Source organism: Parasteatoda tepidariorum, chromosome 6, assembly GCF_982258835.1.
Source record: "Parasteatoda tepidariorum strain Cologne lab strain chromosome 6, Ptep-v5.0, whole genome shotgun sequence".
Classification (NCBI taxonomy): Eukaryota; Metazoa; Arthropoda; class Arachnida; order Araneae; family Theridiidae; genus Parasteatoda; species Parasteatoda tepidariorum.
The window spans coordinates 27,067,559-27,139,647 of NC_141760.1; the positions used below are offsets into that span (position 1 = coordinate 27,067,559).

At 29.9% G+C, this 72,089-nt stretch overlaps 2 protein-coding genes and 1 non-coding gene across 3 annotated transcripts; 2 read left to right on the top strand and 1 right to left on the bottom strand.

The window, feature by feature from the left end:
- Nucleotides 1-2,216: 2,216 nt before the first annotated feature.
- Nucleotides 2,217-12,724, bottom strand: LOC147807720 (acid-sensing ion channel 1A-like). Its single transcript, XM_087166773.1, has 3 exons — nucleotides 12,686-12,724; nucleotides 5,351-6,770; nucleotides 2,217-2,644 (listed from the first exon to the last, which is right to left on the bottom strand). Exons 1-3 carry the CDS (start codon nucleotides 12,722-12,724, stop codon nucleotides 2,217-2,219), a joined length of 1,887 nt encoding a protein of 628 aa, XP_087022899.1.
- Nucleotides 12,725-17,091: 4,367 nt separating this feature from the next.
- TRNAH-GUG (transfer RNA histidin (anticodon GUG)) lies at nucleotides 17,092-17,163 on the top strand. Its single transcript has one exon. It is a non-coding gene; the product is annotated as a tRNA-His (tRNA).
- An 8,697-nt stretch (nucleotides 17,164-25,860) lies between these two features.
- On the top strand, nucleotides 25,861-45,331 carry LOC107436378 (acid-sensing ion channel 1-like). Its single transcript, XM_087166774.1, has 2 exons — nucleotides 25,861-26,208; nucleotides 43,832-45,331. Exons 1-2 carry the CDS (start codon nucleotides 25,861-25,863, stop codon nucleotides 45,329-45,331), a joined length of 1,848 nt encoding a protein of 615 aa, XP_087022900.1.
- Nucleotides 45,332-72,089: the final 26,758 nt, after the last annotated feature.

The window sequence follows — 72,089 nt, forward strand, 5'->3', positions numbered from 1 at the left end:
TGAAACTTAATTGGCTAAATACTTTAAAACATTTCTATACGATTTGTTTTAAATATGTATCTCTAACATCGAATATAAGCTTTTATTTTATTGATTTACTGTTAATGAAGTAACTGTTAAAGTGTTTAATAATTAGTTACTATAATGAACAAATTTATTGTATTATTATATTAATATTATATTATTAAAATTATGAATGAACATTATTTCTTCGAGTAGATTATTTTGGTCACTCACTTTCCTTATAATATATCATCTTTTATCTTTATCTACCAAGAAAATGTACATTATAATAGCCGTTTCAAATATTTTTCGGTCATTAAACCCTTAATAATTGACTTACGTTCAGTGGAACCCCGACTTTATCAATTAAGTTCATCAACAATTTCGAACATATTAACCAAAATAAGACTGATAATTATTTCGAAAGTGAGAAGTTTCTCCATTGTTCATCAATGCCAGTGTTAAAATTAGGTTTGACGTCAGAAACCTTTTAACCTCCCTACTAAAACCTGGGATACCGTGGTATACCTTTTGGGTACCACTGCTTTATAAATAGTAACACCCAGGAAATTTTACCTGACAACTGAACTTTAAATAAAATTTCCAAAAAAACTCTATCTGCCGCGGAAGCTTCTAATAATATCTTGTTGCTAAATTTTTGGTTAATTCGATTGAAAATCTTTGAAATTATTCTGTCTGCAAGTGAGAAAATGTGCTTTTGAAGGAAAAAAATTAACTCCCGACTTCGCTCAGGATTATTTCAGGTACGTGTCAAAGCACACACCCACGCACGAAAGATAACATCCTTTCTTTTTTTCACGAAATGTCTTTTGTCGTTTGACTTTTAATTCATACTTTTAGGATAATACTTTTTAAGCATGCAAGCTGCCAAAAACTGTTCAAAATAAAAGTAATAACATGCAGAATTTTTAAAACATTTTACTGGAAAAATTCATTTTCTTTAAGGTAATTTAAACAGTTAAAAAGAACTTACCATCTTTTTCTTGTCAAAGTTAAAAAATCTGAATACTCTAGTCATTTTAAGGCTTAACAGCTATACCTAAACGATAACAGCTTGAAATATTAAGCATCTGTTAATGTATTGGAATAGAGCTACACACTTATTACTAAATCATTTAAGGAAATTGTTAATTACTCTCTTCTTTTTCACGCGTTCGACAAAGGAATAGCTAACTATTAAAACGCAAAAGAAAATTATATTAATAATAAATTGTTTTAATAGATTTTTGGAGAGTAAAACATGATAGACAACCGTAAAATTTTAAAAATCAGCTTAATTAAGCTTCAAAAATTAGCCGTTTTTATAATGTCTCCTATAGATTAATGTATGTCATAGTTGAATGTATGTAATTGATGAAAGTGTCAAAATCAATGTCATTATATTGATTATCTTTAAAATCTTTGATCTAAAAATTTCATGGAAATCATTCGTGTGTAATATTGTCAAAACCTTAGCTGGCTTTAATTGCTTGATTCAAAAAGGAAGAATTATGTAAAATGTAATTATGTAAAAAGGAATTAAAAGAAGAAGATTAGAAATGTGACTAACGATTTTTATTTTTATTACAGCTATGTTTACACTTTATCTACTTGCAACTTTACACAGAAGCTATGTCATGTCATCGGATATTATTTTGTCATTGAATATGGAAATAAAGTAAAATATTTTAAATAAACTCCAATAAATTTTATTTAGACTGAATGAAACAAAATTGCACTTTGGAATACTCTATATCACTAGGTTCAATAAATTGAAATACATAATGCATGTGCAATGACGAGTTAACTCGTCACCGGTTGACATAGTGCTCAATTTTAGTTTTTTTTTCTAAAAATAACAAATGAAATTTGAAAGATAAATTTTAAAGAATATTAAGGAGACAGAAATTCTCTTCTGTTCTTTGGAAACTAAGAGTTTATTCACCACAAGCATTAAAATTTTACAACTATTATTTTGCAATTGAATATGAAAGCAAACGAAAATATTTTAAATAAGATCCAATAAATTTATTTCGTCTGAATGAAACGAAATTGCACTTTTTAATAGTCTATGTCACCAACCTTCAGGCGGTTTAGCAAATGGGCGAAATTGAGAGAATGTTTTTCCCCAATACACTATCTCCGTATCTGTTGTTGTTTCCAATCCCAGCTGGGATGGAAGAGCTACACCAGATCCATGAGGCCGCGAGTCCTTAAAAAATCGAGGAAAAGGAGAGGTCTCTCAAGAACCACTTCCATGGTGAAATCCAGGCAATCAAGTAGAAGGTGAGGACTAGCTTTGCTGGAGTTGTACTCTTCACAAGTTGGAAAAAGTTTAATTTATCCACTGAGAGTGAGGCTCTTAGTATGCCCACTGACAAATCTACAGGTAGCGGTTTAGTCGGCACGTGTACCCTGAAGGTCAAGGGCTCCTCCGGGACGCTTGCAGGGATACCAATTGTGATCCGGTGGAACAAGCCAAGCTTTATTAACTTTAGATTTGCGGATAGAAAATAATTCAGAGTAAACCGTGTTTGGAGAGGTTGGGAGGGAGTATCTTCTTTTGACAACTGATCAGCACGTTTATTGCCATAAAGACCCACGTGTGAGGGTATCCACTGAATATGGATGTCATGGGAGGCTGAGGGAGCATTCAATAAACGAAGTATAGAGACACCAGTCCGGTCCGTTACTTTCTTCCAATTGCTTAGGTGCTGCCCAGCTGTTCCATTTTTGCCCAGCTAACGTCTGCAGGCGTTTTGGGAACTAAGTCAGAATTCTACCACCGGTGCTCCTGATCCTTTGATCAACAGAAACTGTCCCCTTAGCCTTTACCATGAGTTTGTCTTCTTCATTTCCCTATCTAATAACATGGAAAAACCGGTTATGCTATGCGGAGAAGAGTGCAGGTTAAAACACAACTTTTTACGCACAGATCCGTTAGTGCGTTAATAAATTGATGTAGATAATGCGTGTGCACCGGCTTACAATATGTTAAATTTGAGTTTTTTTCTAAAAATAATAAATGAACTTTGAAATATAGATTTTTAAAAAAATTAAGGAGACAGAAATTCTCGGATGTGCCTTGGAATCTAAGAGTTTATTTTCCACAAGTTTTAAAATTTTACGGCTATTATTTTGTAATTTCATCACCGGCTATCATTTTGTTATTGAATATGGAAGAAAAATATGCAATTTTTTTTTTCAAAATTAGTTTTGTCGTAAGACAAAAATAAAACAAAAAACTTTTGTTTTTTGTTTTAATTTTGTTTTACAACGTAAAAAGTTAAACTTATCAGATTTTTAAGACTTTCAAGAAGTGACGATACTTATTTCGTCACCTTGTCGAAATGTTCGTTCAGGTCCTATACCACTGAGTTGTTTTAGTCAAAAACGACGAAGGCTTCGTAAATTTTGAGCATCCATTTTTTTTACAGTGTATGTAAATTTCTTATCAAGGGAAAAATAAATCTATCATTCATACTTTATTTATTTGAAAATTTAATTTGCTTAATGATATGCTAGTTCTCTTGTGTGTCAGATATATTTAAGTTAAAATATGTTTTTTGTAGTTTGCTTGCCACATGTTATGTATCAAACCAAACCAGTTTTAATGCATTTTCATTTGAAAGTATTAGGCGATTTTAGGTCATTAATTTCATAGGTCACTTTATGTAACATAAAATATGAAAAGGATTACGCATTTTAAATTGTGTGTCCATAAAAGTTTGAAAGTGAAACTTTGCTTTGTTGAAATCAGATTAGTATTTTTTTCTACGAGTAAATATAAAGTATATTTTTGAGCTCACATTATAATGCCTGTTTTTGCAAGGACAATAGAGTTTGCTATATTAAATGTTGGCTGTAATCTCTACGATACCATGTTATATAGCAATATAAATGTCTTTATATTTAAATATGGCACGGAGTGAAAAATTAAAAAGAAAAATGTTATAAAAAAATAAGTTACGGGTAAATAGTGTTAGAACCTTAATCAATTTAAAATTTATAACATCCCAAAACTTTTGGATTTTCTAGGTTAGAAAAGTAACCATGTTATTTTCTGTATATTTAGAGGTACACCAAAAACATAGAGAAATGGATTTAAGTCATTACATTTTAATGCTATATAGAGGAATAAAGTTTCATGGATATCATGACAATAGACATCAAAGATATTATTACAATAAATATCAAAAATATCATTGCAATATTGATACATGAATTCAAACAATGTTGTGTAACAATAATAACTATGTAACACGCACATTTATATTAACTATTTAGATAAATTGTCTGTGCATATCGATTATTTCAAGTTAACACCAGAAGAATATATAATACAGGCTAGAAATACAAGATACAGGATATTCGTGCTAGCTTCAATCAAATGAAAAGCGTTAAAAGTTATATATTAAACAAGCGTTAACGAGAAAACTTAACCAAACTTGACCAAGTTTTCAGAATACGCGGTTTCCAATTTTAAAAGGAAAACTTGTTCAGTTTTCAAAATAGAAAGTTTTGACAGGCCAATACCACATATTCTAAAATGTTAATAAAATACCAATTACTATAAATACAATTCGTAATACATTTTAAAGAGTTATTGCACTTTTACAAAGTTACTATTAATGTCCTATATGTATACATGATTTTTTTATTATTGAAAGTTCAAAATTAGTAACTTCCTGTTCAGAAATAAATTTACAGAACTTACAGTTTCAAAGTAAATAAACTTACAGAACAGATGATAATTTTAAAGCTTCATAATATAAATTAAGCATTCCATTCATAATAGATGATATTTTTTATAGATGATAGAAAAATAATAGAGTTGACCGAATGATGGCAACTATGTCCCTTATCTCCAGATCTTCAACAAATCTTAATACTAGTGTCGAACTGAGAACATCCTACTACCTATCAGAAGTATTGAGTTCTACACGCAATTCCGCAGTAAAAAACTGGTTTTGAATAAATGTGCAACTTTTCTTCTGAATTTCGAGACACATGTAACAGACACACTTTTTATTTTGCGCAAAGAGTATTGTACTTCATACAGATAGTAACTGTACAACAAGCGAACCCAGTAGCATGGATACAATTCTTCCCAACCTGCATTCAACATTATCAACTCTTATTAAACATGAATAAAAATGGTAATTCTTGAGAAATACATTGCACGGTAAAGTGTTGCTCATTATATTTCGGACTAAATAATTTTCTTAAATTTTTAACCTTATAGAATATTTGAGCTAGTATCTACATCCAATTTTATTGCCTTCGAATTCCTACGAAAGTAAAAACTTCTTGAGGAAGTAATTTACAATTAGCCATAAAATCTCACATATTTCAGGCATTGCAAAAAGTGACAATCCTAACCACAAACCAAGTTCACTACCGAGGTGACTGAAGATTTCCGATTTTTCAAACTTAGGCTTTTGAAAATACGACGTTAGTCTAAAATCGGAGAAATATATTTTTATCGCTGCCTGATTTCTCGCAATTTTCTTTTTCTTTTTATTTATCATATCGTATTTCCGAAAATATCCCGATGCTTTTGATGGCCATTTTGCATAGGAAAGTTGGATATCGTAACCAATAGAATGACAAGGAAATGGACAGTCACAAGTAAATTTGTCTGATGTTAGATCTTCCAATACCTTATCAAGACAACGAACATCTGTGGCATTGGAAATATTGCAAAATTTTGTATCATCTGCTTTTGGTATAGTTGGATCTGTGCATCCACATGCAAGTTTATTAAAATTTTGCATGCAACTTCTAACGCAGTCCTGTTGGTTGCAGAAAGGATACTTATCATCAAGTTCATAATGAATACACTGATCTCTAAAAGGATATGGTAGTCTTACGATCTGCCTTTTTGACATACTTATTGAAGTTTCGAATCCTGGACTAATTGTAATCCCATCTTCCTCTATATTTGGTTCATCTTTCGGATGATGTATTAATATCTTTGATCCAATTGTGTGCGTTTCTCTCATATATTGTTCAAGATCCAAATCCAAAATTAGTTCCAAACCTAAATTAAGTCTATTCATTGGAGCCACAAAGGGATTCAAGTCATTTGTCTTTCGTTTGTTAAAAGTATAGCAGTTACCATGGCGGATACTTTGCACGAAAGAAAATTCTTCAATAGAGCAAATTGCGCCATTTACCGTGCAGCTACGTATGAAGCTTCTGGCTTGCTCTCCTATTGATTTACGCATTTCTTTATCCAAAAAAGAATATCTTGTCAAAAATGCAAGAGCTGAATCATCCGAGATGCTGCTATTTCCATACAAGGGAGTTAATAATATTGTACTTCGTTCAGACAGAGTGAATGTTGTTTTTCCCTCTTCCGAGCTATTCTTACAAACGTCCAATGGAGTATTTGGATTCAAGCACGAAACATATTGCCTTTTCATTCGATTCAAATTACAAACAGTTACTGCAGGAAATTCTAAGCTCCACTTATGTTCTACTTGAAAATTGACGATAACGTCATATTGCGAATATACAACTATAAAGGGATAGAGTTGGCGAATACAAACGAAAAGCGCCATGAGCAGAAAAATAATCCAAAAGGCTTTGCGAAATGTATTTTTTGATTTTCCAACTTGCGCTATGGCATAAACGGATGAGTTCCCAAATACGACTGCCGGTTCAAGATTTTCCTGCTCTGTGCCTTTTTCAGATGAAAGAGCTTCTATTTTCTTTAAAAAGCCAACATATTTACGTTTCACAATGTTTTCAAATGAAGACACCTGGAACAATACAAAGGATTAAAAACAATTAGTAAATTATTTGATTCTATCACCTTCTCTTTCAATCTTCCAGGTGAGATACAACAAACTTCCGTAATTAACTTCTGAACAACAATGTGATTCAATTTTCTATTTTTAGTTTCTTAAGAATTTTTTCTAATAGCGGTCCTTTTTAATATGTGTTAGTATTATTTTACTTATTTTTTAGTAATCCAAGAAATTTCAGTAGAATTCAAACTTTATTTCAAAATTTAGATCTGTGTTAATTACGGGATCTATTATAGACTTCCGTCACAACTCGTCTCTTCGCATTCGAAAACGAAAACAAAAATTCTATTTTGGTATCTGTCTATTCCACTTTACATTCTATTTTATTGCTTACTATGCATAATGTTCTTTCTAACCGTATTTTTACCACATTTTATTCTATTCTAAGAAATAGAACAGGTTGAAAAATATTTCAAATTTAGAGCTTGGTTTTTACTCGGAGACCACCATTTGCATTCGGTGTGGAAAAAAAAGTTATCTCTTTACAAGTTAGCTTAGAATTTTTTTTTTTAAGTCTCTGTTTTTGAAATTTTTACAAAATTCAATTTTTCTTCCATTTTTTTGGTAAAATTATTTTTTAATTATTGCATTAATAATCGCTTACCTATTAAGCTTTCGAACGTTTCGAAATAAATTATATCACATTTGAATATCAAGAGTAGGACTGGGCTATAAATCGATGTATCGCGACATATCGATTTAACGCCTATATCGGCAGGCCGATACAACTACTTTCGTTCCTGGTGATGCATCAGAAATCTGATTGAAGCTGTCGAGTAAAGAAGACGAACGCAAAACGATATAACGATATAGCGATACAAGACACGCAATGATCTTCTCTAACGTTCCGATGCCAACTCGCGCTGTGGAAGACGATGTTCGTTTCGTTTTGTTGAAACGGCCTTGATTGATGAGCAGTAGAATCAGAATCGGTTTTGAGAACATATATCGTCTATCGTATCTCGCATATCGTTTTCGCACCTGTTAGTTTTCTTTGTCGCGACTTGATATCGTTTCTTGTAGAATATTTTCAGTGGGACTAATTTCGTGATCGCCGCCGTTACTTTGTTTCGAACGCAATCAGTTATTGAAAAGAATATATAAAGAGTTTCTTCATTAATTAAGTATTTTTTTTATTAAGCTTTTTAAAACTTTTTATTTTTAAATGTAAAAAATATTGGAAATTTAATTTAAGGCTCCCATAAAGAATTAAATTACAAGGTAATTAAATTCGTTCGGTTATTTTTTTTTACTTTCTTTTAATTTATTAAAAACTGTTTGGATAAACTTCTAATAATTTAATAGGTTTTTATTACTGATTTTAAATTTATAAATCTTGAGTTGTTTTTACGTTTAGAAATAAAGTTAAAACAAAACTTTTTTCATTGGATTCATTGGAAACTTTTGTCATTTGGATAGGGACATAAGTCAATCAACTTTCTTTGTTCAAAAATATTTGAAAGGTTTGCGAATTTTATTCATTTTTTTTTAATCATTTAGCACTTTATTAGAGAGTATGATAATTTTTTTTAAAAATTTTCCTTTAATATTATTAGTTAATTAAAATATATTATCGAATATCACAATTCTTTTGTTTTTATTTTTAAGAAATTAAACCTTACTTTGTTTTTCGTTCATAATTCGGTCATTATTCAATTTAATTTAATTATTTATGTGAAATGATAATAATAAAAAATAGTATTTCAAAAGCTTTTTTTTTTAACTTTATTTAGCACTTTGTTTAAAACACACAAATATTTTTTAACGAACTTATTCTTTTAAATTTTCTTTCTATACTGTTTGGTAAATATATTGATAAATTTCAATTTTATTTATTTTTAAATGAAGAAATCTTTCGCTATTTTTGTGATCATTTTTAGAAAATGTTATAAAACTTGCGTTTACTTTTTCATTTAGAATTTGAAAATTGCGAACTTAATAATTATGTAATTATTTATGCAGAATAGTACAAGGAAATATTGATTTGTAAAAAATGCTTTTTTTTAAAAATAAAAAAAGTTTTTAACACTTTGTTTTAAGCGTATAATGAATTTCTTACCAAACTTTTTTTTTTTAATTTTTAAAATTTTCTTTCAATAATTTTAACTGGATGTATTCATAAAATTCCCTTTTTATTTTTAAACTGATAAATCTTTCAAGGAGCGAAAATTTTAAGAAATTATAACAAAACTTATGTTTACTTATGTTATGTTAGTTTAAAATTCGAACCTTGCACTAGTCAAACGAACTTAATTATTTATGAGAAATAATAATAGTAAATAAAAATTAGTGATGTTTCAAAAGCGTCAGAGAGGGTGTATAGTATTGGGGGTAATGTCGTTCAAAAAAACAGAGCATCTTTTATCATTTAAACATTCGGAAATGCTGATATATTTTTATTTCAAAATAAAAATTTCATATGAAGTTTCAATTTCGCTCAATTGGCTATGGCTCATTTAGAAAAATTATTTTTTATAGTTTTAAACTTTTTTTTTCAAAATTTAAATGACTTAAACTAATTGATTTCCGAATAAATTCATAAACCTATCGTTTTAAACTTTCTTTGATTTCTAGTTAAAAGCTTAGCAAAGTATCTAACTTAAATTAAGACTGCTTATACCTTATAAACGATAAAGAGGTGCAAATATTGTGTCTGCACATATTTTTTCAATAAATATTTTAAGTAAGATTTGTACATTGTAGTCAATTTATTTAATATCTTTCTTAAGCAAAACATATATATCTTCAAATTTATAAATTGATTTAAATCAATTTGAGTATGGAGTTTTGATAGAAATCTGATTTTCTGTGCCTTACAAGTAAATGAAATTCAAAAATACTATATCGCGATGCATCGCTATATCGTGATGCAAAACTGACGATGCATCACGATATATAATTTCTAATAATCAAGAGGAAAGAACGGTTTTATTCCTGTTTTTTCAAAAATGCCCTAAATCGATTGGACTGCTATCTAATGCATTTTGAAGATTACTTATTTTCAGCAACTCAATAATGCGAAAAATCGGTTCTCTCCGAGAGTTTTTACAGAGTGAAGATGGAAAAACCCTTGGTTTCTTTGAGCAAAATAGTTTTTTCACCGTATTTATGAACATAAACTGTTCTTCCCCTGCGGTTTTCATTTATTTTGCGGAAAATTCGTTTTATTTATAGAATAGTTTTATATAAGACTTTTTATTAAAAAAATGTATTGAGCTTTTGAAACTTTTTTGACTAATTACTTTAAAATATTGTCTAAACGATTCGTTTTAAATATGTATCTCTAATACTGAATAAAAACTTTTCTTTTACTGATTTGCTGTTAATGAAGTAAATTTGTTAAAGTGTTTAATAGCTAGGTACTATTATCAAGTTTATTGTATTATTTATATTATATTAATATTATATTATTAGAATTATAAATGAACATTATTTGTACGAGTAGATCATTTTGGTTTCTCCCTTTTTTTTAATAATATATCATCTCCCTGGCTAAAATACATTGTAAATGTGGTTCCTAATATCTTTTGGCCATGGAACCCTTAATAATCTCTTTACGTTTAGTGGAACTCCGACTTTATCAATTAAAATCATCAACAACTTCGAGTATATTAACCAAATACTGATAATTATTTTCAAAGTGAGAAGTTTTTTTATTGTTCATCAGTGTTAAAATTAGGTCTAACTTTAGAGAGAACCCTTATAAACTTCCTACGAAAACGTGGGGTTCCGTGGTACACCTTTTGTGTACCTCTGTTTTATAAGCAGTAATATACATGAATCTTTACTCTAACACCTACACTTTAACACTAGATTGCCCAAGGAGACCATTTTGACTGCTTTTTGATTCCAATTAGAAAAACAATGATGTATATAATGACACAATTTCTTAGAAATTTGCGACTTTTGATACAACATGTAATTTTTTTATTGTTAATATTTACTAATAACTTGTTATGTAACTGATTTAGAAATTTTTAAACATATTAAAAATTTATTTTAAGCAAATTTCGTTACACATTAGTAATTCTTTCACAATCCAGTCGTTTTGACTGCTATTGGGCAACATAAGTATATATTAAGTTTCAGTTTTTCTAGTGTTAAATATAATTTTAAAAAAATTTAACATTGAAAATTCATTTTCTTTAAAGTAATTTAAACGCTTGAAAAAAGATCATACCATCTTTTTCTTCTCACAGTTGAAAAACCTGAAAACTCTTAGTCCTTTTAAGGCTTAGTTAGCTATACTTAAATGATAACAGCTTGAAATATTATCATCTATTAATGTATTAGAACAGAAAATAAAATCGTTGATGGAAATTATAAAGTACTCCCTGCTTCTTTCACGTTTGGAACAAATGAAAAGCAAAATTTTAAAACGCCAAACAAAATTCAATCAATAATAAATTGCCTTAATGGATATTTTGAAATTGAAATATGAAAAATAACCCTACATTTTTATAATTTGCTTAATTGAGCTTAAAAATCTAACCGTTTCTCTGATGTCTTTTATGCATTAATGTATGCTCTTGATGAAAGTATAAAAATTGATGCCATCCTATTGATTGCCTTTAAAATCTTTGATCTAAAAATTTCATAGAAAGCATTCGTGTACAAAATAGTCATAAACTTAGCTGGCTTTTCATGTTTGATTTGTAAAAAAGAGCTATGTAAAATGTAATTATGTAAGGAAGAATTACTTTAAAAAAATTAGAAATGTGAATAACAATTTTCATTTTTAATACAGCTATGTTTATACTTGTAATTTTACACAGAAACTATGTCATTTCATAGGATATTATTTTGTAGTGGAATATGGAAGTAAATTGAGTAAAATATTTTAAATAAACTCCAATAAATTTTATTTAGTCTGAATGATACGAAATTACACTATGGAATAGTCTATATCACCCAAGATAATAAACTGAAATATATAATGCTTGTGCAATGACGAGTTTCCGGTTGACAAGGTGTTAAATTTGAGTTTTTTTCTTAAAATAACAAATGAAATTTAAAAGATAAATTTTAAAAAATATTAAGGCGACAGAAATTCTCGGCTGTTCTTTGGAAACTTAGAGTTTATTCACCACAAGCTTTAAAATTTTACGACTATTATTTTGTAATTACAGCACCGGCTGTTATTTTGAAATTGAATATGGAAGTAAACGAAAATATTTTAAATAAGACCCAATAAATTTTATTTCGTCTGAATGAAACGGAATTGCACTTAGGAATAGTCTATATCACCAACCCTCAGGCGGTTTAACAAATGGGCGAAATTGAGAGAATGTTTTTCCCCATTACACTATTTCTCTATCTAATAAAGCAGGTTAAAACACGACTTTCTACGTTACGATTTTTTATTTCTTAAAAATAATTCATATTGTTTAATTAAGACATAAAAAGTAATTATCTATAAATTTTTTGTTTTAAAAATTTAAATCTTTAAAGAAAGCTAATTTGAATTAAAAAAAATAATAATTTATAAAATGAATAAAACATAACAATTAGCTATCAACCTTTTTAGAAAAGAAAATAAGCTTTTAATCGCCTCAGTTGGTATTTAAACTACGAACCTCTCGTCGTGGAAAGTCTTAATCGTAAAAACCATGAATACACATCGGTTGTAAAGTTTTTGTTTGTCTAAAAGTAAATAAGTAAATCAACTGTAACTTTAATGAAGCATTTTTTTCACCTTAGGGGCAGATCTGGTAGCTAATTTGTACTCTATCCAAGGTTTTCAAACATGTTCTTCAATCTAAGATTAACAAGGAATTTTCAAAATGCGTATAAGCAAATGCGTGCAAGGTTTTCAAACATGTTCTTTAATTTAAGTTTAACAAGGAATTTTCAAAATACGTACTTACCAGGTGAGTTCCATCCTTTTTTAGGAGAATGAATACCATATAAATGTGATTAATTCAATTAAAACTATAAATTTCAAAACTATAAATTTGAAATCATTAATTAATTACTGTGTTCTAGCCTTCTTTTTCATCTTTGGTGTTGCAATAAATTTACTCACTCACGTTACAATGTATATGTATTATGCACCAGCAGTCATGGGGCCTCATATAAAAAAATATTTGCGTTTGAAAAAAATATTTAACACTGTTTCAAATTGTAAGTGCCTGCGTTTCGAGTTTCTTAAAACAAAATCTCTCAGTAGTGGCAAAAAATAAATGCATAATGTTCCTCAATCATCGCCATTATTCTCACTCAATAGTTTTAAAAATTTAACCTGCAAATCTTAAAAAGAACGAAATATTTTTTGAATATTACAGCGGATATATGTACTATGTTTCCGAAATACCTGCTGACCCCATATTTGGGTTTGCCGAAATCCATATTCTTTGTAAAGAAAGGCATGTTTATTTATAGAAAGTACTGGTTGCGTCTGGTTTCGAAACTTGAAATATCGTGAACATCCTTTTTTAGGTAATTAGTTGATTTGCATATCTACGGTTATGTCCTTGATTTATTGGCATACAGTATGAATTGTATACCATTAAATCATATTTTAATCATAATTTGTATATCAATTGGCATACAGTTGCAGCTACAGTATGGATTTAAATTTTGGGGAGAAAAGGTTAAGCACACGTCTCAACATTTTCTTTTACATAAAATATTGTTTGTTTTATGACTAGACTAGTTTAGGGCAAACTATGTGCCTGCGTGCTATGCGCATCAAAAATTTATAATTTTTTTTTTTTTAAATATGTTGAGTTTCTAAGTAAAGTTTAAAAATGTGAGTGTCTTATAAAGTGGGAATAAGGTATTATATACAGCGTTTCTAAATGGGATTTTGAAATATAAGTGCTTCATAAACAGGCAGTTTGAATAATGTGCTTAAAAATTTAATAATAATAAATAAGGTTTTAAAAATTTGGGTGTTTCAGAAACGGGGAGGATAATATGTGTTGCTTTCCTAAATGGGGTTTTAAAATTTTAGCTCTTTATAAACCACAAGTAGGGTTGTTTAGGAAGGTACTGGAGAGGAATTATGCTATTTTAAGCAAAATGACGATTCTTTACAATTTGAAAATGTGGCTTTTCACTATATTTCTTCATATCTTACTAATATTTTTCCAGTTAATCAAAAAGTAACATTACTTTGCTACTTGAAGCCAATATTCGGTACCATTTTTCAAAATCATAATTTCCCTTTTTTTCCCTTTTTAGGTACATTTAATTGTCATCCTACTATATGCAGCTGTTGGATTTATAACTGGATGTGAAGAATTTGGAGAAACTGAAACAGTTCTTCTCAATTGCATAATAGTGATTTTAACTTTGTTTATTAATATCTATTCGAATTAACGTAATACTAAAAGTCCTAGTTTAACAAAACATTTGATATAATAGATTTAAATATTTAAAATTAAAATAATAAATTTGATTATATACGTAAAATGCTGTTTTTGATTTGTATTAATTGTTTTATTGTTTCTTTTGAAATGCTTTTAACCCTTTTAATAACAATTCTAATTATTATCTACATCTCGGAACCTGCCACCTAAGACCGTACTAACCTATCCAATGGGTGATATTCAATTAATATCTTAATTATCACATTGAATATATATAGTTGGAGAAGGATGCTGTTCACAGCAGATTGTTCATGTCATACTTGTGCTTTTGTAGATGTTACTAAGAACAGTGTCTAACAAAAAGAAGGAAGTGACAGGGTTACATTTGGCTGTTACGTCGATATATTCTTGCTGTGATATAGTGCTGAAGTTGACAGTGTTACAACCAATGGCTTTGCCATAAAATGATGTATGCAGTTTTTCATTGTAATAACTGAGTTTGTTTAGATTTATGTCTTTGTGAATATTTTCGTTTGTCAAGTATCTCGGTACATTTAGTAATCGTGGTAATTTGTTTTGGGAGATATCGATTTTGTGTTTCTGAGATGTAATTGCAGTAACCCATGCGGGTGAGTTTTAAGTGATAAGGTCATGCATATGATATTATGTGGCATATTAAGCGCATGCATATGATATAAAACAGACGTTTGAACTAAAGATTTAGTCTTGACTGGTGGCAGATTAGTGGTTTCAGGGATTGATAAGCGTCTTGTGCTTTTTGAAACCCTTTAATTCCAACATCCTTTTAAATATTCGTATTTCCTTTCTTTTTTTTTTTAAATTCTAAGACAAGTGTTTTATTATTACAATTTATTTTAAAAAACAAGATAATTCTGTCTACTTATTATTAATGGATATTTATTACACAAAAACTTATGTTTGAATCTGAAGTCAAAACAGCGTATTTCGTTGGACTAAAATGGAAGATTACAGAAAAAAAAATCGTCTTGGCATAAGCAAAAATGTACTACCACTTTTTTTCATAAACGCCTGCTTACATGTATAAACCACCTTTTCTTATATGGGTAAATCTGTACCACAGCTCATCGCCTGGTTTCACTTGTGAAAGAACTGCAGGAGCTCCTCAAAAATCAAGAAGTTACAAGCCTACTTCAATCTCTTCTGAATGGGGCCTCGCCATCACAATGATGATCTTCACACCTCAACTCATGCCCATCTCCACTGATGTAGCCTTTCATCTTTTTAAATTTCATTTCCATTCCAACCACAAGGAATTACCTCATAGACTCTCATCACACGATGAAGGGGTAAAGGGCCGTTCCGGCCTCATTCACCCCGAACCACCTAACAGACTGGACTAGACTAATATATGGGCATTAGTGAGTATTATAGAATTGTGAAATCAAATTTTTTTTGCTATGTATCGGCCAAGCTATTCTAGCCTCGTGCTTTTACAAAATTTATTAAATTATTGAATATGAAAACTAGGTACTGATTTCCTTTATTCTTAAATATATAGACTTATGTCTCCATTGGTTTTTCAATATTGAATTCGAAACCTGAATTTGTATTAAACTTGAAACTTATACTTTTAGTATAAGGTTGCTTTTCGAAGGTTCTGTTGTCGTTTTAACTGTTCAATGACGATTATTGAAGAACTCAGAGTTGTATGCTCAGAGACATATAATCAGTATGATATTTAAAGGTCAGTATGATATTTAAGGGGTACTGAGGGAGATATTTTAAGCATTTGCTTCTCCCTCAAATAGAAATGGTTTTGTTTTTAATGGCTACCGAGGCCGGTACCCCCTGAAGACGTCGGCTTCGGTAGTCATATTTTTATTTTTATTTCATTCGTTTCTTGTTGCTTTTCGAAGGTTCTGTTGTCGTTTTAACTGTTCAATGACGGTTATTGAAGGATACAAAGTCGTATATTCAGAGTCGTATGCTCAGAAACATATAATCAGTAGTTTACGTTTTTACGTTCATGAACTTCATTCTCATGATCACAAATTTCATACGACGTCCTTCAACTGTCTAAAATAAGAAGTTTGGTTCGGCTTGATGGCATATTATTATTATTTTGTTGGAAAGAAAATAAATTAATAATTCTTATGTTGCCGTCATCATAAGAGTTTATCTTTTAAAAAGATTAACTATCTCCTACAAACAAATATTGTATTTACGGGTATTACATTTAAAAAACTAAAAAGGTTGAATTTAAACTTAAATTGATGAACTTTTTAAAAATACCGCATACATATAATTTATGATAAGATGACTTAAACCTTTGAAATTACGTTAAAATTTCTTAAAATATAACTTTCCAAATTCTAATTAAGAAAGTGTTTACACGAATCAGTTCGATTCATATAAGTGCATAAAAATTAAGCTGCAATCAATTGTATAATTTATTAGCCTATCATATATAATATTTTAAACAATATAATATTATATAAATCAATTTAGATTCAAAAAATATTTTATTTGTAAACTATATTTACAAAAATTCCTTTGTTTAATGTCCTCAATCAAATATCATAAATTAAAAATCATATTAGGGGATATAATTTGTAAAACGTATAAAATATTGAATCGTAGTGAAAATAACTTCTTTTAGAAATGTGTACTAATTTTTTAATTGAACAATTTTTAGTATTGTTGAAACAATCTGCTTACCTAGCAGAAACAATTTTGGGGATTGTTGTAATACACAAATAACTGAACAGAAAAGTTTTAAGCGTATAAAATGATATTAAATAAAATGAAATCTTTTTGAAGATATATCTTAAATTTCTTTTAGTGCTGCCATCTAGGTTATGAGCAGAAGAACGTAACTTTAACTAAGTTTGATATGCTCCATTTATTTTACATTTGGCATTTCATTTGTAAATGTTTTTTTTATCAACTTCTATTTTAAAAGCTAATTCTTACGCGTAGCCGTGATCGTATAGTGGTTAGTACATTGCGTTGTGGCCGCAATAACCCAGGTTCGAATCCTGGTCACGGCAGTGTGTATTTTTTATCTCCTTTCTTAGGTTCTGTATTGCTGACGAAATCGAAACTTTATTGAAACAAAAAATTTATGTTTGAAGTGAAACTTTTTATACGCATATTCTTCGCAACTACAAAAATTTCACAACAATAAACAGTCAAAATTTTGTAGTGCGTGAGGACTGTCCTGCACAAATTATTTTAATTTTGATGTAACAATTGGCCTATCGTCAAGAAAGTAAAAAAAAAAAAAAAGAAAGAAAGACTGCATATGAATCATGGGTGTTGGTGAGAGAAGCGAGCACAGGAATTAGATTCTGCTTGCTTTTCTTCAATTTTTTGAGGTTATTATATAATATATTTGGAGTCGATAGAGTTTGGTGTCAATAGATATAATTAATAACAGGTATAAATATGTCAATAGATATGAATATGACAAAAGATTTTATTATAATAAAATAACAAATATTTCTATTTTTAATTTTTCAATCTAACTTTCTTTTCCCGAAGTATTTCCATTTTCAATTTAGGATTAAAAAGCCAAGTGTGAAGCGAAATTTAAACAAAAGGAATTTATATTGGGATACAATTTTCTGAATAATCCTAAACTACAATAAGAAATGTGGGCTCCTATTTAAAACTTCGAAGTTGCCCCACCAACCCATGGATTTCAGACCGAGTTTTGTGAAATTAAAATTTTTTGAAAACTTTTTCTAGCATTTTATTTATTTATTTATTTTTTGATGCAATGCATATTTATTGCTTTATGGCTTCCATATTTTTACGAGACAATGTATACAGAGAAGAAAACACTATTGACTCTCGTTTCAGTTTTTAATGAATATTACACGAAGAATGAGTTAAGTCTATGGAATCATGAAGAATTAATATTCAATCAAGAAATTGATTTTGCAATTAGTTTAAAATATTTGTACACAATATTAAAAGCTATTAGAGAATTAGAAAACTGTGAGAATATTTTTTGCTGCATACAAACGGTTATTATACTCAAAATATATTTACCTGGTTCAAGATTTTGATACAAAAAGCATATACTGAATTAAGGATTGGATAAGAGATTTAATTCTTTCCAAATTTATTAAGTAGATATGTTATACCTGGCATTGCAAAAAAAAAAAGTGCGTTGACAATAGAGTTAAAATGCGAAAGAAAAATATAAAATTCCAGTCCAAACTTTCTGTATGCTGGGAAGAAAAAAAGATGGAGAAAAAAAACCTTTGAGATCACCCTTAATGAAAGATCAATTTTCGACTTCATTCACTAATAATTTTGAAACAAATGCAGAAAATCTAATTCATAAGAGACGCCAACGTTTCGCTTCTTTTCTTTTTTTTCATAGTCTTATTCCACTCATGAATGTTTTGGAATATATATATATATATATATATATATATAAATATATATATATATATATATATATATATATATATATATATATATATATATATATATATATATATATATATATATATATATATATATATAAATATATATATATATATATATATATATATATATATATATATATATATATATATATATATATATATATATATATATATATATTGGGAGCGATGACCCTCCTGGCCACAGATAATTGGTCGCTGATAGGGATGGTTGTTCTTAGAGGTTACCTAAATTGAATTCAAATTTTTTTTAATCAAAGATACATGTTTTTTCTCAAACGATTTTAATTTTAGTCAGCGTCATTTTCTTGGTGCGGAAATACCACTTCTGTTGGCATCATTAAGAGACGCATCGATGATAAAAATTTAGCTTCTGTAAAAATGATCCCAACTGATTTAATAATATGCGAAAACTTATTTGCCAATTATGAATGATAAAGCTATTTTAAATAAATAAAAAAAAACTATGTATTTTGTTTAAATTTGCATTTAATTTTATATCATAAAATGTAGTTAGCTTTAAGAGGTGAGAAGAAGTGTGTTTATTTGAGATGCTTGTTTTCTCAATTTTAACTTTCTACTCTTAAGAAAAAATCATTGACAGCATCGTATTTAGTGCACTCTGATTGCAGTATGAGTTTATATCGTCAAAAAGAGCTCTTTAAATAAGGGCCTCTCCCAAATATTTTGAATAAATTTTGATCTACGTATTTGTTTTTTCCCCATTTTTTGTTCCTGATATTTTTTGTGTTTTCTTATTTGACCTTTTCCACATTTGGTGCAGATGTTCCTCCAGTTACTGGGAGAGGTTTTAATGGTCTCTCTTAAATGTTTTCTTCAACACAAAGTCTATAGAATAAATTCCGTGCCTCCCAAAAGTGGTCGCATAATAGGTAGTGTTGTCTTTCCTGGAGGTTAGGAATCAGTGGGTGCGTTTATGAGATTCAGAGATTTTTAAACGTTTATCTGACTTTTCCTATTGTCATTACAGTAGAATACGAGTTGAAACTGAAATTTCCCGCCTTTACTGTCTGCAACGTGAATCGACTGAAAACTGTGTATGATTATTGCAGAAACCTTGACATCATTAATCGTTGTGATGAATATAATGCAGATATAGCCTCTGGCCTTATGCCTTTTACTGCGAGACAAAACATTATTTCCCGCTCATATTTTCGAAATCAAACAGTTTTTAACTCTAAAAGAAACAAATAAATTAAGTAAGTGTTTCGAACATTTATAGGGCTCTATAAGTTTATATTTTCTCAAATAAATTAAGCTATGAATACGCAATTTTCCGTGATTATTAGCTTGAATTGTGCAAGCTGTTTAGCAGTTATAAAAGTTGAATTTAAATGCAGGCTTGAACTACATCATTTGTGAAATTCTGGCAAACAGAAGTTTATAAAAACTAGTTCTTTTTCTAATTTTTTTAAGTTATTCTTCTAATAAAAGATTCCCAATAACCAAGTTATTGACTGTAAAATCACATAAAAATAATTGCAGTTTCATTTATCAGTGTTAAGAAAAGATTTATAACAAATTATGGAAATTATAATGGTAAGTTCGTGTTCCATTTACATGCCCTTTTAACATGTTTTTTCATTGTTTCAATAACGATTTTCAACATTCACTTCCAATTTAATTCAATTAGCTAATTTTTGAAGAGATAAAGTTATCAAAACTCTTTTCAAAGATAGTACAAATAAATACTTTATCAAAAAAACTTCTTTGTCTACAACCAGATACTACTTTCGCTGTATCATCAAATTAAATTTAATCAATCCTTCAAATTAATTTTAAGAATAAAAGTTACTCCGGCGAGAAACTTCATACAAACACGAGAACTTTAAAAATGAGTAAATTATTTTGAAAGCAACTGAATATTTCTAGATATTTGGAAGTCATGATGTATCTTTTAATTTAATGAGTACTGTGCAATAAAGATATCTAGAAGTAATTTTAAAGATGCGAGATTTACTTATTAATGAATGAATATTTCGACTAGCTAGGAAATAGACCAGAAACTGATCATCTTGATAATTATTGACTTTCTTTTAATTTCTTTCAAATAAAATGAAAAATGTGAAACAGTAAGATTAATTCGATATCACGAGAAGGAATTAAACTTCATTAAAACTTCCGAAGAAAGAGCATGTATTAATTTCTCTAAAACGCATTTACTTTTAAAAGCAACTTTCAAAGGAATTTCAATACATTGCATATTAGATACAATAGATGTAATAGCTGGATCGTGAATTGTATTTTCATAATTTATTAAAGATGATTCTTCAAAGAGTTCACACGGAAAGAGTGAACCTCATTTCTCAGATGCTGAAGATGTACAAAATATGACTCACAATAATTTTGTGGCAAAATATTTCCCCTCTTCCATCGAAGAATGATTTTATTTTAACATAAATAAGGATGTTTATTTTAGATTACTTGTAACTTAAATTGAAAAAAAAATTTATTCTAGAAAAATCGTATAACAAAAGCATATCCTATTTTTGCGAATGATTACTGCATTAATATAAAAAATGAATGATGGAAGTAAGAACATGAAGGAAATCATTCCAAGGAAAACAAGTAGAAAATGTGCAAATCACATAAAGATATATTTCAAACATGGGCGCTCTCAACTGAATAAGCAAAAGTCTATTTTTAAGTTAACTTCTAGCCCTCGTGATCAGGACTCAAAAGATTCATCAATTCGAGCGATATCGAAAATCAGAAAGGCAGACACAGCAGTTGGAAAATTAACTTGGTTGTTATTACTGTTTATAGGAATCGGTGGGTGCATTCATGAGACACAGAAATTTTTGAAAGTTTATCTGACTTTTCCCATTGTCATTGCAGTAGAAGATGAATACGAGTAGAAACTGAAATTTCCTGCTGTTACTGTCTGCAACTTGAATCGGCAGAAAATTGTGTATGATTATTGCAGAAACCTTGACATCATTAATCGTTGTCAAATCTTTAATGCAGATATGATCTCCGGATTTATGCCTTATACTGAGCGACGAAACATTATTTCCTGCTCCTATTTTCGAGATCAAACTGTTTTCAACTTAAAAAGAAGCGAATCAGCTTCTTTTGTTCGTTACATGAAAATGGACGATGAAAACCGAAGATTTACTGGACATCAAAAAGCAGATCTAATCAAACATTGTGTTTTCAACATGCAGTTATGCTCTCTTGACGACTTTATTCATTTCCAAAGCTTGCAATATGGAAATTGTTTTACTTTTAACAAAAGTGATTTAGAGTCGACATCAATAGGGTACAAAAGTAGTTTGGAATTACATTTGAATGCAGAGACAGAACAATATTCAGCTACTACACCTAGCACGGCAATCGGTGTAAGAGTATCAATTCATGATATTTCAGAAGCGCCGAATCCAGAAAAAGATGGTGTGAATATCAGTCCTGGTTTCGAAACTTCAATTGCTTTGAAACAATTTAAAATCGAACGTCTACCATTGCCAGTTAAAGATCACTGTCTCGATTGCAAGATGCATAATTACTATAGTAACTACAGTAACGAAGCTGAATGTTTCAAAATGTGTCTCCAATTCCAAAGTTTGAATACTTGTGGTAGTGTTGATCCTTCTGTCATTTTTATTTCAAATTCAAAGCATTGCGATTTTGAAAACAAAACAAACGTATGTTGCTTAGATAATGTACAAAATCTAATCTCTGGGAATGTTTCCATTTGTTATTGCCCTTTATCTTGTTATTCGACCTCTTACCATAGAGAGATATCAATGGCTGCTTTGCCAATCAAATCACGTTTTTTTGTTAATGGAACTTGTTTATTAACAAATTTCAGAGACAATTATGCCATTTTGAGAGTATTTTACAAAACTTTGTCTCACCGTACGTACAAATAATTAGCCATGTTTAGTAACTCTGAAATATTTAGCTGTTTAGGTAGTGCTATGTCACTTTGGCTGGGTATTTCAATATTTTCTTTTATTGAAGTTGCGGATATTTTAATTGCATTTTGTCGTTGTGCGTATCATACCGTTTATAAAATATTGCATAATCTTTAAAATTTGAACCTACAAACTAACAAATTCCAGCTGTTCATTGATAGGATGTCCAAAAGCACACTTTTGATCATAAAAAAATTTATAACAAGAAAACAAATGAATTTAAAAAAAAAAAATTTGCCGTAAATTCATGTGAGAAAGAATAATTTTTTTTTCAAGAGTTTCCGGTTTAAATTTCAAGAAACTTCGACAGATGGCTCTATATATATTTGCAACAGAAAACGGTTTGAGAAAAATTATCGAAAATCAAGTAATATGATTTTTTGATACATTTACTAATAGTATGAGATTTTTAATTGTTTTTTTTTTATTATATATTGAATGTCTTCTGCGAAATTTGGGAAAAAGTTTTGAACTAAAAACAAAAACTCTATGAAGTTGTTACGCGAAATTCTTGTTTTGTAATACGAATTTATTGCTAGAGTTATTCCTTTCATCTTTACCGTGATCGTCGGACTATCGAAGCAGGGGTGTTATCCCCTCTGTAGAGGATCAAAATTGTGATCGCATGTCCTCGGATCATCCTCAGGGATGTTTCCCAGACCGTAGCCAAATGCCCATTGTGCAGCTCTTTTGCGAAGAAAATGAACCACAACAACAGTCATCTTTACCAGTTTCTTGTTAGAAAATATTCTTGTTACAATCAATAAGCAGCTATACTCCATTGCAAGTTAAGAAACGTCTTTACGTGTAATATTAAACTTGCGATATTTGTAGAGCATTGTCTATTTTTAAAAGTTCTTAAAAAAACGTTCTTTCTGCTAGCTATTTCTTAATCTGCTTATTTTTAAGGTTTTATCTAGATTTATCTCGATATATATGTTAAAGAATTTTTAAAAAACTTATCTATTTAAGTGCACTTTTTATACCTTTTTACTTTACAACATTCATTATTTATTACCCCTTGCTTAGAAAATTTTTAACGTTTCTTCGCCTGCAGTACTTGTAAACTGTTCTCTAGGTTTAATAGTTCTTAAGCAAGTAGTTGCTCATGTGGTGCAATGTCAGTTCTCTTATTTTTCTCCTTCATGTCTTAAGTTTCAGATATTTTAGCCTCTCACAACATTTGAAGCAAGATATTTCAAATAAATAGTGTTTCAAGTGAAATATAAGAGTAAAAAAATGAATACATTTATTATTAAATTTATGCGAGCCTGAAAATCTTTGATACTAAATTGATCCATAGCATTTCCAAGTTTGATGCTTTTTAAATTCAAATAAACATTCATCACAATAAGAAAAAAGCTTCGAACGAAATTTTAAGATACTCCCTGAGAGGCAAAAATACAAGTACCAAAAAAAGTTATTTTCAAGAAAATATTTATATTTTGCGCTGTTAAGTTTTTGCATTCATGAACAACGCCCTGAACAATTTTGCAGTTAACTTTTTGTCAACTAATAGCATCATTACAGTACCATGTTTTATTATTTGTTGCGTGCTGAACATCTTATATCATATATTCCTCAATTCTTTCTTCTCTATTGAAGTATTTTAATGGAAAATGTCAAGTCGTTTTTATTATCTTATTAGCCAGTTATTTACATTGCAATCAATGAAAAATAATATTGATCTATAGGAACTACTTTTCAAACTTAATAGTGTTTACTCTTTCTAAATATTTATTACACCTCAAGATATTATAAACATGTTGTTCATATAAACATTCATGAAAATTGTCGTTTATGTTCAAGTTTATTTTTATTTCAAAGCTGAGTGTCATGATGTAAGCGATTGTCACATTATCTGTCTGAAACTCATTATTTTTTGGTGAAAAAAAGCATGTTAGAAAACTAAAAATTCTGAGGATATTATAAGCTATGTATACTAAAAATGTTGTGCAATGAGATAAAAAGAACTTTTTGAAATAAAGTGAAATGAAATGCACAGAAAATCACGGAGAAGTTAGCTCTATAATTTCAATGTGCCGGCATTGAGATAGTATAAATATTAAACTACTGATGAAAGCGATACTGAGAAAACTGCGATTATAGATCTAAAAATATCTTTGAAAATAAAATTAGATTGTAATAGTTTTTTGGCTTATAATAACAATATATCGCTAGAATTTGTATAATATTTAATGATAAATTAATGAAAACAAGATTCAGTGAAGGTTGAAAGCAACTATACACTTAAAATGATGCAGATTTGCCAAATGTTTAAAATTAAGATTATTGAATTATTAATGTTTTGATAAGGTAGGACGAAATATTTTCTGATAGTGAAAAAAATCTTGAACTTGTGGAAGTGAATTAAGAAATATTTTAAATTGAAAAGAAATAGCACTGAAGAATTTCATTCATAAATCTAAGTTTCTGAAAAGTGAAACAAATCATATTTATCCTGAATTATGCAATATTAAAAAAAAAGTTATTTTTTAAAGCAAAAATGGAACAGAATTCGAAAAAAATAAGTAACTATCTAATGAAAGCTGATTTTGATAAACGAAACTCCCTTCAATTTAAAAAACACCAAACAAGCCTATCTAGCTCGTGGCTCAACTTAATCCTTGAATACGTTTCAAAGAAATCCCCAACTTATTTTAACAAAGACAAAACACTAAACTTTATAGGAACTTGGTCCCTCACATCAAGTTATCACTCCCTGTTACGAATTTTTAAGGAATCACCGATTTACTTCTTTTCGCGAATTGGAAAGGCAAATACAATTGGGAGAAAAACTATTTGGATCCTGTTTTTATTATTAGGAACCATTGGATGCATGTATGAAGCTGTCAGAATTGTAAATATTTATTTCACATATCCTATTGTTATAAATATAGACGAAGAACATGTTTCAAGTATGGAATTCCCTGCTGTAACTGTATGCAATCTAAACCGAATGAGAAAAATTTTTTCACATTGCTTTAATGATGATACATTTAAAAGTGGCTGTGATGAAAATGATAAAGAATCAGGGTTTGTAGGTGAAAATATGTTTATATCGGAACGACGGAAGTTTGTCTCATGCTCCAGTTTCACAAATCAAACTTTAAACAACGCAACAACGACAATTTTAGATTTCTTTTCTAAGTATATGAAAATGGATGAAAATAAGAGGAGGCTTGTAGGACATCAAGAATCCGAAATTATCCTTTACTGTGCATATGATTATCAGTTGTGTTCCACTAACGATATTTCTTATTTTCAAAGCTTACAGTATGGAAATTGTTACACATTCAAAAGACCAGGATTACAAACGTCTTTTACTGGTTACACGACTGGCTGAGAAATGCTTTTGAACATAGAAAAGAAAGAATACATGCCTGTCAGCCCAACTGTTGGTCTAAGAGTTACAGTTCATGACGCATCAGAGACACCAAATCCAGACGAAGCTGGAGTAGACATAAATCCTGGTTATGAAACTTCTATAGCAGTGAAACAGACCGTTATTAGACGTCTACCAGCCCCATTCCGGGATCACTGCATCAATTACACAATCCATGCCAACCTAACAAATCAAGACGAATGCATGAGAAAATGTATTCAAATTCGAAGTTATGAAATTTGTGGCTGTATAGATCCAACTGTATACTGGATGCCTAATATGATGCATTGTGACTTAGAAGACAGAAAGAATGTCTGTTGTTTAGACTTTATACAAAATCAATTCTCTGAAAAAAAGTTTGTTTGTGGGTGTCCTCTATCATGTTGTTCGACACTGTTCGATAAGCTTATATCAACTGCTGTTTGGCCTTCAAAAAATGAATATTTTATTAACAAAACTAATGTGACTAATCTGAAATACTTAAGGGAAAACATTGCACTTTTGAAAATATATTATTCTAGTTTGGCACGAAACGTTTATACTCAATTGCCGAAATATGAAATTTCTGAGCTGTTTAGTCATTTTGGTGGTGAAATGTCATTGTGGCTAGGAATTTCATTATTTGCTTTGATTGAAGTCGCTGAAGTACTTTTCGTTTCATGTTTCTTACATTAAACTAAAGTTATTGTTCCGAAATTATTTTATGGTAAATGATAACGCAAAATATTAAATATGATGGACCGCGACGCATTTTATTAAAAAAAAAGGAATTATAACTATAAATATACAGCTTTCTATACGATATTTTCGAATTTTTTGCACGAATTGTTTTGATTTTGCACTAATATTATTTCCCTGCTTCCTTACATTTCTCTTAATCAGCATTTCCTGAAGATGAATCTTCATGCTCCCCCCTTTTGAGGTTATTTTAGATGCCATATCAGCGCCTAAATTTTTTAACATTTTGGCTGATTTGGCGTTAAAAATGGTACTGGTTTATATAAAAAGTTAGCATGCTTGTAATAAAATAGGAAAGGAAAGTAATGCAAAGCATTTTATTCATTAAACTTGGAATTTCATATCAAGCAAATACCTCAGCAAAAATGTTTTATTTCATGTTTTTAACAGCATGACTATACTTCGGTGTATTTTATTTCTAAAAATCTAGAATAAAATTATAATTAATTCAAATATTTATCAATTCTCAATATAGTAGTAATGTTTCAAGGTATTAAAATAAACTTTTTGAAATGACTTATCTCGACATTCACTCTTTTGAACCCAGATATCTTAAAGTGTTTTGAAATGTCATTTAACATCTTTGTAAACTCAATATACATTTTTTACAACTAGTAAAAAAATCTTAACGTGTTCATCAGCTTAATCTGCAAGATATAATAATACAAACGCGTCAACATAAAGCAGAAGTTTATAAAGCATGTTGCATATATTTTTTCCCTATATATTTTGAAAAAAATTAATAGTTTTTGAAAGAAAATTAATATATGGGATTAAGTAATATTTAAATATTTGAAGTTTTCTTTAAACATCACAAAATGACAACATGTGAAGAAGCTTCAAAAATTTAAAAACGAAAAAAATTTAATAAATATAATAAGTCATTATTTTAAACTAGTGTTGTGAAAATTTACGGGATTCCTTAAATTTACATTTTCTCAATTAAATTAAGCTATGAATACTCATGATTATCTGGCTATTGAATTGTTTGTTATTTTCGAAAAAATGTATCATAAATGACATTTGAGTCCATTATCTAAATTCAGTGAAAGCAATTTGTTACACAATATGAAACGCAAAAAGTATATTTTATTCTCTGCAATTTGAAAAAGAATATTCTGTATGAATAAAGGGTTTTTTATATTTTTTTATCTACTTCCTTTTTCTTTTTTTTATAAAATGTTTTATATTGTACAAATGACACGCAATAATAAAGATAATGGAGATAGAAATTTCATTTAAGTAATTTTTTTTAGCTTTATTGATTTGAAATTGGATATTTGAAATTGAAAAACTCACAATACGTAAAGAGATGGATAATTTAATGTTTTTTATATTTTAATAATTATTCTAAGTAATTTTTTTGAAAATGTAATGGGAATAATTGTTTTCGTTCAAGCTATTTTAATTGTGTATTAAAACTATTATTGAATCATGTAAAGTAAATTATCAAAAACTATTCACGGGGCAAAAAGGCACAAATGTTATTGTTTACAAATATGTGCTGTCATTTAAGTTTGTTGCAAGCTGCACCAACCATGCAAACTAAAGTTTATTAAATAATCATGATTTTAATATTATAATGTATTCTTGATATATTCAAAAGTATTTGATTTAAAACATTCTGAGCTCTAAAATTCTCCTTTCTGACAATCCTGCTATTCTTCACTTATATTTCATTAATTTTAAGAATCATTTCTCCACGAAATCAGGTGAATTTTCACGGAAAGGAACTCTTAAATAGATGACAAAAATGTTTCCTCAACTCGAAACCTCATCTTAGAGCATGGTGGGTGATTGTTAACTAGAATGGTGAAACTAAAATAGGAACTAGACTAGATGATTGGAAATTAAGCGACGGATCATGCCTACCAACTAGTATGGTGTCAAGGAGTTGGCGTCGAATCATGAAATTCAAGGGTTCGAATCGCACTTCAGACAAAGAATATATAATGTGTGTCCAGTTATATATTCTTTGCTCCGGTAATGGGTGTAATTTATTAATCTGCCCTCCTGGCAGTGTTTAGGTGACATTAATCTCCATGTATGGTGTTCACGGTAAAGTATCTGTAAGGGCTGCATGGTGATCACTGTAATTAGAAATCGAAAAATTAGATACATTAGCGTAATAATTTAATTGAAAGTTAATGAAAAAAATGCTATCCTACGCAATAGTAAATGTGAGATGTCATCTTTTCCATCGTCCACCAAGAGCTTCGTGATTTACTCTACAAGTGAAAACCTGGGAATTTGTTTTAAAATTCGAGTTATTTAAGCTAATAACAACTGTGAAAAGAAATAATAACTGTGCAGCGTGAACATAAACCTTTCGTATTTCTTTTAGTGTAAGTGATTTATTTAAAAGGGGATAAAAAATACTCTTTAAATAATTCAAAATCAGGAATTCAATGATTATTGTGCAATAAACATAACTAGAAAGTCATTAAAATGTGAGTGGCTTGTTTAAATAAGTAAACAACAACTAATAACTGAAAACACTCGAGGCACCATTTTATTTAACCACATATTCTCAATAAACATTTCTCCAGAATCTTAGAAATTAATACACTCTATGAAAAATACTAAGTATCATAAATTTGATTTGAAAATAATGTACAGTATTGAATTTTGTAAGATTGCGAACTTTAAGTTTTAAGATATGCCACTTTTTTGAAAATGAATGAGCACCTTCACATTAATTTGAAAATATGTAATCTAATCAATTTTTCATGCAGTTCATAATCAACACTAAATTACCGATTTCTATAGTTTTTATGAAGATGAATGATTTATTTTAAAAAAAACTCGAGTAATCAGATTAATTTGAAAGAACTGTACTATAATTCTATAACTATAATATTTTATAGAAAAGGAGCCAACACCTTCAGACTAACATAACGTATGATGGAGTTCAAAACTCTGAAATATAATGTTCTCACAGTTTTTATGAAAGATTAATTTAAAAACACTAGATACTTTCCTACTTCATGATACTTTTCAACCACATTGACGTGTACTTTATTATAAAGAACACTAATTGATGTTCTAAACAAATATATTTCTGACTGCATAAGAAAAAACTTCTATTAAAAATCCCCCTACAGGTCACGTGAGCAAAATTGAAAAGATTAATCATTTACGGGAAACAGATTCAAAGCTGAGAAAATGCATTTGGTTTTTATTTTTAAGCATAGGGACCAGTTGGTGCGTTTACGCGGTGCAGAAATTTCTGAAAGACCACCTCTGTGACATCTTCAGGGAAAAAAAAGAACACGAGACGAAACTAGATTTCCTAGCAGTTACCGTCTGTAACTTGATTAAAATAAAAACAAAATATAAAAAGTGCATGTACATTGATTGATACCTTTTTGAATTGCAATCTCGAAGTAGGAATGACATCATCTGAACGAAGAGACACTATTTAATGTTCTAGTTTTTCAAAACAAATTATTTTTATTAAGACCAGAAAAACTCTTGCGTTCTTTACTCACTACATGAAAATGGAAGCGTCGGGCACCAATTTTCAGACACAATCCATTACTGTTTTTACAATACACAATTATGCTCTCTGGAGCATAATTCCAGTGCTTAAACAATTCCAGTGTTTGTGATATGGAAATTGTTTTACTTTAAAAAAAAAGTGGCCTGCAGTCTGCATCAACTGGATACAAAAGTGGGTTGGAATTCCTTTTAAATACAGCAAAAAAATAATATACAGGTATAATTTGAAGCTCTTTCATAGGTATGAGATTATCTTTCCACAATGCTTTGGATGCACAGAATATAGAAAAAGATGGAATTGATATTAGTCCAGGTTTTGAGACATGCCTTTGAAACACTTTACAATCCAGCATCTGCCACCTCCACTTAAAGATCTTTGTTTCACTCACCATGAGCGCAATAACGTCACTAGCAAAGCTGAATGTATGAAAATGTGCTTTCAATGTCAAAGCTTGAATCCAATTTAGAAAACAGAAATGGCGTATGCTGCTTAGATGAGGTTCAAAAGCAAATAGCCTGTAATGTTTCCATGTGTGATTACCCCTTATCGTGATATTCAGTCGTAAACCATAAACAGGTGTCAGTGGCTGCTTTGCCAATAAAATCAGAACTGTCTATTAATGCAACGAGTTTAATTACAAATTTAACTGACGACTATGCTGTTTTGAAGATATTTTATGAAACCTTGTATCGTCGAACTCCCAAACAGTTACTTATGTTTAGTAGCTCTGAAATGTCACTGTGGCTAGGTATTTCTTTATTCATTTTCTTAGAAGTTGTGGACATTTTCTTATCTCTACGTCGTCAAACATTTTAGTCTGCTGCTTTTTTGTGACTTGTCAGTCTTACAAGCTACGATCTATATTCCGAATATTGAGGGATCTTTCTATGAGTTCCGTTTTTAACTTTTACTTCGTTAGAAACTGTACATTATTTAAATGCCAACTGCTGGTTAGATGCTTCTTTATAATGATAAAAGCATAATGTACTATTGTGCTCCGTTTTTATCCGTAAAAGCTCACCAACTCCATGAATTATTACTGAATCACATCGCTATTGGTCACGATTGCCTGTCCTAGCATTTATATAGTAAAATTCATTCAAGTCCTTTCTGCTAATTGTTCAACATTCATGAAAAAATGAATGTTAGCCATTTGAATCATTGTCCTGGGGCCCTATTACCAGCTTCACGGAATCTGATTCCGATCGAAATGAAGCTCTCGTGACGTCATAAATCCGTGAATGTCAGTTAAGTCGTATTACGAGTTCTCGATTCCGCTCGGAACTAAATTCCGATGCGAAATTATTACGAATTCCATTCCGGCAGGTTTAAGAGTAAGCGAAATCTAGATTCCGATAAGAGTTTGTTTATTTCAGTGAACAAAATGGTGCCGCTATTGCTGAAGAGAGTGATCGAAACACTATTAAGAGAAAGATCTATCGGCTTAAAAGATTTTGGGTATTCCAATATCCTGACAACAAAATTTAGAAGTTAATTTAGATTGGAAATTAGTTTTTTTTTAAAATGGTGTTACTCATAGGCGAAATTTTAGTGGAAATGAATAATATCGGATTGCGGAAATTGGAAATTAATAACAAAAGCTACATTAAAAAAAATATGTACAAAAAACAACAGAATCTTAGCTAAAAAAAGGAATTACAAAAGTTAGCTATTAGAATTTCCTATATTGTTTTGAAATATGCATGTGTGGGGATTTTACTATCGACTGTGTTATCCTTCAACTCTCTTATGGTACTTTAAGATGGATGCAAGTTAACATGTCTTATATAGTAATGATTTGGTATTTAATATTTATAGTGGTAATTACGCCAGATATGCCGGTAAGGCTTCTTTTATTTTAATCTGGATTGTTTTCTAGGTATTCCACAATCATTGTTTACAGGCGAATATTAATTTTTGTACGTGAAGCCATTTGAAAATACTACGTTGTAATTTCACTCGACACTGCTCTCTGTAGTTCAAATAAACACAAACTTGGTTTTTAGAACACAAAATTGTTGAAAATGTATGAATTTTTAAGCTTTCAGTTCTAAGTTAATGCGATTTTAACTCGCATAGAAGTAGAGAATACAAACATATCGCTGCCAGATTAATAAATTAGAATTATAGTAATTTCCTAATTGGTCAAAGTTAGCCCCGCCTACAAACTTCAATTTCACCGGAATCGTGTGGAATGGAGATTTCGATTCCGGATTCCGATATGCTCATGTTACGGCAAAGATGGTTTTTCGAAATTGGCAATCCGATGAAAGCTAGTTTCCGATCGAAATCGTTTCCGAGCGGAATAAATTTCGATGAGTTTTTAATAGGGCCCCAGGGGCCCTATTACCAGCTTCACGGAATCTGATTCCGATCGAAATGAAGCTCTCGTGACGTCATAAATCCGTGAATGTCAATTAAGTCGTATTACGAGCTCTTGATTCTGCTCGGAACTAAATTCCGATGCGATATTATTACGAATCCCATTCCGGCAGGTTTAAGAGTAAGCGAAATCTAGATTCCGATAAGAATTTGTTTATTTTAGTGATCAAAATGGCGCTGTTTTCCGTCATACTATTGCTGAAGAGAGTGATCGAAACACTATTAAGAGAAAGATCTATCGGCCTAAAAGATTTTGGGTATTCCAATATCCCGACAACAAAATTTAGAAGTTAATTTAGAGTGGAAATTAGTTTTTTTAAAATGGTGTTACTCATAGGCGAAATTCAGTAGTGGAAATGAATGATATCGGATTGTGGAAATTAAGAACAGAAGCTACATAAAAAAAATATGTACAAAAAACAATAGAATCTTAGCTAAAAAAAGGAAATACCAAAGTTTGCTAATAGAATTTCCCATATTGTTTGAAATATGTATGTGTGGGGATTTAATTATCGACTGTGTTAACCTTCAACTGTCTAAAGGTACTTTAATATGGATGCAAGTTAACATGTCTTATATAGTAGTCATTTGGTATTTAATATTTATAGTGGTAATTATGCCAGATATGCCGGTAAGTTTAATCTGGATTGTTTTCTAGGTATTCCACAATCATTGTTTGCTGGCGAATATTAATTTTTGTACGTGAAGCCATTTGAAAACACTACGTTGTAATTTCACTCTACACTGCTCTCTGTACTTCAAATAAACACAAACTTGGCTTTTAGAACACAAAATTGTTGAAAATGTATGAATTTTTTAGCTTTCAGTTCTAAGTTAATGCGATTTTAACTCGCATAGAAGTAGAGAATACAAACATATCGTTGCCAGATTAATAAATTAGAATTATAGCAATTTTCTAATTGGTCAAAGTTAGTCCCGCCTACAAACTTCAATTTCACCGGAATCGTGCGGAATGGCGATTTCGATTCCGGATTCCGATATGCTCATGTTACGGCAAAGTGGGTTTTACGAAATTGGCAATCTGATGAAAGCTAGTTTCCGATCGGAATCGGTTCCGAGCGGAATAAATTTCGATGAGTTGGTAATAGAGCCCCGGACTCGGGACACTTACGGGGAAAATACTGGAAAGATCAGCATAAGATGAGCGATTAATAGAATTACAGTGGTTTCAGTTTTGCCACTGTTATCTCCGTTTCTTGTTATAATTTCTTGTTTGTTTTTCTGTCTACACTTGTCTTATAAACTGACACTAAAAATTAAAAAAAATATTTCAAAGACAAAAAACGTATTCCCTGACAAACGTTGCTCACTTTTATTAGTCAGTTTGCGGCAATCGTAGTTTATACACCGAAAAAATAAGTATGGTCAAAAGTACCAGAATATAGTTAACTTACCAAGTTTCTGATAATTTTATCGATACAATAGATCGAAACGATCTTTATAAATTTTATCGAAGTTTTTTTGTTAGGGTTTTGATAAAATTAACTATAAAATATTGTTTTATAATGTGTGTTAAAATTTGGTAAATGTGGTATAATTTTGTAATTTTATCATGCTTCAGATCATGGTATGAAAACCAATTATTCTATTAAATTTACTTTTCAGTTTTGTATTATTTACTAAATGTGCAGAAATAAGAGCTGCAATTTGTTGAGGAAAAACTGTAATCGCACTTTTCTGAAGCAGTTTTCTTCTACGTCCGCATGTTATAGTTATCAGACTGTCCTGATTGGCCGTTATCTTTCGAGCCCAAGAAGGCTATAAATACCAGTAACTTTGTTTATCAGATGTTCTTTCCTAGTTCCACTTTCCCAATGTATGTTCCAACTGTGTAACTCTCTGTGTTCTAATAAACATGTCTTTCTCCGATCCACTGATTTCGGAATTTCATTACATCAACACAATTAATTTTGAAAGCCTTAGTTTTCATCAAAACTATTACCATTTGAATATTAAAATTACCAAATGACTGGTTTGAAAGCCGAATATTTAAGTTTTATTACCAGAATCAGGATTTTTTTTTACCAGAAAAGACTTTACAGTGTGGTAATTTTACCAGAATTCTTCTCCGTGTAATATTCACTATAAGTGTAGCTCTTCTCAAGACTATGAATGACGACGAATATGCCCAACGAATGACGTCATATTTAGTGCATTGGATTAATTTGTGAGTTTTTCTTACTTCGGTTTTAAGTCATCTAATAGAATATCTGGTTGGCACAATTGCTATATAATATATAATAAATTGTTTTCCTATTAATTATTGAAAACAAGATTTATTTTCCTTTTAAAGCTGTAAGCAGTGAATCTCTTTTATTTCAATCCTAATTATCTGGAACCGGGAGTTAGTTCTCTGATATTCATAGGGTTGTATTGGACAGAGGAGTTTCAGTTATATTGTAAATAGTTAAGGCTGATAAACAGTAGTCTCTAATGAAATATTTTATTTGATTAGAAAATACGGGGAAACTACGTCTTTGGGAAAGGTACGGGTAAACTTCGTAATAGGTGGAAAATAATATGAACAGCTTTTTGCACGAAAGTTAAAATTTTTCACTTAAAATGCAAGTACCCAAAAAAATTCTGTTTGCTTACGCCTGTGCCCCCATTGCCACTTTAATAATATCAAATGTGTTATATTTGTAACTGATTCATATTTCTTATAGTGGAAGTAGGCCGGGATAGCCTGGCTGGCAGAGCGTTAGGCCGATACCCGTCGGCCGAAGACTCCTCGTGTAGTAAATGATGATTGGTGCATATTAAAACAGTCGGGTCACCATGTCCTCTATGCTAGACGTGGACTATACGGTTAAGGGTTTTGCAAACCTAGGTACGTGACCACGTCTAGAAGAAAAGAAAAAAAAAGTCCTCTATGCTTTCATAACAAATCAAATCTCTGTAGGTACTGAATTGCAGAGTGATTGTTCTTTGGGTCTCGACAAAATTATGAGCTGTGGATGTATGAATGCGTCCGCCCTATAAATGGGCTGAGATGTGTGTGTGTGTGCGACTGAGGTAGTATTCTTGGCGGTTGATGGCCAAGAAATACCCCTCTGCCTTAAATTCGTTTGTTTTCCAAGCAGGCTTGCTGGCGTTGACAAGTGACAATAGAAACAAACAACGCATTGAAAGTTGAATAGGGTTAATGTGAATATTTCCACATTGTCCCAATACCATGTGTCTAGACTAGCTTCACAAAGACACGTATTTGCATTATGCCTATAGTGTATCTACCACAACGAAAATGCAATTCCCATTCACTAGTACATAAGACATGTTAACTCGATTCTATGTGGGGGTACCTTTACATAAACGAAGGTTGACATTGTCGATAATAACACTCCCCTCATTGGTGACCCGGACGTGATGTGAACACGCTTAACTTGGGAGTAATGCCCACTACGATATGAACAAGCCTACTTTGATGGATGGTCCACATTAAACAGTTGACTTGCTAGTTGTGAATAGCGATACTGTTCTCCTCACGCTGTTTCTTCTCAGTCTTGATCACACACAACGTCCAACGTATACACTCGACAGCTAAAAGTAACACCAAGAGCGACCACGACCGTTAACTTAATACAGCTCTTACGATCAGCACTTAAAAATTACGGTGTTTTTAATACAGCTGTCCCGGCTTCTCATAAAATAGCAATGAATCAATTAATGGTATCCTTTCATCGAATTCTGTCACAGATATATTTCTGCTGGGGGAGTACTGTAATGTATCTACCACTACGAAAATACAATTCCAATTCACTAGTATATACGACATGTTAACTCGATTCTATGTTGTTTTTATGCCTTTACATAGACGAAGGTAGACATTTTCGATTGCAACACTTCTCACAATGCCTAATGCTGGTTAATTGAAAGTATACAGAGCAAAAATTTATATTAAAATATGTAAAAAATCATATAATCTACAACATAATACCTTTTATTGAAATTCCGAAAATAAAATGTGTTTATAAAAAAGTAAAGGGAAAATTTAAAAGCTAATTTTTCACCGAAAAGCCTCTTTTTACAAAGATCTACTAAATCATTCACTGTCTGATTACCCAACTGCACATGGAAAAGAACATACGATATCGCATAGATGAAATTTGACCGACAGATAAAAAAGTTATTCTTGATGTTCACTTTTGTCCCATGTGCACACTAGCCATCTTCTACCCTAATAGTAAATTAGAATAAAGCATATAAATATAAAAGGATAATATCTTTAAATTAGGGATACATATTATTTTACAGGAAAATAACACTTTAATGACTTTTATTAATTTCATGCTAATGACCAACAAAAAAATAAGGAAATTAAAGTGGAAAAACTGGATCCTACCAGGTGATTTTGCTGGCAGTGAAAATGCACCGATGAAAATTGGAAACTATGTTTAAAAATTATGTTTTTATGTTATTTAGAGATAATTAAATATATGGTTTTACTTTATTCTTATATTAAATTCATTTCTTTTGAATTCTTTGAAACTTTGCATATAGAATTTTAATACTATTAGCTATGTTTTGAACTGAAAGTCAGATCCTAATTGTGATTCTATTATTTTTATCTTGCTTTACTTAAGAATTATTAAAAACTTTCTGTAAAAAAATCAATATTGAACAACAATTTTGGTTCTATTCTACTGTACACTTAAAACTTTTCTAAGATTTTGGTTCAAAACAAAGCTAACCACATAATCGAACTAGAAAAAGCACTTACTACCTAAAGAAGGTACTGTATAGAAGCATTTTCGTCATAAATCAATGATTTTTTAAAACAAATCAAGTGATTTAAATCAATGATTTATTTAAGCAAATCGAGAAGTTTGAACACTGTTACTCAGCTAAAAATAATCATAAGCTTTCATTAATTTACTAAAAACATTAAAACATTAATACAGTGACGATGAAAACTGTACAAAACTAGGCTTAAACTTCTATACTTTTTATAAAATTAAACAACAATGGCATTTTCAAAGAAAACAATCTCATTATAATAATGGATAAATAAAATTCATCTCTTAATTCAAAATTTCTTAACACCCGCAAAATAACTAGTTCCACGACTGTATTATTTTTTTAAAAATTATTTGAAATGATTCTTATTAGAGATCTATGAGTTTACTGATGTTTACAATGTATTTATTACTTCATGAATATAAACAGTGCATAGAGATGGTCAAAACAGTACTAGATTTTGGTATCGGTCTATAATCTTTGAAACTTGACCCTAAAACTGTGATTTAACAATTGATTATCGGAAATTGAATATTTATAAATGATTCTGTTCCCATCAACCAGTTCAAAAAAATTCTAATTGACGAAAATTTCAAAAATTTTGAATACAAGAGAAATAATGTAAAAATTATGAATTATTATTTATAAAAAGAAGAATAAAGAAAGGCTTTCAACTAGTCATTAATTGAGAAATATTTAAAAATATGAGAAAATGAGTTCAGCATTTTGTTTCATATTGATTTTTAGAAAACTAAATCCATAGTGAAAATGTGTTGTGTTGTTCACAACAAAAATCAATTATAGAACATAAAATATTTTGATGAAAACTATTACGTGATAATAACTTTATAAAAAGAGCTTTTATTGAATACTTAATCAATGAAAGCATAAAAGCATGTTTATCTTTTTACAAGCATGTTAATCTTATTTCATGGTTTAAACTACTATATTGAAAGAAATTAGTTTTATGAATTTTGGGAAATTAACATTTGTGAGACACTTTTCCAATACATTAGATAGCGGTGAGACACGATAACGTTTCCAAATTTAAATGAACAGCATTTGCAATTGATTTATTTGCCATATTTTAATAATTATTTTAATAAATTTAATTTTAAAAATGGTTGTTTATTTAAAAACAAAATTCTTAGAATATCACATTTGAATAAAGAAGGCTAAGAAATGCAAACTTTAACACCAAGAGCAGCAATTACGGATTTTCAATTTAGAAAAAAGTAATAAATAGTAAGAAACAAAACAAGAGGTTTTTTCTCAATGTCTTAGGTGAACATCTTGTATATGTCTTGTATAAAAACATATTTGTTCTTGCCCTTTCTTTAAAAAAAGAAAAATAAATAAATAACAATTATTATAATTCTCTATTTTAGTAAAATATTTCTTCTTATCCTTTTTTTAAACTGATAGACTTTCTTGTTTTGTATTCAATTTTAGGCGTTTGATAAATTTCATTTTATAAAAATTATATTTTTAAAAAAATTAATTTTATTTTTCAAAAAAAAATAATAATTCTCTATTATAGTCTAGAATTTTTTCTAAATTTCCCTTTTGTTTTTCTTAAGAGTTAGAATGCTTTCCAGTTACAAAATTTTTTATTCTTACCTTAAAAATTTTTTGACGTTGTTTTCAGCTTCATTTTCTATTCTCTGTATAAGCCATTTATTCTTGTTGTAATTTTATGTGTTTTATGTATGTTTAATGTATGTTTTGTCTGTAGAATGCATGTTCTACTCTCGTGTGCCCTTGAATAGGGCGGGTCGAGATAAAAATAAACAATATCCTTAATAAAATTTCTAAATTTTAAAATACTGACATAAAAATATTAAACTAAAAAGTTCGAAACTTTATATAATTTGCAGAACTTTAACTTCTAGAAAATTGAAAAAGAAATAAAAAACTGCCGTGACCAGGATTCGATCCTGGGTTATTGCGGCCACAACGCAAGGTACTAACCACTATACGATCGCGGCGATGCAGTTGCCTCATTATAAAGTTTTTAAGAGAGCATTTGTTAGTTTTTAAACCTAATTACTAGAGCATTGAGGAAGTTTAGAAAGAAGAAAAAAATATCGTATTGGTGAAACCTTTTCAATATTATTTTATCAGCGTCTTAGATACGGATGAAGAAACATCGACTTTCTCTCTCTTTCACTCCCTCTCTCTCTCTTTCTCCCCTTTTTTCAATAAATTAAAAAATAATGTTTATTGAGAAACTCTTTTTATAGGTAAATTTTTCAAAAGAAAATTTTTTATGCTGAATCATATAATTACTTTCGAACTAAAAAGCATTAAGACCAGCTTAAGACGTGCTCCTTGACTCCGCTAAGTCCCACCGAGTACATGCGATATACGTGCTCTTAAATTCTGTTGAATCGAAAGTGCTGTGGTTGGTCGCTGAGAAGTACCATGGAGGCAGGGATCTGGAGAAAATTTCCTTCCGCTGCATATCTATGTTTGAATTGAGGAAGTGGCCTCACAATTGAGATCCCCTTTGCGAATGATTAAAACTGTGATTGCATATCTTCGGATCCTCTTCAGAAATCTTTCCCAGACCGTCGCCAATAGCCCATTGCGCAGCTCTAGTTGCGTCGTGAATAAAGTATCTATATATTTGAGACAACTTCAAAATCAAATAACTTTTCTTACAACTTATACATTCGTACATTTCTTTGATTCTTATTTTATGTTAATATATTTCAAATTGTACCTTAATGACTTTTTAGCAATCATATTTTTGAGTTCTTTCTTTATTTCCGAGCAGAACCGAATGAGCAAAACTTTTATTGAGCCGAATGAATAACCGAATGAGCAAAACTTATTTTGAAGCATCAAATAACTAACAAGAGCAACCTCAGCTATATAAACACTCTTTTGATAGATCCATAAGTTCATTAATTTTCCAACAGCGTCCCAATGTAGTTGTAGGGAGAATATTACAGTATTTAGTCTCATCAACGCTTTGACACACATTTAGAATTTTTATTAAACATATTTTTTATATTTTTATTCATAATTTTGTATTAATTTAGGTCAAAATACATGAAGAATGTTATATTTAGCATTTAACTAATTTATGATTATGAAATGCAGCAGAAAACACCAATGCCTCTTTCTGCGTTAAGTATAAAGTTTTCCAATATCGGATAACTTCTAAACAGCAATTTTTCATATTTGTATTTATTTGCAGCAATTTAGATCTAAGAGAAACAGTTTTTATGATTGAAATGTCTTTAATTTACAAAATTAATTATCGATAAATTTTGGAACATGAATGAAAGTTTTTCTTTAAACTACTTTTTTATTTTTCATTTTACTACTAATATGATTCTGATAATTAAACATATTTTTTAGTAACTTTTTTCATTATTGAAAAACGCCAAAATATATTTCTACTCGTAAATAGAGAGCCAGAAAAAGAATACATAAAAGGGACACTGATGGCCTATTTAAGTCAAAGGGTTAAATCTAAAAGCGATGTAAATTATTCTGTATATGCAAAACGTCTAATTGGACATCTTCTGCGTCTACGATTTTCGAAGATAACACCGTATTGTTAATTTTTTCAAATCAATTTTGTATACTTTGACTGAATACATATTTAAAGTAATTTTATGTAAAGTTACTACTCATAGAAATGACAAAGATAAAGAAACAAACACTTTTGTTTCTACGTTTACAATGAGCTAAAAAAACGAACCACCCTGAATAACTTTAGATCTAATGATCGGATCTTCACGATCTTGAGTTCAATCTTAATTTTTCTTGAGGTTGACTTCAAATATGCTTATTAATATTACTAAATGCTAGTTAATTTTAAGTTACGAAATCAGACACAACAATATATTTTCTCTGAAAAAAAATTTTTTTTTTCTTTAGATGGATTCGAAATTTCTGACCTCCTGTACCTCCTGATCAGATTTCATAACTTACTTCACACATTAATTAGCATATTTGAGGTCACTCTCTCGAGCCACTATGATTGAAACCTAGATTGCGAAAATCCGATCATTAGGATCAAAAGTTATTCAGGAAGGTCTGTTTTTTTTGTCTAGCTCTGTACAGGTAAATGTAACACGCTTGAACACCTCTCTTGTTATTGCGTTCATATCGTCATATCGTCAATTTTTATCTCTTTTATGTAAGATATAACTGTACACATATTACTAATGTGGTTTCCATTGCACATAATATATTTTTATTGGATTTAAAATTATTTGTTTGCATAAAATAATAACACCAATATAGGGATATTATACTAAAACACAGAATTTAAAGCTATCTAAGGGGTTGGCGAGAGTTGGCGAGCAGGAGGCGCAGCCCACTAGTTTTTAATATATTACTCCACAAACATAGTTCGGAAAAATAAATAATTTTTTTTTTGCTATACAGCTAATACTTTTACTGAGAAACAAGTTTTTCTAGATCATCATCTTCGTGCCCTTTCACTGAGTAACGAATACCACATATTAATTTTGCATGCAGATACTTTAAACATTTTAGCAGCTAATAAATTATTAATTTGTTCCATTGTGCTTTTGTTTTGATAAAAGGAAATGTAGTGATTTCCATAACAACAATGCAACTAGACTAATAATTAAATACAATATCGGATTATTTTTAACTGTAAAGTTTATATTGATCTATTTAAAAAGGTTATTTTGGTTAAATCTTTCTTTTTAAAAAAGATTGAATACAAGACGCATGCAATAATATGTTTTGTTTCAAGCAGTTAACAATATTTGTGCCACCATATTACATCTCAGGATTTGATTTTATTTATTCGTATAATTTTTTCAAATCTTATTTTACAACATGGTATTGATTTACTGATTCCTGCCATTTTTTGCATTAAATAAAGGGAACGCTTACGACAAGATATATTTAAAACTATTTTGAATATGAGAAATGTTGCAGTTACGCGAAGCCTGTGAAAATTGTTATATCGTGATTTAGATATTTTGTAAGTACTTTATGCTACTTTGGTTATGTCTATAGTATGTTTATTTATGTGTAATTTATGAACATAGTAATACCATTGGAAAAAGTATTAAAAATATTTTCCCCGTTTCTAAAATTAGTATGACTCTAGGTTTTTCAGGTCAGCACTCTTCTCGACTAGATCAACTTTAACACTATAATCACAAATAAAAAACTACGGGAGTCGTAAAAATTAAGCTACAATGAGAATTAATTAAAAAAGTCGTGCTGGATTAAGTAAAAAAAGCAGGTCATAGTTCTGCAACTTCTTGGAGTTGATTGTATTTTACGCTGAACTTTTTCTTTTTAATTTCACGAGCATGTATTTTTATTGCGTTTACATTAAATTAATTTAAAGTATTTTCATGTTCTTTTTATAATTAGCTTATTCATAACTACTTTCAGGCTTATTCATAACTACTTTCATAACTACTTCCGGCATTATATGGAATGTCTAAGCATTCTATATAATGCCTAAAACTAACCGGCAAAGTATGAAATGATTTATATTTCGCACATTGCCTAGGCATTCTCTAGAATGATAAATACTATTTAGGCAAAGTATGAAATAAATGTCCTGATGAGGTTATTACGTAAATGATGTTCCTGTTACTGTGAATGACCGAAATCGGTGGTTGTTGACTTTCACCTGTGAATGTTGACAATCACATAGTCGCTTTGGTGAATGTCCGAAATATTTATTACATCCGATTTTATATTAATTAATTCGTGGATATAATTAGATTTATTCAAAATTTTAATACTTACTGACGATAGATTAGAAGAAACGTCAGTGTAGGGTATACCGGGCAGATATATACCGGGCAATGGCACGTGACCTTAAAAAAACATCAGTGCAGGGTACACCGGGCAAATGTATACCGGACAATGGCACTTAACTAGAACTAGTATATATTTCAACATTTACCGAAGGTCTAGTCATACTAGGTCTAGTTAAGTGCCACTGCCCGGTATACATTTGAACGGAATATCCTACACTGATATATTTTTTAAGGTTCAGTGCCACTGCCCGGTATACATTTGCCCAGTATACCCTACACAGATATTTTTTTAAGGTCAAGTGCCATTGCCCGGTATATATTTGCCCTGTATACCATATTCTTGGAATAAAATAAAATGTGGTTAAATATGGTTAGAAAGAACATTATGCATTAATAATGCAAGTTATAAAATAGACAGAACATAAAGTGGAATAGATAGATGACAAAATAGAAAAATCGTTTTTGCACACGAACTGTGACGGAAGTATATTATGAATCCCGCATACAAGCAAAGATCTAAATTTTGAAATATAATTTGGACTCTAATGAAATTTTTCGGATTAATAAAAAATACGCAATATAATACTAATGCATATTAGGAAGGACAACTATTAGAAAAAATTCTTAAGAAACTAAAAATAGAAAATTGAATTATGGATAACTTTGCTGTTCAAAAGATAAATGCAGAAGTGGGTTGTATCTTACCTGGAAGACAGAAAGAGAGGGTAGTAGAATCAAATAATTTACTAATTGTTTTTAATCCGTTGTATTGTTTCAGGTGACTTCATTTGAAAACATTGTGAAACGTAAATATGTTTGCTTTTTAAAGAAAATGGAAGCTCTTTCATCTGAAAAAGGCACAGAGCAGGAAATTCTTGAACCTGCAGTCGTATTCGGGAACTCATCCGTTTATGCCATAGCGCAAGTTGGAAAATCAAAAAATACACTTCGTAAAGCCTTTTGGATTATTTTTCTGTTCATGGCGCTTCTCGTTTGTATTCACCAACTTTATCCCTTTATAGTTGTATATTCACAATATGATGTTATCATTGATTTTCAAGTCGAACATAAGTGGAGCTTGGAATTTCCTGCAGTAACTGTTTGTAATTTGAATCGAATGAAAAGGCAATATATTTCGTGCTTGAATCCAAATGCTCCATTGGACGCTTGTAAGAATAGCGCGCAAGAGGGAAAAACAACATTCACTCTGTCTGAACGAAATACAATAACATCATGCAAAGATCTCTTGTATGGAAATAACAACATCTCGCGACACTCAGGACTTCCATTTTTGACAAGATATTCTCTTTTGGATAAAGAAAAGCGTAAATCAATAGGAGAGCAAGCCAGTAGCTTCATACGCAGCTGCTCGATAAATGGCGCAATTTGCTCTATAGAAGAATTTTCGTTCGTGCAAAGTCTCCGCCATGGTAACTGCTATACTTTTAACAAACGAAAGAAAAATGATTCGAATCCCCTTGTGATTTCAATGAATAAGCTTAATTTAGGTTTGGAGCTAGTTTTGGATTTGCATCTTGAACAATATATGAGAGAAACGCACACAATTGGATCAAAGATATTAATACATCATCCGAAAGATGAACCAAATACAGAGGAAGATGGGATTACAATTAGTCCAGGATTCGAAACTTCAATAAGTATGTCAAAGAGGCAGATCGTAAGACTACCATATCCTTTTAGAGATCAGTGTATTCATTATGAACTTGATGATAAGTATCCTTTCTGCAACCAACAGGACTGCGTTAGAAGTTGCATGCAAAATTTTAATAAACTTGCATGTGGATGCACAGATCCAACTACACCAAAAGCAGATTATACAAAACTTTGTAATATTTCCAATGCCACAGATGTTTGTTGTCTTGATAAGGTTTTGGAAGATCTTACAGAAGACAAATTCAGTTGTGACTGTCCATTTCCTTGTCATTCTGATGGTTACGATGTCCAACTTTCCTATGCGAAATGGCCATCAAATGCATTGGGATATTTTCGGAAATACGATATGATAAATGCAAATAAAAATAAAATTGCGAGAAGTCAGGCAGCGATAAAAATATATTTCTCTGATTTTAGACTAACGTCTTATTTTCAAAAGCCTAAGTTTGAAAAATCGGAAATCTTCAGTCACCTTGGTAGTGAACTTGGTTTTTGGTTAGGATTGTCAGTTTTTGCGACGCTTGAAATATGTGAGATTTTATGGCTGATTATAAATTACTTCCTTAAGAAGCCCTTAGCTTCCGTAAGAATTCGAAGGCAATAAATTTGGATGTAGATACAAGCTCAAATATTCCCTATGGTTAAGGGGACACTTCAGGTTCAAAAAGATTATTTTTTAATATCAACCGATTTTAATGAAAATTTCCTAGATAGTGAATTTAGAAAGATATTCTCAAAATTTGAAGCAAAAATATTAATTTGTTGAAAAGTTATAATTTTTTTAATAATTTATCCGCAAGTTAAATTACTAAATGTTCCAATATTTCAAAATGTTCCTTGCGCATGAGTTTTTATCGTAGCTGTATGAAACTCATTTATATTACAGTTTGAATAAGTATAAATAAAATTGGATATGTTTGAACAACTTAGCACTTAATTTTAAAAAAAATAAAAAATAAAAATATCATAGTCTTTATATAATTTTTAAAAATTGAAATTTAAATAACAATTTAAAGTAATTGAAAAAATATTCAGTGAGTATTCAGCTTTTATTTATATCACATTGGTTACGGAACATTAGACCAATCATATATATGAAAAAAAAAATAAAGATTTATCAAAACTCATGCGCAAGGAACTTTTCAAAGTTTGAATATTATCGTAAAAAACAACATTGAGAAAAACAGTTTAACAATAAAAACAGACAGTTTACATAACCATGTTTACAATCTTGAAATGCTTATAACTTTGCAAAAATAAAATAATCTGAAAAAAAAATTTAAATTGTAGCTAGATATAACTATTATTTTTTGAAACAAAAATTGAAAAAAGTATAATTTGGTCGGTTTTTGGGTTTTTCATCATGAAGTGTCCCCTTAAATCAATTTGGAAACAAATTTGGAAAAATTTGTTGTCCGAAATACACAGGTGTGCAAAACTTAAGCAACAAGTGCATTTTTTGTCATAACTCTTTAAGAAATCATCCGATTGACATGAAATTTGAATATAATGTACATTATTTTGTACGATGGTAAAAGAATAATGGCGCAGAAATGAATATAAAGCTTAAAATGGGGTATGGAACAAAAAAGGCTTTATTTGACATATAGTGGAGTTACACATAATTGCCTGAAGAAGCGTAAGTACAACTGGCAGATGTCCCCTAGCATGGGATATGCCCTCCCCTTACTGTAATTGTTGCTAGGAGTTCTTGGGGTATTCCTCCTTTAACGCATCTTTCAGCTGATGGGTGTTACCACAAGGATACTGGCGTGTCGCAAGACGTCTCCCTAATGTATCCCACACATACTCTATGGGATTTAGATCTGGAGAGTAGGCTGGCCAATCCATTCGTGTGATACGTGAGCATTTTCCAGTAACTCTTGAACATTAGCAGTACGGTGTGGCCGGGTATTGTCATCCATAAAAGTGAAGTCTGGTCCAATGGCCTCTCGGCTTACTACGGAATTGCGTGTAAAACTCAACACTTCTGATTGATAATAGGATGTTCTCAACAGTTCGACACTAGTATTAAGATTTGTTGAAGATCTGGAGGAAGGGAGACAGTTGCTATCATTTGGTCAACTCTATTATTTTTCAATCATCTATAACAAATATAATCTATTATGAATGGATTGTTTAATGTATATTATGAAGCTCAAAAATTGTCATCTGTTCTGTAAGTTTATTTCTGAACAGGAAGTTACTAATTTTGAATTTTCAATGATAAAAAAAATCATGTATACACATAGGACATTAATAGTAACTTTTTAAAAGTGCAATAACTCTTTAAAATGTATTTGCAAATTGATTCAACGAATTATATTTATAGTAATTGGTATTTTATTAACATTTTAGATTATGTGGTATTGGCCTGTCAAAACTTTCTATTTTGAAAACTGAGCAAGTTTTACTTTTTAAGATTGGAAACCGAGTATACTGAAAAATTGGTCAATTTTTGCTAAGTTTTCTCTTTGACGCCTGTTTAATATATAACTTTTAACGCTTTTAATTTGATTGAAGCTAGCACGTACATCTTGTAGCCTGTATTTCTAGCCTGTATTATGTATTATTCTTGTGTTAACTTGAAATGTTTGATATGTGCAGATAATTTAACCAAATAGTAAATATAAATATGCGTTTTACATAGTACTGATGTTACACAATATTCTTTGAATTCATGAATAACTATTGCAATGATATTTTTGATGTCTATTGTAATAATATCTTTGATGTCTATTGTTATAATATTTTTGATGTCTATTGTCATGATTTCTTTGAAGCTTTATTCCTCTATATAGCATAAAAATGTAATGACTTATAATGACCATTTCTCACAGTTTTTAGCGCACCTCTCACTGGACAGAAAATAACATGGTTACTTTTCTAAATAAGAAAATCCAAACGTTTTGGGCTGATATGAACTTTAAATTAATTTAGGTTCTAGCACTATTTAGCCGTAACTGATTTTTTATAACTTTTTTTAAAATTTTTCACTCCTTGCCATATTTGATTATAAAGACATTTATATTGCTGTATAACATGGTATCGTAGAGATTGCAGCCAACACTTAATATAGCAAACTCTATTGTCCGGGCAAAAAACAGGCATTATAACATGAGCTCAAAAAGATACCATTAATATTTACTCATAGAAAAAAAATACTATTCTAATTTTAACAAAGCAAAATTTTACTTTCAAATTTTTATGAACACTCAATTTACAATGTGTAATCCTTTTCATATTAATTGTGACCTATAAAATAAAGTGACCTATGAAATTTATATCTATATTAATAAAGTGACCTATGAAATTAATAACCAAAAATCACCTAATACATTCGAATGAAAAATGCATTAAAATTGGTTAGGTTTGATACATAAGATGTGGCAAGCTAACTACAAAAACATATTTTAACTTAAATATATAAGACACAGAAAAGAACTAACATATGATAAAAAAAGAAAATTAACGTGGCATGGTTCGGATGGTGTCAAGGTCAAGAAAGTGTCTAATGTTTAAAAATACTCATAGATGTGAAGAAATAAATACCCAAAATTTTTAATAGGCATTTGATTAGTCCAAACTGTACTACGCAAAGTGCATACATATAGTTAATTTTTTTCGGATGAGGAGATATTTTAAAACTATTTTCTGATTAAAAAGTGACCATCAACTTTTTCCAAAATACCCATTTTCAGTTCAGCAACTTTCGGTTCAAACAATGCTACGTTAAGAGCTTGCATACAGAAGATATTTTTTCGTAAACTTTTTTAAATCGTAAATTCATTCTAAACTTGTTACAGATTACAATGCAAGTATCAAAGTTTTCAAATATACCCATATATGTGCAAGGAATAAATATTAAAAACGTTTTAAGATGCATTTGTTTAGTCTTAACCATTCCAACTTAAGAGTATATTGTATGGTTATAATAATGGAAAACAATTTGTGAATAACTTAACATTTTTTGCAATGAATAATTCATTTAAAACTTGTTTCAGATTCCAATCGAAATCTTTCAGGAAATAAGTACTCAAACTCCTCAGGGAGAATTTGTTTACTCATGGTATAAGCATATTAATGGATTACATATTGGAGAACACTTTACGAATTTTTTATAATTTTTTGCAAGGAGAAATTCAGTTGTAACTTGCTTCAGATAAAAAGTAAGAGTCAAGTGTTTTAAAAATACCCATAGGTTTGAAGAAATAAATACTCAAAATTTTTTAGAAGCATTTGTTTAGACCTTACCATGCTATGTAAAAAGCATATACAATAGTAAACATAATGCAGTTTATTTTGAAGCGTTTCTTGAAATTTTTTTCAATGAGAAAATAATTTAAACTCATTTCAAATTACAAGTGAGCTTCATTTTTTCAAAAATACCTATATATTTCAAGAAATATGTACTAAAAATTTTAAGGAATTGTTTGCTCTTGTTAAGAGCATATATGCATGACAGAATTAATGTATTAAAGGACAATTTGCCATTTTTTTAATCCTGCACAATGAGGAAATAATTTTAAACTTGTTTCAGTTCAAATATACTCATTTTTTTCAAGAAATAAGTACTTAAATTTTTACGAGGCAATTTTTTATCCAAACCATGCCATGTTATGAACATACAAATAAATAAATAAAAAATTATGTTTTGAGAATTTTTTATAATTTTTTCGAAAAGAATTTATTTGAATCTTGCTAGAGATTGCAAAGTGAGTGTCAGTTTCTTCAAAAATACCCATACGTGTCAAGAAATTAGTTATCAAAAGTTTTAAGAACTTTTATCCGGCAACTCCAAATATTTCACCAACCAAATATACCACATTATGTGCAAGCTTCTCTCTTGAACAAGAGAAAGGAATGAAAATTAACGTAATGCAATAACATTATTCTTATACGTGTTACTCTATATGTCTGAAATCTGAAGGATGTCAATATTTTCGGGTGAATGCTGACAAGCACAAAGGTGGTTTAGTAGATTTTAGAAATCTGGAGGATATCAACATTCTCCAGTGAATATCGGCAACAACAAAGATGATTTAATAGATATTAGATATCTGAACGATGTCGACATTGCCTGGTGAATGACGACAACCACAAAGGTGGTTTAGTAGATTTTAGAAATCTGGAGGATGCCGACATTATCCAGTGAATGTCGACAGTGAAATTGCTCAGTGAATATCGACGAACAACAAGCACTCATACTAAAAGTAAAATCATTATTTTTTTATTTTAATTCTTACTTACACTAGCAAGTGTCAACCTTTAGTAGGTAATTGGTTTGAATATTGAGAAAAATCAAACTTAATTCCAGATGAAATTTACAAACTGTAAACGAAATTACGCAACTAATATATCAGTAAAAGTTAATATAAGTACTGTTTAATGTCAAACGCCACAAAATGTCAAAATAATTGAAGTCATAACCTAAAATGTAGGTTTTAGCATGATTTAAAATTAAAAAATAATCTAAAATTTTATTAAAAATAATAAATAATAATAAATATATTAAATAAATATTATTAAATAAAAAATTTAAAATTTAAGCAAATCACACAATGCTGCACTATAAAAGGTAAATAAAAAGTTAATAAAAATAATTTTGATTGTTTTTGTTACTTGTAATATTGATTTAATAACGATAAAAATATATTTAAATTTTTAAATGTAATTAAAAATATCTATGTAATTTATGACAGTTTAAGTTAAGTCCTTCAAATTATTAAAATCAGTAAATGCTTCTCTTGACAAATAGTATAATATAAATCCTGACTAAAAGTGCTCTGTTCTACTTAATAAAAATCCTTGCTACAGTACCCTAAAATATCAAAATAAGACAGATTTATTCACACCAAATCATTTTTTTTTTTCGCTTCTTTTTGTGAAATTTCTTTTGAAAAGTTTATTAGTAAAATTTAAGAGGTTTTCAGAGTAGAAATTTTTGCTTTGAACGTTAGTAAAACGAAATATCTTTTGTGCTAAGATTACAAATGAGCTGTTCGCAGCTCAAATAAAACAATTCACTCCATTTCTTGATGTTTCTAAAATTTAAGTATCTGAGCAAGAGAATTCGACAAAGCTTTTTTTTTAACATTTAAAATAAATTTAATAGATAATTGAAAGAAGAAACTCCTCACGACACTATATTATTTTTAAAATTATATTATTAAAGGAATTATAAGAAATAATATGCATTTTTTAATCTCATTTTCCACTTTTTGTTTATGGGGTTTTGTTTATGTGAGCAATGAATGGATCCGCAATAAATAAGCTAATTTTAACTAATTATATATGGTGTTCGAAAATTCATCTCACGAAATGAAAGGGTGTTAAAAGGCATCAAGAGACTGAATACTGGTGACCATGGTTTCGCGCACCAGGATAGCAAACCACCAAATTAAATGACGAAAGGTAGAGGTCAGTTGAGGTGTGGACTGTCGCTGCTTCGGTAGACATCAAAAATACATAATGTGGCCTATTTGAGTGACGACTAGAATCATTTTTACGTCGTTGTAGACTGTTTAATGACGTCTGCGTTTTCAAGAGTGACATTGAAACTTTTTTTGCCCTCAACGTGGCTTGAAAGCTTATGTTTTCATACTTTTGATGCTTTTTATTACCCTTCTGAAGCAGTTGGTCAAATGGAAATAATGTTATTTTCGAGAAGATTTGTACTACGCCCACAATTCAAATATACTATTTACGATGGGTTAAAAATGGTATTTTACTTAGTTTACATAGGTGTTTGCATGCGTATAATTAATTTGTGTACATAAAGTTTCTTTGTGTGTATATAAATTAATGCGCTTTTTATTAAGTTTTGAATTAAAAAATTGCTCTTAGTTTTGCCAAATTCGGCAAACTATTTCAATAAATTATTTATGCCTTTTTTTAGCATTTTGCTTTTAGTTTTAATTATTTGCTTTCCATTTACACTTTATAACTTAGGGGAGGTAAGAGTAAATTAACTTTCGTGTCATTGATTTTAAATATCTTTATTTCGTCACTTTAAATCGAGACATAAATCGAGAAAATACATAATAAAAAATGCAAATTACTCTTATATGATGACTGATTTCGTGTTTTGCAAGTTTCCTAAATACACACCTTATATCCCAAACTTGAGAAAGAAAATGAAATTTCAACAAAAAACATAACTAAAAATGAGCTAAAATGATAAGACTTTTTTTTTAAAATAATGTTTTTAAACATACATTTTTCCTTTAAAAAATCTCATATTCTATTATAAATAAAAATTTTGTAGTTTTTGAATTTAAATAATAATTTAAATTAATATAATTGAAAACTGCTTTTGATGTTTTGAGAGCCAAATAAATACAGATAATAAGTCAAAAATGCAGAGAAAACATGGAAAAATATAAAATAGTTTTTTTCCATGTTTTCTCAGTATTTTTAAGTTATTTTATGTGTTTGCATCTTATTCGCAGTAAATAGGGCTAACTACTATTATTTTACCTGATTTTTTTCGTTGATCTCTCTTTTCTTTTATCCTTTTTGTCCTTATTGAGCTATGTATATAATATATATATGTATATAATATATATATGTATATAATATATATATGTATATAATATATTTATAATATATATATATATATAAATATATATATATTAAATTTCATTTTCAGCACCCGGTTTAACCCTCGTAATGAACTTATCAGAACATCAAAGGTATAGAGTAAAATGGTTGAAATAATAAGAGAAAATTAAATTTTGCTATATCGAAAAAAAATAATCGCTACAATATAGGCGCAATTTGATCCTCTATTATTTGACTTATAAGTTAATTCGGTAGTAAAAATCATATCATTTTTATAGTTTATGATGTAGGGGACATAAAAAGTGATTACGTAACTACGTAACGTTACTAAGTATGGAGAACTTCGTTAGTACTCCTCCTACATTATGACCAGATAAAATTAATCTTAAAAAAAAATAAAAAATTACGTAAACGTAAAAAATAAAAAAACGTAATCACGGAATACACTCTAGAACATTAAAAAAAAGAAAAATATTTTATCTAAAAAAAATTTTCTTCACCTTTGAGCGCTTAGTGTGCAAATTAATGAGTTAATAAAAGTTCCGAAATTAGAAATTGTGAATGAGTTACAATAACCATCGCAGAGTTCAATAGCATGCACACTAATTTTTAAACTTCAATTGTTTTTCTGGTAAAAAAAAAAAAAAAAAAAAAAAATCCCCCTCTTCCTCTCACATTCGAAATTTTTCAGAACTTAGAATTCCAACAGATACCACTGAAATGTTCAGTTACAAGCAGGTTACATGAATTTTTGTTGTAGTTCAGTTACGTCGCACTAGAGCTGCACAATGGGCTATTGGCGACGGTCTGGAAAACATCCCTGAGGATGATCGGAAGACATTCCATCACAATTTTGATCTCCTGCAGAGGAGATGGCACCCCCACTTCGGTATCTCGACAACCTGCACGTGAAGTCGAGCAACTTTGTGGTGCAACAGTTTAACGAGGATCAATACCGCACAACCTCGGTCCCTAAGCAGACTGATCCAAGTGGTCACCCACCCACTGACCGCAACCAGTGATGCTTGACTTCGGTGATCTTCTGGGAACCAGCGGCTTTAACTGAGGGGAATTATGATTGAAAAATAGAATATAATTCTTGGAATTGTCCAAAGAGCTGTCTGTAATATGGCATATTCGAAAGATTTCCAATTGCAATTTATATCCTCTTCAAGCGGTGTGATTGTTTCATTATCTAGCTTTGTAGTGAAACCGCTCTAATCAACTTTTTTGATACTCCAATATCTTCTATTTGCTTTTTGGAGTCGTTGACGCTTTCAGAATTCAATCAGAATAGGCAGAATAGACAGAAAGTGTAAACACAGCAGCGATTTTTAATTCATTTCACAGTGGGCCAGCATCCAAGGTTTCGGGGCCAAAATTAGAATTTCGATAAAATTTGTTTCAAAATTTGGGGGTTTTTATTTAGAGGATTTTATGTGCAGGTAAATTGAATTCATAGTTAAAATTTTGAAATACACTAAAAATACCGAAAAAATCAAAATGGCGGCGGAAATATGGCAAGCAAAAATAAAAAAAAATAATATAGTACGCTTAAATAATTAAATATAATAATGAAAATATAATAATTCTCGTAATTTTATTGTATTAAAAATTCATAGTATTCTAATATATTCGTAAATATTCGTATTGAAATAGAAAAGCAAATTATATTTCCGAAGTAATATTACAAAATAACTCGAATAAATTACAAAATAACGCGAAAACATGAGAAAAGAAACATATTTTTTGTTTTTCGGTATATTTAGTCCACCTTTGCAGACAACAACAAAAAAGTTTAGCTAATTACCTCGTGGAACTTTTTGGAACTAAGTTTCGAAAGTCATTCAAGCATTGTAAAATTTCAAATGATAAGATATAAACTATAAGTTTGTCAAGAGTATTAACTAATTCAACAAATTGACAAATTGTACTATAATTTCTGACTAATTACTCTGATAAAAATATAACAGGATGGTGAAATTCCTATATATATTTCTGAAATAAATATTTAAAAGTTACATTTAAAAAAAACATTTTTTAACATATTTTTCATTATATTGTACTCTCGCCGGCCCCAGAAAGTGAATTACAATGTTTGGAATGATTATGAATACTTAATTTAGGCTATATTAAAACTGCCTACACATATTTTAGTTGAAAATTTAATTTTTGACTTTTGGCCAAAGATCATGGTCTTCTGCCCCGCAGTGCATTTTAAAGAATAAAAAATATATAATAATAAAATGAGAGAAATTTTAGCTAAAATATACACTATTGGTCATTAAAATTGCTACACCAGAAAAATGGCACACCACACTCTTGGTATTTGTATAACAGATTATCAGATTTGAAAACGATTCTCAGCGTATTCGTGAATCGCAAGTGCCAGTGACGGCACCTATAAGGAGTATGAATCCGCTTTCCAATTGAACGCTATTTTTGGCTTAAGAAGTTGTTAAGAAGGAGTTGAAGAAGTAAAATTACTGATTATGAATGTAATGGTTGTTCACTCTATAATATTGTTGCACGTGTAGGCAAAAATCCTTAAGTGTGCACTGAATATGGGATAGATGGATATAGGACGGTATTGCGAAGCGTCGTGATGAATTTCAGCAGCCACCTTCTGCTAAAAGCGACGACGGCAGGCCACGAGGGGTCGCACAACCCTATCATGAAACATGAGTAAAATAGGAATTGTTTGTGAGACAAGTTTGAGCTAAAACAGTTCAACAATGTTTGCAACAATTTGCGCCAGCGTGACAACCAAAGCTTTGCTTCTGTTTCCCTTAAAGTTGCCCCATAGAAAAGATTACCTTCAGTGGTGCGAAAAATTATCAACCTGGACCCTTGAATGGCGCTATCATTTTCACAGACGAAAACGGAATCCGGATATTGAACCATATTGGGCGAGTCATTATAGAGAACGCATGGTACCAACTTGCATTGTACATCATACTGGTTCATTACCCAGTGTGGGAGCTATTGAACACGTGCGTCGGTCATCTCTTGTTTGCGTTTATGGAATTTTTGAACAAAAAATTTTAGATTTCAGACCAGTTAAAATCAGTCATTCTTCGAGTCCTCTCAAATGCTATATATCAGGATTATGCACAACTGTATGCATCCTGTACTGCCCTGACCTTACGTGTACAAAACCTTATGTAAGATCTTATATGAAAAAAATGCACAACAGTTACCGTGGCACCTTTTACTGTTCTTTACAGGACTGGAAACGGGTATTTAAAGGTTTCTGAGCAACTGTCTCATTACCACGCACCAAGTAAAGTTGTCAATGAATTGTGGCATCGACTTGAGACTTTATTAACTGTTGTTCCCGAAGATATCATCTGTTTGACGCCGTGAGGCAGGGGATGTTATTTCTGCCAGTATGGCAACTTTTTGTACTGATTTTGCAAAGACCTATATGTTCAAGTTTTCTGTAAGTTTATTCACTTGCTCTTTCGACTGGAATATGTCTTGTCAATAATTACTATTCTGTTACGTCGATTCCTTCCCGGTATAGCTATTTTAATGGCGAACAGTGAATAGACCAGCTACTCTAAGAAAGAAATTATATTTTTGTGTCAGATTTTATTTTAAATATAACAAACCAAAATAGATATAGGACATACATATATTTCAGCACTGTATAAAAAGGCCACAATCAGTGTCAAGACGCAATATTGCAGAAATGATGTTATTTTCATTATGACTATGTTCCTTTGTAAACATGCATTTTATTAAGTTGCTTTTTATTTTTTAAAAAAGAGTGAACCAGTATTTTGTTTTGTAATTGAACCAAGTTTCAGGCTCCTTGTAAATTTTGACAAAATAATTGCAAAACAATTCAGAAGTTCGTTATTTTTCAGTTTGAAACATTGTTATGTGAAACAATTCAACTGGAAATTTGAAATTTGAATTTTTTTCATTCATCTAATTATTTAGGCTTCTCCTTGATCAATATTCCATGTGATCTGTAATTTTGCATGAAATAATTTCAAACTGATTCTGACATTAAATGTTTTCTTTGCACCAGAAACATTAAGATTCGAAACATTGTTTTTCACCTGCTTTGTAAATTTTGACAATCTAACTGCATAAAAAAATCAGACATTTTGTATTTTTTCAGTAAGAAACATTACTATTAATACTATTTCCACTTTAAGTTTTCATTTAAATTAAAGTAAAATCTTGTTGTAACAAGTACGGCATATTACAAGAAGTTCGTTTTCGTGACAATTCAATATTATGTTTCCAACATAATATTGAAAATAAAAAGAAAATTATATTTTTAGCGGATTAAAAATTACAAACTTCCCGTTACTAGAACAATATTTTATGAATAATTATTTTTTTTTAATTTTTTTTTTCCTGTTGTATTGAAAATTTGAAAATATTATAGGAAAAGAGCAAAATGAAAAACATTTTTTATTTATTCATGATATCAATGAAAAATGCAAAAAACGAGCACAATTTAAACCTATTACCTTTTATCGTCATAACAGTTTATATTTATCGAGCAAACATGTGTAGGCAAGCACTGGCTAAGTCCTATTTCTCCTAACAGAAGAAACATTCTTCTGCTTATTTTTAAGAACCTTACGACACAATTCAGACGAATGCACCTTTAGTGCTCAAATGTCAATCTATGAAGCCCCCTTATTTATCTTCTTGGCAGTTTACAATTGAAATGAATATACAGTATAGTCGATAACGTCGAAAATTATTGCACTTTTTTTTCTAGCTCTTGCAAAAATTTGTAGTTGATTCTGTAAGCAATCTCACTATAACTTGAATTTCAACTGCTATTGTGAGTTGTCATTTTAATAGACTTTAATTGTATTTTCAGACATTTAATTATTTTGGTTTTTTATCGACACATGTTTTATGTGATTTGTATTTTTTGCTGAACTGACTGTAAAATGTTTCCGACATTCGATATTTTTATATGAGGGATGTGTCCATGTGAATCCTTTTCATTCCAAGTTTGCATAATGTACAATTTTCCTCTGAGTACTCTTTCTAACATAGATAAAGCGAATCAATTACAGTTATGGATTGAAGAACAAAAGTGTTATCGTAATCCTAATTAAAAAACAGTAAAAATGGTATTTTTGCTGAAAAGAAAGTGTAAACGTACGAACTTATATCCTTTTCGGGCATTCTTTTTCAATAAGTGACTTACCATAAATCTCTTGCAGATCTCTTGACCTAATTTATTCTCGTCTCACATTTCTGAATCATTGTTGCCTACAATTTGGTAGAAAAAAATGACGATTACATTACACACAAAGATGCATTTTCGTAAAACAAAATCTCCTGAAAACAGCATTTATTCTAATACTATATGCTAATGAAATTGAAAAGAATTCTGGAAACTCTAATTTTGAAAAAATTGCTTTAGAAAATACATCAATACTCCGCTGCTCAGGATATTCGAAAAATCCATTTCCAGTAAAAACCGTGATATTTAATAATTTGTGAAAAAATATTAACATTGGAAAAACGGCTAGCGTCATTTCTCTGTAATTCAAAAAATAACTTACTGAAAGTATTGAGTATTCCTGACTTTTCATACTTTGATACAATTTCATTGCCTATTTAATCATTCGTGTGTTAGCCTTATAGGAACGTATATATAGAAAAATATATACGTTCTAATATTTAAAATGATTAGCGGGAAATATAGAATAGTAAGTAACCAATAAACCCGGGTAGGTTTGGGTATAGGGTTTGGGTAAGGTACACCAGTTTTATTAAAAAAAATGTATTATTTATTGAGAAAAGGGAACTCAATTATCTAAGAAACTAATATATAAGTACAAGTGAAAAGTCAGTGTTTCATTTTATGCCATATTTTCCTTATTCAAATCGAATGAAATACCGTAGAATTTGATAACCTAGTGTTCGAATATATTTTTAACTAAATAAATGATTATATTTTAAGATTTTGGATGCCTAATTGATCTGCATGCAAACTATATAGGAAGGGGTAAACGGTTCCCATCTGGCTTTCAAGGTATACAATGTTTATTCTCTCTAGTTTCGAATTCTAAACAAATAGCTGGATAGCTTGAACGAAAAATTTTGCCCTTTTTATTAAAATATCACTAGATTCCTTTTTTCCCCTAAGAATTTAGACTTTATGGTAAAATGCAATAATTTAATGTAACAAACAAATGTAGAATGCCATTGTTTTACATACAATTTTATTTAAATTATTAATTATTCAAATCATAAAATTTTTCAAAAAAGTTACCATTGCTTTTCACTAAATTTATCAATATTCTTAGATTCTTACCGTCTGCTTTGATGAAGTTGTAAATATCTATTGGAAATATTTTCTCTAGAATAACCATCCTGAAAAAAAACAATATTTTGATAACACCTATAATGCATGTGTATTAAAAACCACCAAATTATTGTGAGAATTACAGCCTGAAAAAATCCCGCTGAAGATTGTCAACTTAATTTATTATATCATTGACTTTTGGTGAGGCAATAATAAGACTAGCCCCTTTTAATTTTGAATGCATTGGCTCTGATACTGAGATATAGGCACCCTTAGATACTCTTAATATACAATTTTATAATCTTTGTTAAATAAAAACTTTTTTTTGCATATTTTTTGATATTATTAAAATACTTTTTCCACTTGATATTTTGAAATGGTTTACATATTTTTACTCTCCACCGACGGCAACCAACTAGTCAATCTACATGTACTAGCGTCTGGTTTGGTAAAACCGTGTTAGTTACCATTGTTCTCTATTAAGCTAATGACTCTGATAATTACAAAATATCTAAATGAATCCTTTTTAATTTTTCTTAATACACTGCTGGCCACCGTAAATGCAACACCCTGAATGAAGCATGGAAATAACATGAAATTTACAACATGCTTTAGCGGAGGTGAGATATGCAAATGATTAGAATTTCTGCGCAGAAGCACATTACGCACGCCTGTGGCGCCACCTCAAAGCGCTATTTAAGGCTTGCAGATTTCGATGATTTCAAGTTTGGCAATAGTGTTTTTCTTGTAGTTTTTTCAAAAAACGATCAGTTATCCCTCGTAGAAAACAGCGATCATCTTTTGATCAAGTACCCGAGTTCGACAGAAGAAGTATAGTGGCCTATCGAGATTGTGAATTATCTTTCAGGGAAATCAGTAGTCATGGTGGACGAAACCAAACAACTGTAATGCGGATATGTGATCGTTGGATGCAGGTGAGTACGACGGATCGACGTTATCTACTGCATCCACCTCAATGCACCACTTCATGTATGGCAGGCGAATAGGGTGCATGGCAGTGATTGATCGCTCAGTCACATCACAAAACAATAGCACATTACATTCAGTCTGTAACGCATCATCCAGTGTCTACGCGTACCATTCGAAGCTGTTTACAGCAGAGTGGTCTGTCCGCAAGACGTCCATTGCTTCGTCTACCCCTGACGCAGAACCATGGACGTCTCCGCAGCCAATGGTGCGATGAAAGAAGGATGCGGACAATAGATTGGAATGAAATTGTCTTTACTGACGAATCACGCTTCTGTCTGCAACACCACGATGGTCGCATTCGAGTCTGGAGACACCGTGGAGAAAAGATACTGAACAGCTGCGTTATGTAACGCCACAGTGGTCCTGCACCGGGTATTATGGTATGGGGCGGTATTGGATATCACTCTCGCACTCCTCTAGTACGCATTTCCGGTACTTTAAACAACCAGCGCTACATCTCTGAGATGCTGGAGCCAGTTGCCCTTCCTTACATTCAGAGCTTGCCCACAGCCATATTTCAACAGGATAATGCGCGAACACACGTGGCACGCATTGTCCAAGGGTTCTTAGTCAATCGCCAGATTGAATTACTTCCCTGGCCAGCTCGCTCTCCGGATCTTTCGCCGATAGGAAACATGTGATCCATGATTGCTCAACGATTGATCCAGATTATATCCCCAGCTGCCACACCAGATCAACTTTGGCAACGTGTGGAAGCTGCTTGGTTTGCTATACCCCAAGAACACATCCAAAGTCTCTTTGAATCAATGCCGAGGCGTGATCTCCAACACTGACGGCTACTCTGGCTACTGGTTTTGGCAGGAACCACACTTCACAGAAGTCTATAAATTTAATTATTTGATACTTGGCCAACATGTTATCTACAAAATAAATTTTTTTGGGATATCTCTTGTCTTTCTTGGTGTTGCAATTTGGGTAGCCAGCAGTGTATATAAAAACGCATGGGCCAAATTTGAAACTTTTATCTTGATAAAAGCGCTTTATTTAGATTTTCGAACAATTAGGCTAATATTTTCTCAAAATAACAAAATATCGAAATGAAACTTTTCGTTTTTTAAATCTCATATTATTAGGAAAACAGGGTACGATTATGAGACTTCTATTTTGGTAAAAAAGCATTTAGATTTACGGTCAATTAGGATAATTACTCTGATAATAACAAAATATCTAAAATGAACACATATTTAATTTTTCTTTAGATCTGATACGGAATCTGATATTGAATGATCCGATTTTGTGCCTTTTTCTTGGTAAAAACGGGTTCTAGCATTACTGACAACTTTTTTTTCAATTATTTTTGTACTGAACACGTGACCCTAAATTGAAATTTCAGCCGTCTTAATTATGCCTTTTAAATTGTGATAGTATTAAGTAAGTAACAGATTATTGCGGTGACAGATTTAGCGTTATGTGAACAATTAAGTGACTAATTTTAAAAACCTCCGAGATTATATAAACATACTTAGCGATAAGTTCTGCAGAAAAATAACAGACTTTACTTATAGCCATTCATAAATAGTTTCTTCGACAGCAAACGGTGTGCGAATTCTTATTTATTAACCACAAAAATCGTGATAGCTATTTTCTATTGCTAATAACAGCAATCGATTCACCAGTTAACAACTTACCGTTTTGAGAAAATTGTCTTTTTACCATGAATGTTTCAAAATTGGCTATAATTTCTACAAATTTTTCTAAATGATAAACCATTTGTATACAATATGTGTGTCGTATGCTGATTAGAAAATACTGCTTTTCGCAAACAGCTGAAGGCATTTGTTAATCTTACTTGCATTGAGTCTTGTAGGGGTGTTACACAGAGCCAGATTTTCCGATTAGTCTAAAACAGATGCACCTTTATGTGTAGAACATATTATTCCTGCATTGATTTTTCTAAGACAAAAAATAATCGTAGACGCAATTTGGAATAATATAAACATTTGATTGCTCAATAAAAAAAATCCTCTTCAGCAAACAGCAAAAATGTAAAATTACTAACAAAAAGTCATAAATCCATAAATGACTTACCTACTCTTTAGTCTGTTAAAATGACCATAAAAAGAAATCCGTTAAAATTTACTGTTCTCCCATTTAAAAAAATTATCCTCATTACATAGAGTCAGATTTTCCAATTAGCTTACGATAGACACACCCTTAGATATTCAATGTATTGATTTTTCTAAGACAAAAAATAATCGTAGACGCAATTTGGAATAATATAAACATTTGATTGTTCAATTAAAAAAAATCATCTTCAGCATACAGCAAAAATGTAAAATTACTAACAAAAAGTCATAAATCCGTAAATGACTTACCTACTCTTTAGTCTGTTAAAATGACCATAAAAAGAAATCCGTTAAAATTTACTGTTCTCCCATTTAAAAAAATTATCCTCATTACGTAGAGTCAGATTTTCCAATTAGCTTACGATAGACACACCCTTAGATATTCAATGTATTGATTTTTCTAAGACAAAACATAATCGTAGACGCAATTTGGAATAATATAAACATTTGATTGTTCAATAAATAAATAAACAATAATAAAAGAATTCATCAGCAACAAATAGCCAAATTGTAAAATTACTAATAAGAAGTCATAGATGCATAGATTACTTACCCACTCTTTGTTAAAATGACCATAAAATGAAATCCGTGTAACTTTACTGTTTCCCCCTTTAAAATATGAAATCATGATACTGTTCTTTGTCACTATTATCGAGAAAAATAATTGAATGTCACGAAAGGTTTCTAAGAAATATTCAGTAGGCGTTATTTATTTTTCTCCCCTGGAACTTCTTTGTTACATTTCAGTGACTTAAATACCTTTACAATAGAGACGCCTCAACTTTATCGTGTTACACCAATTAGTGCAGTGTTTCTTACGTAGGAAAATAAATATTAATTTTTTTTCAACATTTATGAATGCAAAGAATCCTTGAAAGAGTGGATTACCTATCAACTCGGGAATTTATTCATCGAATCGCGAGGGATGGACTTCAATATGAATGGATTTCAACTCAAAATTATTTTGATCTTTTGAAATCTTCTATTGTAAAAAAAAAATTTAGTTATGCTATATTAAAATTTCCATTATATTTTGATTAAAAAATATTAAATTGTTATTACCAGAAGAAATTACAGATCAAATCGTAGTACAAATGTTTCAAATTAATTAAACTGTTTAAATTCAAAATATAGCATCATTTATAAATCTATTTCTCCGAAAAGTTACAGCTTAAATTTAAAATGCTTTGCATAATTTTACAAAATTACATTCGTAAAAAATATTTCTGATAAGAGAGTATACCGAAACTGACATATAATTCAGAAAAATTTCAGAGCAACAATTATTAGAATCATTATTTCTTTTGATGTTATTGCACTTAAATGCGAAATATCGTGAACCCCCTTTGAATGAAAGAAGAGTGGTATTACCCCTTTATATATAACGGTAAGTTATAGTGATCTATGGTAAAAAAGTAAAGTATAGCTTGAATTCATTGGTACTTGTCAGCTTGAAGAAAGCATTCACAATTTACACTCTCAAAAATGAAAGTCTCATTTTTGATGATTCGGCAATCATTGAGCTGTGTTTCGCTAATTTTGCGAATTATTTCGAAAAGAAACACGGAATCTCAAATATATGACGAAAATTTTTCATCAATTAGAAACCTCATTGCAGTGCATTGGGGAGTATTGTTAACTGTAATGAAAACTGAACCATAGAAAATAAAGTGACAAAGCTTGTCGACCGGTCGGTATATTAGTCAAAGAGTTATCCTCGTAGCAGGAAGATCCCGGGCTTGATTCCAGCTTCGGGCTTGTTTGTAATTCGCCTATCTGTTTTATCTGTCCTTCTTGTGCTGTTTGGGTGACATTGAATCGCTTATATAATGCTTACAATAAAGTGACTGTTAGATGCATTAGGCGGCGAAAGTTTTTTTTAAGAAATTTGTAATGCCAAAATATTAGTTTAATTTTTACAAAATTCGTATCCTCAAAGAAGCGACGATTGTTATTTCGCGACCTCAGCGAAATGTTAGCTCAAAGCATATACCAGGAAACGTTTTAGTCAAGAACGACGAAGGTTTCGTGAAATTTTGAGCATCCATTTTTTGACTGTGTACAGTCCGCAAAAAAAAAAAAACGAATCACCCTGAATAACTTTCGTTCTAATGATCGGATTTTCACGAACTAAGTGTCAATCTTAATGGTTCCTGGGGGTGACCTCAAATATGCTAATTAATTAGTGCTAACTATTAATTAATATACTAACTCAGACACAAAAACGTACTTTCTCTGAATAAACATATATTTTTTTTGCATATTTGGAATCTAGACACTTGAGTTAGGGGGGTAGACAAAATTTTTAAAAAATTTGGTGGTAAATTGGGCCGCAATAAAGGTTTATATATTTGGCGATAGTCCAGAAAACCGCCAAAAAAAAAATAATGTTCAGTGATTGCTCGGAGAGGTTTAATTTATTGTTAATAGAAAATATTTCGAAGTTTCTAGGCAATAAACAATTTTTTAGGGGATTTCTGTTCAAAAAACCAAAAAAAAATTATTTTAATCTCCTTTGAAAAGTAAATTTGAATCGATTTATAAATTATTTATGATAGTTCTTAGAATTTTAATACATTAACTTTTCATCTGATATTATTTAGATTATGCTGTTTTTACTATATTTATTCGAGGATTTCATACTAAAATCAAATGAACATAACTTATTATAGCTATATACAAAATTTTAGGGATAATCATTTTACAGCTTTAATCGAGTCTTCTAGGCAAGAAAGTTTGAAGGAAAAAAAGTGCTTGAAAAATAAAATGTAGATTGTATAATAATTCTAATGCACATTCACAAGGTTTTCTATAATTTACGATATGTCTTTTTTCTATAACTCAAGGAATTGCTGAATGTTTAGTGGCATTTTAAAAAGATTGAAATATGTTATGTTTAAGAATAAGATATTGAAATAATATGTTGCATATTGTAGGATTCATTGTTTAAAAAATCGCTTCATTCTACTAGATATTTAGGTTACATCGTTTTCTTTGGATAAAGATGATTAGCAAATAGCATCCTCATGTTTCGATACATTCTGAAACTTATACGTTCGCAAATTCACCATAAAATGTCGAACAGCATATTCTTCAATTACGATAAGCTACATTTACCACCAAATACTGCTACTATGGTTATTTTTGTTTTCTTATATATATCTGATGCTCTTTTTTTTAAACAGAGCTCGTAAGATCCTTAAGATACTGAAATGGGGGCACAAAAACTTAAAAGATAAAATATTTAATTTCATTAACTCAAAATATCTGGTGTCAAAATGTCAATTTTTAAGTTAAATATAACTTTTACAATATTGAAGTTCTTACGTTTTTAAAGACCACATGAATCCTGATAAAACATTAAAATGCATATGTTTACTTTAACGAGTGTAAAATCCTTATCAAAATAAGGATCAAGACCCAAATGTAAAACAGTATAATTGACGATAAAAACTCAACTGGCTTTAAAACATATGAAGAGATAAGTAAAAGTCGACATGTTTCGAGATTTCAAATATAATCGCCCATTTTCAAGACTTGTCAGGCTTGGATAACTTGTGGCTTTTATTTTTGGACGTTCAAAACATGTCTATTTTTATTATCATCTATTATTTTTTTAAATCAATGAAGTTTTTATATTTTCGATTCAGTTTCTTGGGAATATCCATTTAGTTACACAACATATTAAATTATTTCACTCGATATTAAAATAAGTTTTACATATGTTATAGGCACAGGTTCTTAGATTGAAAAAATAATAATTCACTACTTTGTAAAAAAATCAATGCAGTAAAAAAAAATTTTTTTTTTCGCTGCAAGCCTTAACATTTTAAATTAAGGTCATAAAAAAATTCCGTTTACAATTGAAATTTCAAAAGTCGAATGTGAAAATGGAATGTCCCCTAGTACCAGGAATCGAAATTAAATAGTTACAAGGACAACTTTTTTAAACAAGTTAGCGTTTCCGTCCTACTCGAAGTTGTTTGAAAAGGCATTTCTTATATATCGATTCCAAAGTTTATTCTACATATATTTCAGGGTATACTTTCGGAGTATTTCGATCGAGTTCATTTTTACACCCATATTTGCTTAAAATTATTAAATAATTTACTTAAAATAAATTATTCAAGCTACATGATTTAATGCATTTATAGTATAATAATAAACGGAGCTTCCAACGCATATCGTTAACCTTAATACCGCTATCATTAAATAAATGGAATAAGCTTAGATAAATAATAAAAGTTAACTTTTCCCTCGTTTTAATTTTCAAGGAATAATATGTTTCGATCAAACATATTTCATTCTAGAAATAGCGAAAGTATTGAGTAAGTCCCTTGGAGCAATATCATTCTTATCCTCTTTTGACGAAATATAGGAAAGATTAGTTTTCACAGTTTCTGTAAAACGTATGTTAGCCTACTTGCCACGTTTTTTTTTAATTTTTTTTCATTAAAATAAGTTCGGAAATTGTGTATTTTTTATAGCATTTTTTTTAAAAATCAGATGACTCTAAAATTGGCACAGCTTCGGAATCCTTACAAATTTCAATTTTTAGTATTTCCTGCTTAACAAAATAAGGCATTTTCCTGATAACAAATTATACTACAATAATATCTTGGAAATCATGCTAAAGTAAAAAATCAAACAAAATAGTTTAGTATATTATCAGAAAAAAAATCTACTTGGTATCATAAAGAGTAAAAGATATAATGAAATAATTAGTGAATCACACGTGGTCAGATAATTAAAAATTTAATTTCACAACTAAGATAGTAGGACGTCATTTAAGATACTGAGATATTTTAAGACACTAAAAAAATTGGCTACGTATTCCATAGCTTTTTATGTTCGGTATCTTTATCCTCTTTGTAGTGACTTATAAAACATCAACACTATTTTAGATAATCTAAGTTGAAGTCACAAGAAACAAAAAAAAAGACAATCAATAATTTGTATTCTTTTTTCAAAAAAAATAGTATGCTAAGTAAATAATCAGCTGTTTTGCATTAAATAATTTTAAACAGCAGAATGTTTTTAATTTCTTAACAAGGTTTTATTCTTAGCTAGCAGACAATAATTCTTTTTAAAAAAACTTGACTATAATTTAAAAAGGAAACCTAAATTAAAGAAAATCTAAATTAAAGTTCGAAAAAAATTTATTAGTATATTAATGAAGAAATAATAAACGTAAAATGGTAAAGAATAAGATTTTTAAAATGTTAAAATTTAATTAAATAGTTGGTAAAATAGTTCTGCGATACACTTCCGGAAATTTCTTTTAAGATTAGGATGATATAGGATAAACCAACAAATGAAGGAGCATTTCATAGATATTTCTTAGAAATAAAATTTTAAACGTTTTAATTTAGATTGATTGGTAACAGTAGCTTACTACCTAACAATAGGAAGTCATCTAACAATGCATTTAGTTACCTGGTCTTTGAGTCTTCTCTGGAAAAAGTTTTGAATTTGTTAGTATCTGTTCAACGCCTTGTTTCTTTGACAAAATTATAAGGTCAGTGTTTGTTGTTATCCGTTTAAACTACAATTAATTGCATATAATAATGCTTTTTCTTCTCATTGTGAAAAAAAGAATTCAAAATATGGTCATTGAAGTAACGTTTTATTTATTTTAAGCATTATAACATAAGCAAGTACTGAGATTAGGGGGTGTTTATTAACTGGATTACCGAACGATGAAAAACCAATGAATAAACAAGTGTTCCTTTACTGGGATTTTTTCAAGTTAATGAAAATAAAAGAAAAATTTTAATTTTCTTGTACCTTTTGTCATATTATAAATCAAACTTATGTTAAAAAAAAAAAAAAAAAAAAAACTTCTAACCAGTGAAGGAACAGGCATGTTCCTTCACTGAGAATAGATTTCCCAGTGAATGAATAGTGTGTGTGAAATATGATTTTACATGGATAATTAGTAGTTCAGCGACATAGAGGACTCCTAAAATTCAGTTAAATGTTGTATGAATAATTCCTATAACAATTACATTTAAATATGCAAATTTAATTGCTAAATTTATTTAAAGAATTATAATAATAATTAATTAATCATTTATCTTTATAAATATAGTGATTAGTTATTACATCATACCTTAGACACCTTAATAAACTATGTTTATTAACTAAATATAACAACTAAATATAATGATAAAAGCTTGAATGGAAAATTTCTTTGCAGGATTTTGTGCCAATAATTAGCTAAATTATTATCTTATTGCCGTCTTTAATGTCCTAACGGGAACTGGTAGGAAAAATCCATTTAAGGACAATTATCTAGGTGAAAAATGGGTGAAGTTTTTTTAAGGCGACATCCACCGATGACTCAGTGCAATGCGAAGATATTTTCAAAAGGCAAAACTTCCCTTAGAGAATAATATTCGAAATACTGGTTTTAAGAACTTCAGAAGAATCTTTAAGCGGGAAGTAGCCCTGGCATCCTTTTATAAAGTGATTGCATTTACAATGCGAATAAAACAAGAGTTGAATACTGCCCTTAAACGGGAAAAATCTTCGGCCTTAAAAATTATAAGGATTTATATTCTAAAGTACCTAGGATAGAAAAAGTACCTCCATTGGTAGTTTTTCCTTACAGAAGAATTCGTTGAGATATTACAGAATCAGTCCCTGCTACATATTTCATTGGAAAAAGCTATTCATGAAATGAAACGATGACCGCAGCAACATTTTACAAATATATTGCAAATGTTTCTACCCATGGCTAATTAAAAATGCAATCAAATTCCATATTTTGCTTCTTCTGGATAGGTATAAATCTCATATCAATTTGAAACTGATCAAGTTTTGTTCCTCAAAACAAAATTTCTGGCTTAGTTTTCTACCTAATTCAAGGAAATCTCTCGTTAGATCTTGAAAACAAAAGAATTGTAAAACAATATGTCTGGAAAATTTTACATCAATTTTTAAATAAGATTTGAGGCATCAACTGATGAAGTTAAAATACTTTTATGAAATGCGATATTTTTCCATTCGATGTAGAAAACGTTGACTGTAACAAATGCATGCAAAACAGACACCAAGAGTTAATGAGCAAGACAACTTATCAACAAAACACATGCTTCGAGAGTAACGATGCGCTATTTCTAAAGAAGCTTGAGAAGGAAATCTCACAAGTTATGTTGCAAATTTTTAAAGGAAAAGGATCGAACATTGACAGAAAAGTTTAATCTCCTAAATATTCAATAGCCTGTGCTTTTCTCAATATTGAAGAATTTATTTCAAAAAGAACAATTGTATAATCAAATTTTGGCTCTGAAGCTGAGACAACTAACATTAATAATGAAAGTATCTTGAAAACTGATTTTGAGATAAGTCCTTTTGAGGCATTGTTAGTTGCAAAAACAATTTGTTTCATAAGTAACTACTAGATATAAGTCAATGAGAGATGGGTTTTACTCAAACTTCGAAACTCCTTTTTCTCATTTAATATCCAGTGAGGAATTCTGGAAATGGAACTGGAAAATCAAAAGAAATTTTCGAAGATACATTTACATTGGCCAAAAATTTGGAAAAAAGAGGAAGGTTAAATCAAAAGAAAAAGAAATAAATTACTCATGACGAAGAGAAAAAAAATACTTAAAAAGATTTAAAAAAAAGCTTAAAAAATATGGGGAAAAGAGTAAACAAAAAAATGATCGAATTATAATAATTATAAAAACATCATCGGATTACACAATGATAAACATTCATAATTTAGAACGGACTATTAAACTGTGAGAAAAAAATGAAAAACATTTTTTTAAAATTATGTATTCAAACATATTTTACTTTCCATTCCATGACTGAAAAAAAGTAATATTTTCCACATTAACTAAGGTTATATGTCGTAATTCCAAGAAAAATCTTGTTTTTAGACATTTGTGTGGCCTATGGATTCCTATCGAGCATCAAACATTCTCAAAATTAAGTGTTCATTCACTGGAAAATTTAGTGTTTACTCACTAGTAAGAAGTGTTCCTTCACTTGGTCATCTTACTACTTATTATTTAAACCACCAAAAGCTTAAAACAATATTATGTAAGTTATCTAACTTTTTTTTACATAATTTGCATTTAATAACAAATATGTCGACACCATCATTTAGCTAAAATTACAAATTTTGAAATTTTTATGATTTTTTTTTAAAGGCAATCTAAGCTTAAGTGTTCCTTCATTGTTTAGTTTACCCTATAAGATGTTGAGAAATTTGCGATGTTGTGAGAGATGTTTAAAAATGTTGACTACGTATTTTTATTAATATTTATAAAATATATATTCAAGAAATTGATAAATATATTATTCCAAATCTATGCATACGTATGTATATTATTGAAATTGTATCAGTTATTGAAAAACAAAATAAAAAAAAAAATAATAATCACATTAAATAAGCACAATCTGATGTATTCTATCAGAAGCACGCTTTTTTAAAACTAGACATTTGTTGAATAAAGTGTTTTTTATTCAAAATTCTTTACTAAATTGCAAATAAATTATTAAATGACTAAAAAAGAAACATCGTATTTTATAGTGTGAAAGAAATAAAGATAAAAAGATTAGCAAACGATTATTAGCGAAAAAAATATGAATGAAATTTTACGCTACGCGCGCGAAGTCAAGTTCCTCGCAAGTTTATCACATTTTAATATTAATCGCCCCAATTAGTTATTTCCTTATTGTCGCCAAATTATTTTTTTAAAAATAAATAATTTTAATTTTTCTCAGCTTCTAATAAATAAAAACAGTTTAAACTTTAGATTTTTTAATTGAAAACTATGTAGATTAATATGGTATAAAAAAATTCATACCTTATAATTCAATATTTTTTCATCCTCACTTTAATTAAATAATAAAAAATAATAAATAATTATTAAAAATTATTTTTTGCATGAAATTATCTTTGGGTAAATGAGTTTTATGAGTGGGTGCAATTTTTTTTGAATTGCTTCATTAGTTTTGAAAATATGACTGAAAACGCAAAAAGCAAAATTAACATTAAGGGGTACGAACTTTGAATCGTTCTCCTGACCAAACTATGGGGACCACATTTCCCAGATTGCGGCTACCCCCTATATTTTGAAGATAAGAAATCCAAATATGTAAAAAAAAATGCATGTTTATTCAGAGAAAGTACGTTTTTGTGTCTGATTTCGTAACTTAATTAATAGTTAGCACTAATTAATTAGTATATTTGAGGTCACCCCTAGGAACCATTAAGATTCACACTTAGTTCGTGAAAATCCGATCATTAGAACGAAAGTTATTCAGGGTGATTCGTTTTTTTTTTTGCGGACTGTACATAAATTTCTTTTCAAAAGGAAAAGAAATCTATCATTCATACTCCATTTATTTGAAAATTTAATTAACTTTTTTTATGATGCGTTGGTTCTTTTGTGTGTCTTATATTTAGGTTAAAATACGTTTTTTGTAGTTAGCTTACCACATGTTATGTATCAAACCAAACCAGTTTTAATGCATTTTTCATCCTAAAGTATTAAGTCATTTTAGGTCATTTATTTTATAGGTCATTTTATGTAACATGAAATATGAAAAGGATTACATGTGAAATTGAAAAGGATTATATGTGTGTCCATAAAAAATTGAAAGTAAAACTTTGCTTTGTTAAAATTGGAGCAATATTTTTTTTCCATGAGTAAATATTAACGGTATCTTTATGGGCTCACTTTATAATGCCTGTTTTTGCTCTGACAATAGAGTCTGCCACATTGAGTAATGGCTATAATTTATGCAATGGAAAAGTAACCATGTTATTTTCTGTGAAGTGAGAGGTGGGCAAAAACAGTGAGAAATGGTTTTATGTCATTACATTTTTATGCTATACAGAGGAATAAAATTCTAAAGATATCACTAAAATAGACATCAAAGATATCATTGCAATATAGATTCATAAATATTGTGTAACATCAGTATTATGTAACAAGCAAATCTATATTTACTATTTGGTTAAATTGTCTGTGTATATCGAACTTTTCAAGTTAATACCAGAAAAATATATAATATGGACTAGAAATACAGGCTACAAGAAATACAAGCTAGCTTCAATCAAATTAAAAGCGTTAAAAAAAAAGAGAAAACTTATCCAAACTCGGTCAACTTCTCAATATATTCCGTTTCCAATTTTTAACAGAAAACTTGCCCAGTTTTCAAAATAGAAAGTTTTGACCAGCCAACACCACATATTCTAAAATGTTAATAAAATACCAATTACTATAAGTATTATTAGATGAATCAATTTGCAACTACATTTTAAAGAGTTATTGCACTTTTAAAAAGTTACTATTAGTGTACTATAAGTATACATGATTTTTTATATCATAGAAAGTTCAAAATTAGTAACTTCCTGTTCAGGACGAATGTTTCATAGTAATATATTTACAGAACAGATGACA

What these genes read in the sequence shown, in the direction of transcription:
- LOC107436378 (XM_087166774.1), top strand. Translation starts at nt 25,861, where the DNA reads ATGCTTTTGAACATAGAAAAGAAAGAATACATGCCTGTCAGCCCAACT. An exon ending in ACTTAGAAGACAGAAAGAAT is followed by an intron (nt 26,209 to 43,831) that starts GTCTGTTGTTTA and finishes GTATTGTTTCAG; the next exon opens with GTGACTTCATTTGAAAACAT.
- LOC147807720 (XM_087166773.1), bottom strand. Translation starts at nt 12,724, where the DNA reads ATGGTATTCATTCTCCTAAAAAAGGATGGAACTCACCTG. An exon ending in AAAAGGATGGAACTCACCTG is followed by an intron (nt 6,771 to 12,685) that starts GTAAGTACGTAT and finishes GTATTGTTCCAG; the next exon opens with GTGTCTTCATTTGAAAACAT. An exon ending in TTTTGCAATGCCTGAAATAT is followed by an intron (nt 2,645 to 5,350) that starts GTGAGATTTTAT and finishes ATGCTCCCTCAG; the next exon opens with CCTCCCATGACATCCATATT.